Consider the following 72,089-nt stretch of genomic DNA (forward strand, 5'->3'; position numbering starts at 1 on the left):
ACACTAGTCTAGATGTGGCTGTGAAGGTATTTTTTAGTTGCAGTTAACATTTACATCAGTAGACTTTGAGGAGAGTATCCTCCATAATGTGGATGGGCCTCATCCGAACGGCTGAAGGCCTTGAGAGCAAAGATTGAAATTTCCCCCAAGAAAGGGAAATTCTGCCTCCGGACTCAAGACTGCAATCTCGGCTCTTGCTGGAATTTCTTGCCCGCCTACCCTGCAGATTTTGGATTTACTGCTCTCCACAATCATGTGAGCCAATTCCTTAAATAAGTCTATCTCTCTTTTCCTCTGCGTACATGCGCGCGCACGCGCGCGCATGCACACACACACACACACACACACACCCTGTTGGTTCTGTTTCTTTGGAGAACCCTAATATGGCCCTCATGAGAATTGTTATTTCCCATTCCTGAGATAATCTATGCATTTTCAGAATGGTATAATACCTCCCTCCCCCCACAAATGGTAACATCCCACTTCACAAATATGTCTTCTAGCAATGTTTTTAAACATATGGCATTGACTTTCAAGGCCCAACTTGCTGTTAAAGAGAAAATTTAGAAGCTGAAATGGAATTATCAGATGGAACAAAGTTGCCTAATTTCAAGAGAAATGAGGGAATGCAGAAAGCTTGAGGAAACTGCAGAGTGTTCGAGTCAAGGAGGTGACAGAAATGATCGCCCAGGGAAGGCAGCGTTGGCCTTCTGCTGACAAAATTTGGAGGAAAGAAAGTGCATGGATGATTGGCCCGAAAGGACAGTAGAGCAAAACTTGTCAGAGCAATTGGGATAATGACCAAAATTGCCTGGGGGAAAGAAAGGAGCAAAGAATGCCATTTAAGATCTAGAACTGTCAGTTCAGCACTAGATGAACGTTTGGGGGCTCTGGGGTTCCTATGAACTGTTCCAGTGGAAAATGGTGCAGGATGATCTGTTCTAAAAGGAAATGCGGGCACTCTGTAGCAAGAGAATTCTGGATGGGATAAGTGATAGCTGATTTCCACATCTGATTTAAGCACGTAGCAGTCCTGTTTCTCTGAACTGGCAATAGAAAACACTTGGAAAGGAGAAATCTTATGAATAATTAGACATAATTAGATTGTCAGCTCATATATCATTATGCCTTGCCTCTCGGGGATGTTTTGCAGATTAATTAGTTAATGTTTGTAAAATAAGCTCCAAGTGCCATGTATCATTGGCATAGAATTTGATTTTCAGTATGATGAGTGTAATTAAGTCATGTTGATTTCATACAAACCTTCATTGCAGGATAACGTCTGTTCTGGAGTGTTCTGGAGACATTTGGGGGCATGGGTTATCGAACAGGCATTTCATCAAGAAAACTCTTGATGTTCGGAGCACGGTGACAGGCATTTGGCATCATGTTTGATACACAGCTCAGGTAAGGTGAAGAATTCAAAGTGCCAGATTAGAATTGTGGCTTCTACTAATGAATAAAGGTTATGTTTTTACATGATACCCAGCTTGATAATATAGTAATTAAAAGCAAACACTTTAAAATCAAGATCAGCAGGAGAGAGAACATTAAGGGTTTTATTGGAAGCCCTATGTGAACCTTAGCTACTATATGACAGGTACATTAAATATTCTTCGGTTAGGAAATTCATTTTTTAAATATAGACATGCCTTTGAATACCCCCAGTCCATGCCTGTTAGCTAGCTGGTCTTAAGCAGTATAACTGATTATTGATTCAGAAGCTCAAATATACATTCATACGTTTGGATTTGGTGGTTTTTGAAAGAGGAATAAAATAAGGTCCAGGATAGTGGTTTTCAAACATTTTGGTCTGAGGGTCCTTTCTACTTTTAAAAATCACTGAGGACCCCAGAGAGCTTTGTTTATGTGTGTTACATTTACCAGTGTTTATTGTATTTAGAAATTAAAGCTGGGAAAAAAATTTAAATTTATTTTTTTCACTGAAACTAAGAAGCCCGTTGCATAATAACATAGATAAGAGACTTTTAAGGAGAAGAGGTGAGAAGAGTGGTATTGTTTTGCATTTTTTTAGAAATCTCTTTAATGTCTAGCTTCATGGAAAACAGCTGTAGCTCCATATCTGCTTCTGCATCCAATCTGAAGTGATACATCGTTTTGGTTGAAGGAGGTGAAGAAAATTTGGCCTCACACAACTATGTAACTGGAAGAGGGAGAAATATGTTAAGAACCCTTTTAGATAATTGGATCTTCCCTTTTGATTTGACACCAGAACTCAGCAAGTGATAGTGTCTTAAAGGTTAGTTTCTTCAAGGTTGGTGGATCCGAAAACCGTGTCAGTGACTTTTTGCACCCCATCACTTTAAAATCCAATGGTCTGTCTTGTACTTGCATCATGCATTGATCCTTTGGAAACTATTGGTTCACTGAGTTATGTAGATCCTCCGAATGTTCCAAACATTTCATTACACAGTATCAAACACTCACTTTTATCAATATCACCACTGATTTCATCCTAAAATTCTTTAAGTGTTGGTATACTGTCAAGTTTTCTAAAATTTTCATTTTTGCTATAAAGTTGGAATTTTATTTTTGGCAATAAATGCTTTCAGTTGTTTTCCTTGAAGTGATAGTCTCACTTTGTTCATTTTAGAGACAATGTCTGCCAAATACCAACATCTGAATAAGCATGGCTTTTTCAAGTAAAAATGCCTTTCCACCGAAAAGCAGCTAGTTCAGCTCACCGCACAAATGATTTTCCTTGAGACGACCATCATAATCGGTATGCGTCCAGGTCTTTGTGACGACTTCCCCCTTCCTCACACAGAATATTAAAACGGTATGTGCTCAAGGGTAAACATTTAAAAAAATGAATACTTTTTACTGCTTCATCAAGGTCACTGTTAAATGGAATTGGCATTTTAAGAAAAATCTGCAAGTGCATGGCAGTGCCTTATACACGGACTGCTACACTCCAGGCAGCTTCAGCCATCTTGCCCTTGCTTCCCCAACGCAAGTATCAGCACACTGAAAAGGCAGATCATGTCTGAGGTGTGCCATGAAATAGTTTTGAACTTGCGGACTCTCTGAAAGGCTCTCAGGGACCTCCAGGGGTGCATGGACAGTACTTTGAGAATCACAGGTGTAAGAATGCACTGAAGGCGCTGCTGAGGAGGCAGGGGATTTTTTTGTTTTTAAATATTTTATTTTCTTATTTATTTGACAGAGAGAGAGCGCACAAGCAGGCGGGAGCGGCAAGCAGAGGGCAGGGGATCTTTTTAAAGCAGTGTCTTCCGGAATAGCTAGGATAATGGAAGGCAGTATCATCTGATGGAATTGGCTGCTATTGCTTTTAAGCGGCAGGAAGCATATTTCGCTGCCCTAAATTTTTCAACCCTTTTCGACTGTAACACACAAGAAGGTGTGCATACACATATGCAAATATATTTACTGAAATACAGGTTTCACGAAATAATATCCTTGTAATTTGTGATGCGTTCTAACGTTTTTATTTTATTGTGTTTCATATTTTTAAAAAAGTGTTGATCTGATTTCACTCGTGTGGAATTTAAGAAACAAAACAGATGAACATATGGGACGGGGAAAAAAGACAGAAAAAGGGAAACAAACCATATGAGACTCTTAAGGATAGAGAAAAAACTGAGAGTTGATGGAGGGAGGTGGGTGGGGGATGGGCTAGGTGGGGGATGGGTGTTAAGGAAGGGACTTGTGATGAGCACTGGGTGTTGTATGTAACTGATGAATCACTGAATTCTACTCCTGAAACTAATATTACACTGTGTGTTAACTAGAATTTAAATAAAAATTTTAAAAAAGAAAAAAAAGATAAAAATAAATTTAAAAATGTTGATCATACCCCCACTAAATTGGTTTCACAACTCACTAATGGGTTGGAAACCACAGTTGGCAAAAATCTGTTCTAAATAAAGATGCTTTCATTATAAATCCTCCTCAGGGCTGATTACCTTTGGTTGGAGACTAAATGTACCCAGGAGTTTTTAATGGTTGGTTATTCTGTCTTTTCTTGATTCAATTGCAAATAATTTTGAGGTGTGGTCTAATGAGAAACACTTTGTTTCAAGGATGCAATGTGTTTGATTTCATTGTTTTTTTTCTGATAAAGTCTAAATGCGTACCCGAGGCTAATAAAACCGAGGCTAATTAAATCTAACACTTTTTCTTCATGATTGGTGGATTATTACATAGAATACAACCTGAGAAAGGAGATTGTGTTGAGACTGATACAGTAGTAAAAATTGCTCCCATAAAAAGAACACTTTGGTACCTTCCCAGGATCTAGGTTTGTATCCTATTTAATACTGCTCTGACTTCCTACTCTGTCAAGTCTCTTGAGACTCATTATTCTGCCAGGTGCAATTAACTGTAAAAATTAAAATGAACTGGCTATCAATTTTTTTATTTTGCTTTAATGTAAATATTATTTCTTGTTGGTGATATGATAAGAAGATAGAGGGGAAGGAAGTAGAATATATGAAAGATAAAGAAATATCCTCTTTGACCTCTTTGGTATTTGGGCCCTCCCTACTTCTACTTGCCTTTCGGGATATCCCTTCAGGGTCTTTCTCTCTCTCTCTCTCTCTCCCTCTCTCCTCTTCCACCTATATTTTCTGATAGTTTAAAAATATTGATCTATTGATCTATTCTGCCTTGGTCTTGAAATATTGGTTTTCCATCTGTTTAAGGTCAAGGTACTTACCTAGCTTTGCCTCCTCTGCTTTGGCATCATTTATTCCATGGCTTCATGCAACATGTAGGAAGGATTGGGGCAGAGAGATGGGAAGTGAGAAGAAGAGTCATGTATCTATTGTACTTGTTCCAGAAGCAGGATGAAGAGGCCCTGAATAAAGGAGATACCACTAGAAATGGAAGAGGAAGACAGAACTCTATGATTTGCTTAGAGATTGGAGTGGGGATACAGGAGAAAGAAAATTTTTAGATTCTCTCTGGGGAGAACTTGGTAGGGTAGGAGGAAGAGCTGATAGAGGAAAACTGATGAGATCATTTAAAAACAACAACAACAACAACAACAACACGCTGCAGATGTTAAACAGGTACTAGAAAATATAAGAGTGGAACTTAAGAGACTAAAAGGCTAGAGACTTGAGCTAAGTAATCTGCACTTGAGCAGTTGCTGAACTCAGGGGTATAAGTGAAGTAGGTAATGTAGAGAACACAAAAGGAGCAGGTGACTGAAGATAAACTTTAGGGAACTTCAAAATTGGAAAGAGCACTAAGAGGATGAGGAGTCCCCGAAGGAGACAGAGAAGGAGAAATCCAAGGAGTAGAAAACCAGTTGGAAGAGTGTAACTTAGGGAGACAAAATAGTTTGATAGCACACAAAATACTAAGTTACAGTCCTTTGGGGGAGAGAACAACCTCTTCCTTCTTCTGAGTAAAGAGTGACAATGGTCAAGGAGATGCATGATGTGGAGAGAAAGATCCTAGAACTTGGAGTGGCAGCCATGGCCTCCCATTTCCTTATAGGAGCTTACTAGTTATGTGACTGGGCAAGCCACAAAGAACAGCATGAAAGCATGAGAGAACAACTGAAGGCTAGTCTGCGGCTAATATACTGTCAGAAATAGATCAAGTCAGAAAGAGTGTAGCTTCCTGGTTTGAGGAAGTTTGAGAACACTACTGAGTGTGTAGGACTTGAGTCAAGTGTCAGAGGATGAACAGGATTTCGGGAGATACAATATAAAGTCAAGTATTCCTGACTTTAAAAATGATCATTCATCATCTGGAGAAGAGAAAATTGAATACACAAATTCCCCCAAAAGAGCATCTTTGTGTTTCCTTTTTCTTGTTTGGGAACTGAGGAGATCAAACGAGATGTTGGTATACTATAGTTTGATACTTGATAGAAGACTAAGAAGAAGGGGAAAAGTATATAGTCATACGCAAAGTCTTCCTTTAGGGGGCGCCTGGTTGGCTCAGCCGCTTAGGCGTCTGCCTTTGGCTCAGGTCACTCAGGTCATGACCTCAGAGTCCTGGAGCCCCATGCTGTTCTCGGACTCCCTGCTCAGCAGGGAGCCTGCTTCTCACTCTCCCTCTGCCCCTTCCCCCTGCACATGCGCACTCTTTCTCAAATAAATAAAATCTTTAGAAAAAAGATACATCCTAACAGCTTTCAACAAACAAAAGAATGTTATTCTTAAGGAGGTTGTAGCACTTTATGTAGAAAGTTAAGAAACTACTCAAAGATCCCTCCACTTTACAAGTAGGAGGTGTGAATAAGCAACTCATTGTTTAATTTAGATATCAAAAGTGCAAGCCATACAGTGGAGGTCTGGGAGATGTATATTGGATATGATATGAATGTACGTCTTCTTGGATCACAAGATGAGAGAAGTACAGGGGTTGATTTCAAACTGAAGAGACACAGGGAATACAGTCCAGAGAGATAAATTGTTTAAGAGTATTGTGACTTTAAGATAAAATATCATTTTGGTAGTAAACCAACATTCTTGAGCCATGATGCTGGTTCTTTGGGGGAAAATTTAAATCAAACAAACATAAAGACATTTTATTCCACTATCTTTGGGGAAAATACAGTTAAAAGTTTGACCTCTAAGAATCAGTTCCAGAATACTATAGGTTTTATTGACCATGCCCTGGAACAGGATCAGCAGTTATGGTGTGTGGCAGACAATCGTTCATGGCTGAGAGTTGTTTGTTAGGCATTACCAGAGGCTTCAGGAAGGGTTTCAGTGTGGTTCACCTTGCTTTGAACAAAACCAGTGAGATCACCAGCATTCACTTTAGCGAGGACAAGCTGAGGATTAGCAGCTTTTCAAAAAAAAAAAAAACAAAAAACCCAGAGAGTACTAAATGTGTCATCATTGGGAGGGGGTGCTTTGGGTTTAAGAGGATTTGGATACATACAGAGGTCATTACTATGTTATTAAGCATTTATAAGTTAGTTTATATTTGCCAAATGCAAATATAAAAATCATTTCTTAATTATACAAGCATTAAAGTCTTGCATCATTAACCACATATTTAAAACAGCTTTGTATCACTTATAAAAACAACTTAAAATATCAGATGATTGAATTTTCTCTGTTCTAATACCCAACGGCCTTACAGCTAGATTAACCTGTTTATGGTCTTATTAAATATATTAAAAAGTGTAATTTTCTCATTTGTCAAAATTGAAGTGTGGGGAAATGAGGCAATTTGTGCATATATGTTCATCAATCCAGTGTTAAAACTCGAGAATTGAACTCTGATTTTTTTTTAAAAACTGGTTAGTATTTGTACAGTATGTCAGGCAGGCAGCATACTATAAAGAACAAAAGAGGGAAAATAATAAGGTAATAAAAATTATTAGCTTTGGGTTGAATAACAAAAGAGCACCAAATGGAAACTCATCTATTAGCCAAGAAGGGCTCTTGTTCACTCCCCCATCCATCACCACCAGCTGGCAGATGGGCTCAATGCAAGCCGCCACCCATGCCAAGTTCTTTGCTTATGCAGCAGTCTGTTCTTGCCATTCAGGGAGGGAGGACAGGGAGTGGCCAGAGCCTACAGCTCCACGCAGAAGTTCAGCCCACTGTGAAGGAAACTCTTGGGGTTAGCCAACAAAAATGGAATTCAAATTTGGAACCAGACCTCACCTGATATATTTTAATTGATTGTCATATGATTGGCCATCTGTTTATAATTTGAGTGTCTTTTCTTTGTATGAGAAATGCTTTTGTACAGGGTGGGGCCCATGCTCCTCTCAATTTCTATATGGAAAAAAATATTTTCTATCTTTTCATTGCTTTGCTGAGTAGCTTTCAACAAGCTTTTGGAAAAAGTCTGGATCCAGATTTATAAAGTATCAACTGATGCTATGCTATGCTAGAACAATGGGGTATTTTATGGGCTGTAAATCTCTTATTATGAAATAATTTTTTGGTTGTGATAATTTTAATAATAGTAGTAGTAAACTATTTTAGAGGCTGGAAGGTTGATTAACCTTTTAAAATCAGTTGAAATTGTTTCAATTCAATTTACACCCTAAGGACTAAATCCAAACTATTATTTGGCTATAGCTAGAGTTCTATAACTTATTTGATTCCACTATTTAGATGATTTATAGAAATTGATGTTAGCTAGAATTACGGGTCAAAATTATTGGTTCCTAAAATTTCCAGAAATGCAGAAATTGTTCTATTTTCTCAATTTAAAATATGCTAATTTTCATTGGGCCAACTTTGATTTTCTTGTCTAAACCTCCCTTTTATGAGTCCCTTATGAGTCTTTTATCAAAATTTTGGTAGTTAACATAACATTTTGGAGCTGCATTCTTTAAGGAAAAGGAGCAGGGTTTCTCAAACTTTGGTAGTTCAGAATAACCTTGGGAACCTGAGCCTTAGCCTGAACCCATGGAATCAGAATCTGGGGTCTGGGCATCTTTTTTTTTTTTTTTTGTCACGAATCACTCAGGTTATCCTGATGCACATAGTATGAGAACAAATGAATGAGACCCACCCAAAGGCCAAATCTGCCCATTGCCTGTTTTTGTAGATAACACTTTATTGGAATACAGCCACACCCATCATTTTTTTTCAATTCATCTTTTTTTTTTTTTTTTTTTTTTTTAGTTTAAATTCAAGTTAGTTAACATATAGTGTAGTACTGGTTTCAGGAGTAGAATCCAGAGATCCATCACCCACATAAAATACCCAGTGTTCATTCCAACAACTGCCCTCCTTAATGCCCACCACCCATCTAGCCACCATCGCCACTCCCAATCCCCCTCCAGCAAGCCTCCAGCAAGCCTCGGTCTCTTATGGTTTGTCTCCCTCTCTGTTTTTATTTTATTTTTCCTTCCTTCCCCTATGTTCACCTATTTTGTTTCTTAAATTCCACATACGAGTGAAATCATATGATACTTGTCATTCTCTGAGTTATTTTGAGTAGCATAATACCCTCTAGTTCCATCCACATTGTTGCAGAAGACAAGATTTCATTCTTTTTGATGGCTGCATAATATTTCATTTGTGTGTGTGTGTGTGTGTGTGTGTGTGTGTGTGTGCACGCCTCATCGTCTTTATCCATTCATCAGTTGATGGACATTTGGGCTATTTCCATAATTTGGCTATTGTTGATAATGCTGCTATAGACATTGGGGTGCATGTGTTCCATCAAATCAACATTTTTGTATCCTTTGGATAAATACCTAATAGTGCAATTGTTGGGTTGTAGGGCAGTTCTCTTTTTAATTTTTTGAGGACACTTCATACTGTTTTCTATGAGTGGCTGCATCAGTTTGCATTCCCACCAACAGTGCAAAACACACCCATCATTTTTGTATTATCTATGGCCCTGCTTTCTTGCTACAATGGCAGAACTGATTAGTTGTGACAAAGACCATGTGGCCCACAAACCTGAAAAGATTTACTATCTGGCCCATTATAGGAAATGTTTGCCGACTCCTAAATGAGCTGATGTGATATAAAAAGAAATACATTTTTCCAGATCCAGTGATTCCCATTCATTCATTCATTCATCTAGACAGGTAAGAACTAAAAATCATAGAAACACTCATGGGGGGTTAAAAAGGACTGCAGATATTGCCTTTCAATTTTCTTCAAACCTTTTAGTTGTTTCAAACAAAGAAAGGAAAAACTAAGTTGGATAGTATGTTTTTTTAAGTTAACTGCATTTGATTGATATCTTGGAAATGTAATACTTTTCTAATTTGTTGCTGCAAAATCACTCACCCCAAGTTAAACTCGGTAACATCATGAATTTTTAGCAGTGTTTCAAGTGATATTCAAATAAAAGAGAAAGCAAACCTATTCCTCTCAAAAGGTGGATAATATTAAAAAGATTATAGGAGCTTAGAAGTGTGTTTGGATTTAGCAAGGCAGAGAAATGAGAAAAAGGGCTAATGATCTTTAGAGCTGCCTAGCCAGAGACAGCACATCATAAAACAAGGATGCTTTTTGGTGATACAGGACAAGAATGCTCTGTACACAGTATGAAGCATCTTGAAATGTGAATAAATTGGATGAAGTTCCAAAAACAATAGATATGCTCAAGTGAATGGGAAGACTCAGGGGCAGCGAGGCCTTTGATTTACACAGCATGATTGTTTCAAGGCGTGCACAGCCCTTCCCAAGAACTGGGATGGATTTTCCTCCCTGCACCTGCAGGAGATGTTGAATTGACATCACAGAAAATTGTCAGCAGAGAAAAGAGACTGATTGCCCGGCTGCGGGAGGGAGGTGGAGAAGGAATTAGCTTCCTTACACCTTGTTCATCATGTCATTCACTCCCTTCTTCAAAGATGTTCAGTGACTTCTTATTACTTAAAGGATTAAAGTCAAGCCTGGCTGGCATTTCAGGCATTCTCTAATCTGTCCCTTATGCCGGTATCACAATGTATTTTCATGCCTATTAGCTCATTTGATCTGTACAGTCCCCTCACGCATGTCAAGGGAGGGGGTAGTTTTCAGTTTTTGGATAAACAGGCTTCGGGATAGCTGGCTCAATGGACAGGCTGAAGGTCACGCAACAGTAAGGGCCTGAGTTAGGGCTCGAACCCAGGTCTCCTGCCCCATGCAACATATTCCTGAGTCCCTTCCTCTAAGTTAGACTCGCTCCCGAAACATGCTCTGTGTTTGCCTATCTCGTCTTTGCTCCTGGCTCGTGGAATACCACCTTTTGGTTTCTAGTTCCTTTTCTGTCTCTGCAAGCAAAGCTTTCCTGAGCTCTAGTATTTAGTGTTCTCTTTCTCCTTCTCTGAACCCACACACTTTTTGTAGACAACCATTCCTTTCCTCAGAATCCTACCATGCTTTGTGGTGCCTCTTGCCTTATTAGATTATTTTCATGGTATAGTGAGATTTTCGAAGAGCTCTTAGGCTTTGCCCAAGTGACTGCCCCATGTCTCTAGTGGAGCTACATGCTCTTTGAGGGACCATCTATGGAGCGCCTCTATTTCTTTTCTCCTCCACCATGCCTTGCATAGTGCGTAAAGAAGGCAGGGCCCAATAGATAGTTGGTGGACAAACAAATGATTTCATTCTCATGCTATCTCTGAATAGGATTAGGAGAAAAGAGATGAAACCAAAAAAAGGATATCGGGTTGAATATCACAAATGTGTTTTTAATAGCAAATTCTTTTCTATTGAATGAAAGTATTCCAAGGACAGCCACTGATGCTCCATGTTTAGCTGAAGCCCAGAGTCCCAAGGGCTGAGTGATCTTAAACTGGGCATAACATAAACCAGCCCATGAGGAAATTAAGACTTGGAATATACACTGATATGACAACACTTTTGTATCTTTTACTTCTTTAGGCCAGCAACTCACAGGTAGTTGGCATAATAGGAGGAAAGGGAAAGATAGTGTTTTCCTCCCAAAATGCTGACCTTGTCATATCTCTACTTTCTGGAGGCTGATGCTGCCCTGTGGTTTCCTGGACGGGGCCCAGAGGTGCAGCTGCAACAAGGCAAACCTTCCTCGGAGCTTTTCCAAAGTCTTCTCATCTCTCTTTGGTGTCAGATAAAGAACTAAACATAGTTGTCTTTGGAAAGCTGATAAATGGGACATAAAATTCATGAAAGTATCACCTTACTGGTTTATGAGGCTTGACTAAGCCTTAATGATGCCCACTCTCTGCCGTTCTCACTCACAGGCAATGCTTCTTCACCATGTCTCTGTGTTTTGTATTTCCCTCCTGGTTGCACTGACCGCCCACCCCAGAATTAGTGCACAGAATGATTTAGGCTTAATCTTACCTCCTGTGCTGACCACACCTGTGATCGGCATTCTCTGGGTTCAGAACCCCAGTGAGCTAGGTAGGGCTGTGGGGTCTACGCCACATCTCCCGTTTTGGGATGAGTATATCGACCAAGTTGAATGAAATGTGAGGTTATGTACCTCTTTACATTGATGACTTCCTCTCAATTTACCAGGTCCTTCTATCACAGAAAGTGATTATGTTAATCTGAGTGCTACCTGGGAAGTTGGAAACGTATGTGGTTTTTATTACTTCTGCAAGAGCCTCTCAATTATATTCTACACACATATTTCTTCACTTAAGAGTAAAACAGAGCTGTGTAAAGTGAGCAGCATGTTTACAGTAGATCCCTATGGCTTGCTATCAAATTAGTGGCAAATCAGTATTATAGTAAACAGAGGTCAAAGATCAAACCCACAATTTCACATAAAATTCAAAACACGAGACACAAAATACAAAATAGAAGGCTCATGTCATGAGACCATCAACTACTCTTAAAAAATAATCAAAACCAGGAAAAGATGAGAGGAAATCAATTTAAACATGATTTTAGTCCAGAATCTGATGCAAAAGCCAGACCTTACAGAGCACTTTTAAAAAACCATGACAACTGACTACATGTCACTCATCTTAAATGGAAACACACATCAAAAGGTGGCAGGAACCAAGACTTAGCAACTCCCGGATTCTGTTCATGGATTCGTCACTGACTTTGGACAAGTCAAAATCTGTCTTCATTTTTTTACTCTGAAAAGCAGGGTGGAAGCTCTTGTTTTACTTCTTTTGACGGACAACTCTGGAGAGTCATGCTAATAAGGAGACAGTGGTAATTCTCTCCTTGATTTGATTAGATATATTTTTGAAAGGTCAAATGATTTAGTAGCATGAAATTGTACACACCACACCCCATTTTTACTGTGGGCAGCTCTCCACTCTTGGCTTCTAAGGAGGAAAGTAGAAGGATCACATTTATTCCATGTTAAAGTATTCCTTCAAACCAATAACCCCATAAAAATTGACTACAATTGAGACCTTATTATTAAAATTGAAGTCCTAAATTAGTCAACAGTTCACACCGATCATCATTAATCTAGGATTGATTAACCTTGAGTTAAAACATAACTTTTTACTGAAGGCTTAAATGAATGGACTAGGCCAGATGATAAATGTTATGGGAGGAAAAGCAAAGCCTTTGAAAACAGAGTTTGGAAAAGCTCTGAAGGAGTTCTGGGTATTTAAGAGCAATTTTGGTCAATAATTTTAATCACAACCCTGCTTATTAATTCATAAGTATTTGCTTAATCAATGCCACCAGATGTCAGTATATCCTGTACGATTACCATGGAGTTCCCAAAGCCATCCAGAGTTTTCATTCCAGTTAATGAAAGGGGGGCTAGTGGCCAAATAATTAAGATTCTCGAGAGGATTATAAATCCTATTCCTCAACATCAACTATGTTATGGTAGAGGCCCCTCAGTTTAGATGCAAAATCCCCAGTTCCCAATAAATCTCAGCACTATGGATCTTAAAGGTAGGAATTCCCTACTCTGAAAGTGATGTGTGGTCAGAGAGCTCAAGCAGCATGTTGAAGAACAGGAACTCAGCACACCGGCAGCCCTGGACCTCTCCTGTGTCTTCCTTTGCCTATTGACCTGACTTCTCCATTAAGGAAATATCTTTTTGGCGCTTAGTGTTTAAAGGAGTTTATCAGAGAGATAAAGGGGCTTTTTATTCATAGAGAAGATAACTAACTTTTACTGTAGATAAGTGCTAGGACTTTCACCTGTATTATCTTACTGAAACAATAAAAAGTTGAGAAAGAAAGTTTAATGCTTAACATGGGTCTCTTTTTGACATGACCGAAGGACCTAAACTGAGTTTTCACACCTCTCAGAGATTTTATTTCAGTTAATAAAAATGATGTCGGTGGTCAAAATGTGAAGGCTTAGTAAACTGACCAAATTTTTAACGTGTAGGTTGTTATTAAACAATTGTTCCATTCTTTAACAGGATAGACCTGGGAGGGTTTTCCATAAGCAGTAAGGATAAAATTTTAAATGCTATTTAACAGTATAGTTTTAATCGTGAAATACATGTGCATTTTGAATAGTGTAAGCTCTAGAAATGTTTGGAGTCCTTGACACTTTGCTGTTTTCAGAAAAGAATGAATTTTGCATGAACAAGGTCCATGTTGAAACTTTGAATTATAAAGTCTCACTGTGGCATCCTCCTGGGCATGGTCCCTGGGGACAGCATTGCAAGGCAGGTCCAGGCTTCCTGCTGAATAATGAACAGTGCACATTTTATCTTAGGAATGAAAGTGTCCTCCTCTATCCTAGAAGTTGATATGGCTGTAGGCTTTACCCTTGGAAAGAAATCCTTTGAAATATGAATGTTTAGTGTGAGAAAAATTGTTATAGTCTTGTCATTTATGGCAGGAGGAAGAAAAATCTGACAAAATTTTTTGGACTCTACTTCTTTTTTTTCCTTAAGACTTTATTTATTTATTGGACAGAAAGAGAGAACACAAGCAGGGGGAGGTGCAGTCAGAGGGAGGGGGAGAAGCAGGCTCCCTGCTGAGCAAGGAGCCCAATGCAGGCCTCCATCCCAGGACACTGGGATCATGACCTGAGCTGAAGGCAGATGCCTCACTGATTGAGCCATGCAGGCAACCCTGTACTCTACTTATAAAAGCACTGATACACCTGCAGTTTTGTTCTTGAGAAGAGAACTGATTTTTTTCAAAGCTCATCTCCTCTGATGTTAAAATGTTTGTGAAATTCACTGCAAACAGAGCTCCCCCCCAAATGCATATGCACGTGTATAATTTCTCTGGTGCATAGAAATTACTGAAACAAATAGCTAAGGACTCACTATTGGATAATGTCAAATAGGGAATTGTATTTGAATATCTGCATTCACATACCATCACAAAGCCTTAGAAATCAGAAAATTGTATCTAATCACACAGAAGGAAGATGCTACAGAAGTCACTCTTAGACAAATTTCAATTGTCCTTGCGTGTTTTCCTGTAAGAATATGTTTTACAAACTGCCAAGTTACTCATTGATTGAATCGAAGATTGTGACAGGTGGGAAGGACTTTAGTGTTCATACAGTGATTTTATAATCTGCTGTTCCACCCAGCCCCACTTTGTTCTGGGGGATACTGACACCCAGAGGAGTACCTTGCTTAGGGTCTCGTAGGTGAGAATTGACTTGTGAATCCCACCCTCTCCTCGGGCCCCTGGGCATGTGCTCTACTTAATTCTTAATAATAATGGTTTTATTGTAAACTAATTTATTTTACTCACTAAAACTGGTTTCTAGGGGTTACCTAATCTTAACTAATTCTCCCAAAAGATCATTAGACAAGAAGGCACAGGTATAGTTCATCTTTTAAAGCTGGATAAAAAAAAAAAAAAAAACAACAAGAGGAAGTGGAAGGCATTTTACACGCAAATCTCATTTATTCTTCATAAAACAGTGTGAGGTAAGGATCATCCTCTCCATCTGATTGACAAGGAAACCGACTCAGAGCTCTTAATTAATGTGCCCAAGGTCACCATTTAGTTAAGTAGCAGAGCCAAGATTTAAACCTAGATCTGCCTGATTCCAGAAACCATGTCCTGTCCAATCCAAGATGTTTCTGTTTAAGTTACTTACCCAAAATTACATGATGAGAGCTAATAGAATTGAACACAAATCTCAGTGCCAATGCACTGAGTTATGTTTGAACAGAATCGTCACTATGAAGTCCAACAGTACAACCCCTAGCACTAACCAAGAACATCCTAAATTTTTCTCTCTCTTTATTGCTAGTTCTGATTGTTCCATATACTCGATATCTTAACTAAATCACACGTTTGCATTCTCCTGAAACCTGTAAATCCCCTGAGAAGGTCGGTCCATAAATTATCAAGGAAATGAAATATAGAGAACTCGTAGCAAAGACTACCACTGAAAGTGGTTTTAAGCACAGTTACGAGCCATGGGTATGGTCAGCAGGCTTCTGGGTGCTCCCGAGTTAGTTTGGATGGCACATAAAGAAGGAGGGTGGACTCAGAACCCTCATATTGGCTCAGCTTTCCAGATGTCCTGTTCTCACTCTGTAGCTCTTCTTACCCCCATTTGTCTTCTCTAATTTAAAACAGCATTTCAAAAACAGAATAGAAAGAGATGAAGAACAAGAGTGCCTATGCCCCGATGATTTTATTATCAAGATATGTGAGGTTGATATTGCATTGATAACTTTAGGGTCAAAAAATTGACATATTTTTAAACTCCGTCTTGTTTATTCAACATGGGTCTTAAACAGACTTAGGTGGTATTAAATTCTTAAACAGACCCCCAGACAGAGAGAGCAATGGGAAATAAACCTCTTTTCTAACCAGATAACTCTGTTTGTTTTTAACTAAATAATTCTACTCTGATGTCTAAATGATGGTCCCCATTGCTTTGGAAAAGTAGTAAGATCCTTTGTGGGGTCAGCTTGGAGCCAGCTCGGAAAAGATCAGAGTATTGGGCTAGAGAGGTTCCTAAGGAGACCAGCACTTGCTGAGTAAACACTCATGGACTAATGGCCACCATTTTGTTCTTGGGGGCTTGGAGAACATGTGTAAGCAGGGTGAGGGGGAAGGAAAGTAATTTCACAGGATTGCACATGTATTACTGCTTTCTGCTGGGGAGGTTCATAGAGTTTAGAGTACCATCTTGGGTGGTGTTCACTCACCAATTGGTCCTGTGAGGGGTATTTAATGCTTCATCCAGCCATAACCTGGAAAGTCAGCTCATAAAATTCCAGCTGTCCTGATACAATGGAAGAGATGCTCTTATTCTTGCATATTTGCATATTCTGTGCAAGAGATGAGGCTTTATTCAGGCTCATCCTTCTGCAGGTCCTTTAGTTGTGAATGACCCAAAGCCTAGGTCACAGTCCTAGCATCACTCTGGAGGACCTAGACTTCCATGGCAAGAGGACTGTTCCCAAGGTTGGCTGCAGAGCTGTTATCAGAGGGCCTTCTGAGCAGAACCAGAGATGTCAAATACTGCACATCTTTCTGCCTTGTTTTCTTTTTAGGGTAAACTCACTTCTGCCTGCAGGTAAAGGAAAAAAATAACCAATTGACATGTCACTGACCCCAAAAGGGCAAACTCTGAAATCTCCATGTAACAAAAAGAATCTAGGCTAGAAAGAAATGACTGACTTTTGCAAAGATCTGCACTGACAGTATAGTCCATGTATTAAAAAAGAATTTTAGGATACTCCATACAAGAATTTGAGGAATTTGAAACCCATCAAATCTTTCTCACCAGATGCCTGTTTTTCTTAATAATATCATAATATTTCAAAGTAAATTGGCTGACTTTCTTACCTCCAACTGCTCAGATACAATGAAAAAAGAACCTCTCTTCCTCTCTTTTATTTTTGGAAAGTGTTTTTATCAAAGTCTACATTCAGCATGACATTGCCGACATGATTCCTCCTCTGGCTTGTCATTGTCTCAGCACTACTTTATACTTTCAACATTAATAATAAAATAATAGAACCAATAGTAATAGCTATTATTTCTTTATCAATTTGTATGAACCATCGCTTTGCTGAGAATTTTATATGCATCATTTAATTTAATCTTCACAATGGTAAGTAAGCAAATAGGTTAATATCAAGTGTTTACCATGAATGATGGTGAATGTTATGTGTCAACCTGACTGGGCCACGGGAGGCCCAGATATCTTGTTAAATATTACTTCTGGGTGTGTCTGTGAGAGTTTCTGGGAGAGATTAACAATTGAATTGGTGGACATAGTAAAGCAGATTGCTCTCCCCAGTGTGGGTGGGTATCATTCAATCCTTTGAGGGCCTGACTAGAACAAAAAAGTAGAAGAAAATGGAATTTACAAAAGTCAGTCATTTCTTTTTTTTTTTTTAAAGATTTATTTATTTATTTATTTGAGAGAGAGAGCATGAGTAGGGGGAGGGGCAGAGGGAGAGGGAGAAGCAGACTCCCCGCTAAGCAGGGAGCCTGACGCGGGGCTCGATTCCAGGACCCTGGGATCATGACCTGAGCTGAAGGCAGACGCTCAACTGACTGAGCCACCCAGGTGCCCTGTCAGTTGTTTCTTTTTTAGCCTAGATTCTTTTTTGCTACATGCAGGTTTCAAACTCCTCAGACTCTTCAATTTTGCATCTGGACTATTGTATTAACTTCTAAGGTGGTGACAGTTTTCTTTCTCCCCGATCCGTCCTTCAGAGATATTCAAGTTACAATCTTCTTTCCCTTTAATCCGTCAATGGTTTACTGCTGCCTATAGAGTGAATTCCAAACTTAGCATGGCACTGGAAGTCCACCAACATTTGCATGGCCCCCCGATTCCCATCAATTTCTACCACTCACTCTAGGCTGTAACCACGTTATGGGCATATCTTATCTCCACTGCATTCTTTGGTGTATGGCCATGTGCATGTGCTACCTGGGTCACTTCTTCCCATGCCTACCCGCCATTACCACTCATTCCTAGACCTCTAGCTCTCATTTGGATTGCTGCAGCCGCCTTCCAACTGGTCTTCCTTCCTCTACCTCTTTCTCTGTTCCAATTCATTTCTTACTTGGTAGCCAGAGAAATCTTTCTAAAATTCAGAGCTGAGCATGGCATGCCCATGCTTAAGGCTTCTCAATACTCTCCCATTGCCAAAGGGATCAAGCCTAAATTCCTTCAAAGGGCCCTTCATGACCTGTCCTAGCTTACTTCTCCAGTCTTCATCTCTCACTAAACTCCAAAATGGGCCCTTTCACAGAAAAGGGCCTTTGCACAGAAAAGCCCCTTTGCCCAGAATATTCTGTTTCAGTCCTCACTTGGCCAATGCCTTCTTAACCTTCAGGCCTCAGTTGGGATGTCTTCTCCTCTGGAACACCATCCTTGACTCTTGCCCCTACTAATGTCTTCCAGGCTTGGAAGCATATTGTGCCATCCACTGTATCCTAGCCCAATGTGTTAATTACTCACTTTGTCCTTGCCTCACTATGAGGTCACAGCCTGGTTCTTGTCAGCTTGTAGCACTGGACTATGCATTCCCTAACTGGCAGGACTGTCGTCTTATTCACTATTGTTCCCCAATGCCTGTCACATAATAGGAATTCAATAAACATCCAGCGAAGAAAGTGAACACGTAAACAAATGAATGAATATCTGGAATGCCTTCCCTGTCTTCACTTCTTGATGAAATCCTTGCTTTGCTTCAAAAATTGGCTCCCACTTCAGTTCTCCTCTAGTGCTGAGCTTGCCCTGTCCCCTCTGTGGAATTAGTATCTCTGGGCTCTCCTGGAAATGTACTCTAATACAGATAATATATTTAGCAAGTCTTCAAATACAGCCTTGCTAAATTGTAAGCTCATTGGGGGTAGGGATGATATTTTTGCCCACTTCAAGCTTAGCCCCTGGTATAGGGCCTGACAGTTCATTCACATCAGTTGAGACTTTTCATTAGGGTCCTATCATTACAAATGGGGAAAAAATAGAAGATATAAAAAGAAAAAAAAAGAAAAAAATTAAGGAAAGATGTAGGCTTGTGATGAAACAGTGCACCCCCCCCACACACACACCCCAAATAAAACCCAGTGCTCTGTTCTTGGAGCTCTCTGCTTCCTCCACCCAGGCACCTGGGGCACCTTGTATCAAGAGCATCATCTTTCTTCCCTACCTTCTCTTTACTGACTCCTCCACAATAAACCTGTGGCCCAGCACATGCCTAGCCATTTAGAAAGCAAATTGTTTTTTTCCAACTTGTTAGCATTCATTGTTGAGTAGAAACTATATGCAAGCAGGTGGCAAGTGCTCAGAGGGCTAAACTTTGATATCATGTGACCCATCAGTCTGGGGCTCAACCATACGAGAAGGTGTCTCTTTAAAAGGAGCCAGATCACTCCTTCACCTGACTCTGTGTCCATCCAGTCTACACCTTCCATACAGCTGAGAATCTCCTTTCTTTGGCCACCCAAAAGCCAGTGTGGATTCTATCTCACCCTAGGATTCACTTTCCACTTATTTATCATACCACTCTGTCTGCTTAGAAAATTCCCCTCAGTTGATGCATTTTGTTGTTGTTGTTGTTGTTGCTGCTTCTGGGAGCTCTTAAATCCTCATTAATTAATGTATTTTTTCCTCACAGCTCAGTTTCTTTCAGTCACTTCCTTTTCCTCTTCTCTCCTGCACTCTCACTGATCCAGCCTTCCAGGTCTTCTGCAGGTGGTTCCTCATGCCTCTTAGACTGTTTTCCCCTCAGTTTACTTCAACACACATTTACTGGGGTAGGCATTTGGTAGGCACTGGGGATAAAGATAAATAACAAAGAGTGCTTGCCCTTGAAGGAATTATCCAAGACATACAGAAAGAAAGAAAGAAAGAAAGAAAGAAAGAAAGAAAGAAAGAAAGAAAGAAAGAAAGAAAGAAAGAAAGAAAAGAAAGAAAGAAAGAAAACACGGAGCAATTACATGATAACAGAAGTTTCTATGGGACTGTCTTAGTTTTCTTCTCCAAGAAGAAACCTTGTGATAAAGATTTGAGTGCCATTCATTTATTTGAGAGGTGATCCAACGAAGCACAATGAGGGAGTGAGAGAGTGAAACAGAGAAAGAGAAAAAGCCAATCGAGAGTATATTAAAAAGTAGGGAAAGACTGGGGGCAATAGGGGCTCAAACCTCCTTGGAACCCTCTGAGACATGGTGGAGAGCACCCTTCAGAATTGTCCTGTTGTAAAGTAAGGAAGCTGGGGTGTTCATCAGTGAATTCCTGCCTCTCAATGGTTAACGGTTGTGTCTGGGACATTAACTTCCTGGCACTATGGCCTACTCCATGGGGGGATGATGTGCTCCTGTGGTCAGAGAAAGCCCTCAAGTCAAGAGAAACAGATGTTTGAGAAATGAGGCCATAGACATGCACAGGAATTACTGAATCTCCAGGCAGCTTCTGGGGGAGTCCCAGGAGATACGAGTGAGGCACCAACCACATCTGCTACATGGACACAGAAATACGTGTGTAGGGAGAGAATATTGGAGGTCAGGAAAATCTCCATACAGGTGCTGTCTTAGCAAGGTTTGAAGGTGGAAAAGTGTTCCAAGTGGACTAGTAGGGAAAGTGTTTTAGACCAAGAAGATATTATGCATGAGGGCTTGGAGATGTGAATTAGTATGCTCCTGTGGGATACCTGGGTACAGATGAGCCAGGGTTGGTGCTGAGGCAACAAGGGGCAAGGTGAGAATGGAGGGATTGGATAAGCATTTGCATCACATCTTTTCAATGCCAAGAGAAAAAACCCCACAACAAAATGGTGGAAAAAATTTTGTTAGTGTTGGCCATATGACATGGTTGTGTATTGTGGGGATAATTGGGTGGACAAGCAAGGAGGTCCAACCATAGACCTAGGCTATCCTCCAGATCTATGGAACATATTTTAAACTCTCTACACATTTTAGCTTCTGGTGTCCTGTTTTCCTTTGGCTTGTTTACGCACTTTGATGGAGGGAGAGATTTCCTTTTCCTGAACTTCTCAATTTTACCCTAGTCATTAGCAAAGTCATGTGGAATAAAGATCTCAAGGAAAATGTGACATTTTCATCTCTTATGAGGAAGTGTAATTTGGGGCTCAAGGAGATCCGAGCTTGTGTTATTGACAGAAGAAATATGACCCTTGCAGGGGAAAACAGAATATGGATTGGGATATTCTTACTTCAAACATACACCACTGTGTTTAAATAAATAAATAACCCAGAAATATCGACCATGGGGAAAGCACAACTAACAAATTATGATGATCATATTCCACCTATGCATTTCATCTCTGTTTGAGGTGTTTGTCTCTCTGAGAGGTTCACATAAGCAAGGCTTTTGCTGTGCTCTGTGAGTTACCACTAAGCCTTAGCAGCAGCCTTTGATGATCTTCTTTGTCCATTATTTTGTGTTTTATTTCAACAGCAAAGAAAAAAAGAGAAAAAGTCAGTGACATAAACAATGGGCATTTGGGGGGGATGTTCTTGTTTATTTAATTTCCTTTTTTAAAAGAAGGCAGCTGGGGTTGGGGAAGGGAAAGGAGAGCAAGACTATTTAAGAAGTAATTACAGCATAAAAATCATCCAAGATCTCTGATCCAGCCTGTCAAAGTCCCAGCTTTACCCTTATGCATGAGTCAGAGGCACCCAGGGGTCAAGCTTGTGACTACCAAGAGCCCTTATTACATTTGGTTGTTTCTGTGGAATCTTAGAATGTAGTTAGTGTCCATCCCACCCCATAACATAGGGCAGGGTTTCTCAATCTCAGCACTGTTGACATTTTGAGCCGGATCATTCTTTGCTGTGGGCTTTGTCCTTGCATTATAGGATTTTTATCAGCATCCCTGGCTTTCATCCAATACACAGATGCTAGTAGACTACTCCTCTCCCAAGATCTGACAATCAAAAATGTCTGAAGACATTGCCAAATGTCCCCTGGGGGATAAAACGGTCCCCGTTTGAGAACCACTGACATAGGGTCACACGATCTTGCTATAGAACAAAATTATTCCAAAAAAAAAAAAAAATCTAAGTGGGTCTTTCTGTTTTTTTTCCCAAAAGAAAAAAAAAAGAAACAGGTCTTCACCTTTCCTTCTTTTAGTCTGTAGTTGCTTTTCTAACTTCCAGAGTCTTTTTACTGCCTGAAAATACACATTCCCCTGTAACAGTTTATTTGATTTTCTCAGTCCTCTCAGGCACACCATGCCTGCCAAACAAAAGCCCTGTGGCTTGGGAACATTAGGTGAACCGATAATCAAACACTTTCAGACACTGAAAGGCAAAAGAACTTTTAAATGTCCTTTTGATTAAAAATACTCTGTTATAAATGATGTTATTTTTAATTTCCAGAAAAACCATCAAGGTTATAATCTCCTTGAAGGCAGGCGCTGTGTTCTGTGCCTCTGAGTATAACTGTATAATTGTCCACAAAGCTTGGCATACAGTAGGTGCTCAATAAACATATAATAATTAACTGTTTAATTAAAATTGTCATCTAGTAGTGAGACTTCTGGCAGCCTTAGTCATAGTTAGTCCAGAAGCAAGTGAACAGAATTTTCGGTAGGTATCTTTATTGGAGTGAGTCACTAGTGAAGAAATAAGTATCACAAAAATGCACATACTCTTCTCAGTTTGGATCTGTTCAGTAAATATTTATTGAGTGCTTGGTGCAGTGTGGCTGGGACACGAAGGTAAAAAAGATGCAGTCCCTCCTCTTGAGGCACTTCAAGTCACTTAAAGGCAGAGCGGTGGATAATTTCAATACAATGTGGGACATCCTAAGATAAAGGGGTTTTACCAGTGCTATGGGAGTCCAGTCAAGGGCCACCAACTTGGTCTTTGCTAGTAGGAGAGAGGAACAAGGTTGGAAAGTGTGATATGTGGGCTGAGTGTGAAGGGACAACCAGAAGTTGGTCATGTGAAGGGAGGTGGTCAGTGAAGGGGTAGAATGATGGCAATGGTCACCCATGCAGAGGAATGGCATAAACAGAACTCCAGAGGCAAGTCCTGGGAAGATATCGGAGGCAAATTACGTATGATCTGATGTTGATGGGGCAGGGATGGATTGGAGGTGAGTCTGGGGAGATGGAGAGGCCAGGTCATAGAGGACCTGGAGTGGGAGCCCTCTTGGGCATGGGGAGGGCAATGTCTCAAGCACAGGGTGAGGCAGTCTGATTTTTGTCTTGCTGCAGGATCAAGCATGGATTTAAAGAACAGAGGCCATTTCATAATGGAAAAACTTATTAAATCACTAGGATGCACACCTGAACTAATAGGATACTGTATGTCAGTTATACTGCAATTAAAGAAAAAAACAAATAAAATAGGAATATTTTTTTAAAAAAGAGCAAAGGCCAGATGAGAGACTAATATGACACTCAAGGGAAGAGGTGGTCTAGGTGATGGAAGGAGGGAAGGTACAGAGTCAAGAAATGGGACAGGATGTCCCCAAAAAAGACTGAACTATAGGTAGTGACCTTCTGAGCCATCCACAAAGCCATTGGAAAGTCCTAGAATCAAGCAGGGATTCAGTTCACCCCTAAGATTTGTGCAGCTTTGGCAGGAGTATAAATAGAGGTGCCCCTCTGCTCTTCCCAACCCCAGCCCTGTTCCATTCTGAGTTGGGGGCTTGCTCTTCTGCCTGTGTGACCTCAGCCTGCACAGCCAAGCTCTGTCCTCACCCCTTCAACCATAGGCGACTTGGCTACTCCTAAGAGTGCACATGCCAGTAACACTGTCCACGTTCTAGAGGACAGATACGTGAAAGAGGCTCTGGAAGGGGGCTCAGGACCACGTGGGTAGGGACTTCCAGGGTCCTAGGTACCCAGAACATGGTTCCGAAAGAGGAGGCATGTATTCCCTATGGGGCTCTACACTTGGCCCCATGGACTCCTTGCCCCTTAGGAAGGAACATGTTTATAAGAGGGCCAGAGCAGGGTCCTCTAAAAGATGGGCCCCAGGATAGAAATCCTGATGGGTTGTGCCTAAGGGCAGAAATGGCAAGGATTGGGATGGAGGAAAAGACTGAGTTAGGACCTTTGTATTCAACAAGGGGTGTGTGTGTGTGTGTGTGTGTGTGTGTGTGTGTGTGTTTCTCTGTATGTTTTAGGCAGATGGGTGGCAGTGATGACAGATAGAGGGTAAAGAAGAAGAACCACCCTTAATACAACTCTATTGCCTTAGAATAAAATGAAACTGATGGATACTGCTCTAACAGATTGATCTTCTCGTTTTCCCTGGTAACCTTTAGTTTCTACCAATTTTTTTTAAAGATTTTATTTATTTATTTGATAGAGAGAGACAGCGAGAGAGGGAACACAAGCAGGGGCAGTGGGAGAGGGAGAAGCAGGCTTCCCGCTGAGCAGGGAGCCCGATGCGGGGCTCGATCCCAGGACCCTGGGATCATGACCTGAGCCGAAGGCAGACGCTTAACGACTGAGCCACCCAAGGCGCCCCATAGTTTCTACCAAATTTAAAGACAAGCAAGCAGAGTGGGAGATGTTGGGAGATTACACACTGAGAAGTTGTAGCTGGCAGCAAAAAAGAGGCAAGAGTCTCCAAATAGAAAAGCACATCAGTTGGGAGTCATTTAGTGCCGGGGAAAATAACCCTACATGCTTCAAAAGCTCCTTGGGACAGGAGTCCATTACTGCATGGAACAATGATGAAAGTGCTTTTGGAAATTTCCATTTTTGGGAAAAAGTATTTGCTTTCAGTTGTCTAAAAAATGCATTAATTTAGAGCTCCTTCTTCTCCAGAAGTTTGGGATAAGTTGGGTATTGCTGTAGTTCCCGTTTAATCTGCGACTTTCTGTTGGCTCTCCTCTGGACCAGAACAACCTGATCAAGTTTTGCTGTTGTTCCTCCTCCTCTTCTCCTTCCTGGTGAATTCTGCCTGTTCCTGCACAGAACTGCATCGCAGGACCCATTTGCTGGTCAGGCAGCATAAAGTCAGCTCCACTAATCGAAGTCTAAAAATGAAGTGACAGTTCTGCCATTTATGCCGTAATCCACAGTCACATCATTAAGTTGTTTATCATAGCCTCAGATGGGACTTTTAATTCTCTTACAACAGTTGACAAATGGCAGGAACAGACATGCCCACTCACTGGAGCTACTTCAGCAGAAGCAGGAGAGATGAATGAGGATAATGGATTATAGCAAAGAAGGTCCATTCATTCCCCCTTCTCCCCAACTCTCAACCCTGGAACACCTGGGCCACCACTCTGGGGTCTTGGTGCCACTTGCCAAGAGCTGGATCATAGCATGGCTCCAAGAGGGACATGAATCTCTGAGAGAGCCCTCATGTGGCCTTTATGAGCTCAGCTCATCTCAAGTAGATTCCTACTACTTCTCTGCTCTCAAGTCCTCTCCTTTGAAGGTCAGCCCTAAAACCTTGACTGGAGATGGTGGCCCCACCTCATGCTGACTCGATGCTTAGCCTCTTTCTCATGAACAAAAAGGCATAAGTAGGCTAGCCTGGAAACCCAACCATTGTTAATAGTATAGCTCTTAGAGTCAGGGCATTCTAAATGGCAAACAACTGTCTTACAAACAAGCTTGAATAAGTTGGGGCCATCTTGTTTGTACATGTGTGTGCATTTTGTACCTACATCTTCCCAAAACTGGCTCTGGGGCCAGTCCTGATCTGAAGGGGTGGGTAAGATACAGGGATGATGGTGATGGTGGTGGTGGTAGGAGGAGAATAAGAGCTAATACGTTCTCCAACCCTACCCTGTAGTACCAGTGCTTGACAATGACTGTGCCTTATAATGTCTATGACTATTTTGTGAGGTAGGGATTACTAACCCCCTTTTAGAGGTAGGAAGCTGGGCTGGAATTCTCTAACTTTCCTGAGGTCATAAAGATGGGATGTCACAGAGCCAGGGATTCTAACCCAGCCCATGCTCTTAATGAACATCAGGCAACATATCCTACAAGGCACCTGGCACTTACACTTTGTACTTGGGGGCTCAGCCTCACTCAGTTTTCCTAGGGTCCAGCTCTGATCTTGTTTTTTCATTCTAAAAACTATGTTCTGCTTTGTTCCCAGTAACCAGTCTCCTTGTCTTAGGGCCATTTCTGGTCACTGTAATCTTATCAAATTCCCCTGCATTGAGTGCCTGTCATACCCAGGATCTCTACTTTCCCAGGACAAAATATTTGCCTTGATCTTTCTAGCACTGCCTATGAGTCTGAGATTCTGGGTGGGTTTCCCAGTACCTTCTAGATTTATGGATAACTGCTATTTTCTTGTTGCTCCTGACAGAACATCCTGTTGCTGACCACCAGCTTAAATGAGCCACACTGCCTCTCTCTGACTTCCATACACTCCTATATTCTAGGCCCACTTATAAGCTTTTGACATCCTCGGTCACTACATAATACTTCCTCAACTTTTGCCATCTATTCCCTAGGTTTAAACCATCCCCAGGTAACACTAAAGCATTTGTAAGAGGACTATAAGCAAACCTGAATTTTCCTCCAGAGGGGCGCCAGGGAGCCTGGACCACACACGGCTGCTGTAATAACCAGGGTCATAACCCAGTCTTCCCTTAGTGGTCTGCCTTTTGGAAGCTCTGTCCACCCACTGGGTTGGCTAGTAATAATTTTGCCCAGCCTTTTATGCCCCTCTCATCACTATCACTGACCCCAGGGGCTCATTTGGAAGCTTTCTCAAGTGTATTTTCCATTATTGATTAAACATATAAAGAGGGGGGCTTTATTCATTAATTCTCTCCTGGACTTATTTGTAAGAAAAGCAGTCAGAGCAAGCAAAGAATATAATACCCAGTGGTCCTGCCAGCTTCCATCTGTGGGCAACAAAAGAAGACCAAAGAGTATGGAGCCGGAGGGTCTCCCACCTTTCCTGGAGCAGTCTGGTAGATATGGTAATCCCTGTGGCAACTTCTGGTGAGGCATCAGGGTAGGGGAAAATGATAGTGAAAAGAATCATATATGAAGAACTGTAGGTTGGATGTCAGGACAAATTTTGGAGAAAATTGAGAGTTCGATGCCACAGAGTAGCTGTGAAGTGAAAGAACTGGAAATAAGTGAAAAATTGAATGGGCATTGTGTTGCTTAGGATTAGAAATTGGATCCCTATCTCAGAGAGGCACAGTAAAGACTAGTGTGCTTTTAAAAATTGCTTTTAGTTTCTGAAGTACATTTTCTTTTGAATGTGATTTTGAAAAGATACTAGGCTATGTGGGACCCTAGAGCCATAAAATCCTATTTGGACATTGTTCCAAACCACGGAAGAAAACATAATAGTTTTGCAAATCATTTGACATCATAGAAAGGTACTGTTTCCATCTGGAGATAAAGTTTACCCTAATTCCACCATGTTTTCCAATGTCACAGTTCTTCACATCTGGGAATCCATCCCATTTTCTTCCTTGGCTCCCTATATCTCTGGTTCAAATGAAACATGGACAGTTACCTATAGCAAATACTCTGAGCAACTCCACAAAGTCTCATTGCCAGGAAAGCCCAACGGCCCAAAAGGAGAAAGATGAGGCAATACACTCAGTATAATTTAGGCATACTCATTGCCCAGTGCCTTCTTGTTCTCTTGACAAATGACCTGAGTTTATTTTCAAGAGTGGGATAGGCAAACTCAGTTGGGAATGCAACGTGGCTAAAGCAGGAAAGCATGAGTTGGAAGTCTGGGACTCTTACCAATTTCTTACCCTGTGATGCTAATTCCATCACTAATATTAATGAGATATGGGGCAGTTGAAATCCTGAATTGCATCTCCAAGATCAGAAAAGGAGCCATACAATGAAATATCTGTCAAATACTTTGAGATACTTAGAAGCACAGGATGTTAGAGCTGAAAGTCATAGGTATCTATGAGAATGTGGAAATAGGCCATTTTCATTAAAAACAAGACAAAGCACTACAAGTTACTGAGCCTGAAGTGGTTTGAGATCTATGTATACTAGATCAAGCAATATGTGCCCGAACTATCACAGGGCCTCTCGAGTCTCATAATGAAAAGATGAGCTCATCCTTACTGAGTAGAAGTAAACAAAGCACCTTTCTAAATACCAACACCATCCCTTTATGCTCAGCACCTAAACTGAAGGCTTTGGATAACCATTTCATGCTTTTCTCCATTTTGTCTTAGCAGGAAACCTGTCTCTCACTTCCCTTTCCTGGTTTTGGTCTGTCTAGGGCTTTGTCAATGAACAAGAAGCTCTTTCAAAATATTGGACATTGATACAGAATTTTGAGAAAATTTGGTGGTAGTGACAGCAGAGGTTTTAATCTGTCATAAAAACAGACAGCGCAGCTAGATAGCAGAACTGAGAAACCCATGGACGCCATTTAAACAAAACTAGGTAACAAGTTATCCTCACCAACCCCCAAATACAAGCAGATGAAGACAAACCATTAATAGCCACAAAATCTGCATGGTAGCAGGATCTGTATGGGAGGAAGGAGAGAGAAGCAACTGGGCAGGGTTTGATAAACCAGAGAACAGGGGCACCTGGGTGGTTCAGTCGGTTAAGCATCTGCCTTCGGCTCAGGTCATGATCCCAAGGTCCTGGGATCAAACCCCATGTCGGGCTCCCTGCTCCACGGGGAGCCTGCTTCTCCCTCTCCCTTTGCCTCTCCCCCTGCTTGTGCTCTCTCTAGATATCTCTGTCACTATCAAATAAATAAATAAAATATTTAAAAAAGAGAATAGACAACAGGTATACATTGGAAAGCATAGTGGGCCAATTTGAGGAGGGCAGCTGAAACTGGAAGAGTGTCAATTTTTCCAACACCAGGTGAAGAAAAGGGTCCATGATAAGAATGACTGAAGAGGCTGGATCTGTCTCACCCTTTGAATTCTCAAAAGCAACCCAGAGCTCCCTTCCACAACAGAGTCCCACAGCTAGGAGAAACTTCTGGGAATGGAATAAAAATTGATCAGGACATAGACAATAAAAGGATGAGAAAAGAAGTCAGTCCCATGTGGAGGGAAAGAACTGAGTTCCAAAGTGTCAGAAAACAAGCTCATGTATGTATTAACACTGCACAACAACAGAAGAAGGAGCAGAAAACTTTCCTGAACCTCATTCCCTGCCTTGTTCTAGGAACAAGGCTCTAGGCTCAGGAAAACTAATGTCACATAAAAATAAGCAACACTTAAAGCCCATACAAAGTTACTATTTAAAAGCAGAAGACAATGAAAATAATATCCCTACAAATAATAAAAACCTTGGAAAAATGTGTTCATAAGACAGATCAAAATTGTAACTTATTACCTCAAAATGAAGCAAAACACATTAAGAAAGTAACTGAAGACCCGAAAGAACAACACAAGTCAGAAATAGGAAAGACTCAGGGGCATCTGGCCGGCTCAGTCAGTGAAGCACGCAACTCTTGATCTCAGGGTTGTTAAGTTTGAGCCCCACACTGGGTGTAGAAATTGCTTAAGAATAAATTCTTAAAAAAAAAAAAAAGAAATAGGAAAAACTCATAAGTGAGCTGACAGAACTCAGGAAAGATGTAAAAATAAAAGAAAAAAATTATTTCGGAAACAAAGACTAAACTATAAGGAATGATGAGAGCAAAATGCACAACAATTAATGCCTTAAAAATCAAAGTGAAAAGAAGTATGGACTCTGAGAAACAAACTGAGGGTTTTAGAGGGGAGGAGGGTTGGGGGAGCCCGGTGATGGGTATTAAGGAGGGCACATATTGCATGGAGCACTGTGTGTTATATGCAAACAATGAATTATGGAACACTACATCAAAAACTAATGATGTACTGTATGGGGACTAACATAACATAATAAAAAAAAGAGGTAAAATTTTAAAATAAAAAAATAAAGACTGAGATAAAAAGAAATTGGGAAAAAAGATCATTGAAGATAGGCAAAGAAAGTCCAATATACAGATAATAGAAATTCTTGAAGGTGAAAATTAAAGAGAATAGAAAAAATTACTAACATGTATAATTCAAGAAAACATTCCTGAAAAAAACAAAATCATATATATTGAAAAAGCACATTGCTCTTCTGCTTCAGGCCAAGATGGAATAACAGGGAACGGATTTACTCTCCAGTATGAAACAACTTAAAAAAATGGACAAAATGTATGAAATAAGGGCTTCAAGGCACTGGACATCAAGTAATGAAGGGCAGTGATTCCTGAGATATAGAAAACAGTTGAGGTCAGCATTATGATTTTCCCAACTTGCTACCTTGTGATAGTTTCCAGATTGTGGTACAAGAAAGGAAATCTGGCAGGAGGAATCTGGCAGATTCTTCAAGTTGAGAAGACAAAGTTATGAGTCCAGGAAGACCAAAAGAAGCTAGAGTTAGCAAAAAGAAATACTGAGAAAGAACCCAGAGATCTGATGAGGGTCATGTAGGGCATTGAGCAAAATATTGATCAGTGATATCCAAGGCTGGGAAAGAACCACATGAGAGGATTGGAGGAAACAATACCTGATGTTCACACAGGCCTGGGAATAATGCCTGCAAAGAGGAAGGATCCAGACGAGGAGAATAATCAATCAGTAGAAACCAACCCAGAACCAACAGATGTTAGAATTAACATCTATTAATTAATGGACAAGGACATTAAACAACTTTTATAACTATGTTCTATATGTTTTATTTTATTTCTTTTAAGATTTTATTTATTTAATTGACAGAGAGAGACACAGCGAGAGAGGGAACACAAGCAGGGGGAGTGGAAGAGGGAGAAGCAGGCTTCCCGCAGAGCAGGGAGCCCGATGCAGGGCTCCATCCCAGGACCCTGGAATCATGACCTGAGCCAAAGGCAGACACTTAATGACTGAGCCACCCAGGCGCCCCTATGTTCTATATGTTTTAAACTTTAATAGAAACATGGGAAATATGAGAGATCTGATCTGAACTTCTAGAGATAAGAACTACAATGTCTAAGATTAAGAATACAGTGGATGAGATGACTGGCATTGCACACACACACACAACACACACACACACACAAAAGATGAGTTGAACTTGAAAACGTAACTATCTAAATGAAACAGAGAGAAAAAACAATTTTAAAAAGTTAGCAGAGCTAACTTTTTAAGCTCTAAGACAATTTCAATAGGCTAATAGACATGTAAGTGGAGTCTCTGAAGAAGAGGGAGGAGAGAGGGGTTGAAAATTATTTGAAGAAATAATGTCCAAGATTTTTCCAAACTTGATGAAAACTATAAACTCACAGATCCAAGAAGCTCAATGGATCCCAAGTATAAGAAACATGAAGAAAACTCCATGAAGTCACATCAAAATCAAATCGGTCAAGACCACTGATAAAGACAAAACCGTAAAATCAGCCAGAGATAAAGGACACTTAACATACAAAGGAATAAGATAAGGATAACAGATTTCTTTTTGGGAGCAATGCAAGGAAGAAGGTCACATCAATCTAGACTTCTACATCCACCAAAAACATCTTTCCAAAAAAGATGTGAAATAAAGACTTTTTTAGACATAAAAAGCTAAAAGAATTCATCACCAGCAGACCTGCATTGTTAGAAATGTTATAGGACATCTAAGGCAGAATAAAAATGGTACCAGATGGAAATACAGTTCTACACAAAGGAACGAAGAACACCGAAAATGGTAAGTACATGTGTAGAGTGTAAAATTTTTTTATTATTTAAATTTCATCAAAAAATAACTGTCTGTTTAAGCAAAAATAATAGCAATGTATTTTAGGATTTATAATATATGTAAAAGTAAATGAATGGCAACAATAGCATTAAAGTCCAGAAAGGGAGAAAAAGAAGCAAAGCTCTTATAATATACATTAAATGCTATAATGTCATTTGAAGGTAGACTATGATAACTTAAAGGTATAAATTATAAGCCCTAAAGCAACCACTAAGTAATAGTCATAGCTGATAAGTCAACAAAGAAGATAAAATAAAATCATACAAAATATTAAATTAATCCAAAAAGAAGGCAGAAATAGAGAAAAATGGAACAAAATACAGATGACGCGAGTAGAAAACAAATAAAATGATAGATTTAAACCTACTCATATCTATAATCACATTAAATGTAAATGGTCTTAACACCCTCAGTTAAAAGGCAGAGGTTATCAGAATGGATTAAAAAGGCAAATAGGTTAAAAGTAAAAGAATGAAAAAAGATATAATAATAGTAATCATAAGAAAGCTTAACTTCTGTGCATCAAAGGACAAGACCAACAGAGTGAAAAGGCAACCTACATAATAGGAGAAAATATTTGCAAACCATATATCTGATAAGTGGTTAATGTACAGAATATATAAAGACCTCCCACAACTCAATAACAAAAAAAACCCAACCTGATGAAAAATGAGCAAAGAACTTGAATAAACATTTCTCCAAAGAACATATATGAATGGCAAATAAATACGTGAAAAGATGTTCAACATCACTAATCATTAGGGAAATGCAAATCAAAATCCCAATGAGATACTACTACCTTATACCCATTAGGATGGCTACTATCAAACAAACAAACAAAAAACCCCAGGAAAGTAACAAGTGTTGGTGAGGATGTAGAAAAATTGGAACCCTCCCTTGTGCACTGCTGGTGTGAATGTAAAATGGGACAACCACTATGGAAAACAGAATAGTGGCTTCTCAAAAAATAGAACATAGAATTATCATATGATCCAACAATTCCTTTTTCTAGGTATATATTCAAAAGGTCTCAAAGAGATATTTAGACACCCATGTTCAGAGCAGCATTATTTACAATAGCCAAAAGATGGAAGCAACCTAAGTGTCCACTGACAGATGTTTGGATAAACAAAATCTTATACATATAAAGATGACTGGACAAACAAATTTATATACATACAATGGAATATTAGTCAACCTTAAAAAGTAAGGACATTATGACACACTCTATAACATGGATGAACCTTAAAGACATTAAGAAAAGTGAAATAAGCCAGTCACAAGAAGACAAATATTGAATGATTTCTCGTATATGAGGTACCTAGAGCAGTCAAATTAATAGACAGAAAGTAGAATGGTAATTTCCAGGTGGAAGGGGGAAGGAAGAATGGGGAGTTTGTTTAATGGAAATAGATTCAGTTTTGCAAGATGAAAAGAGTTTTGGAGATTAGTTGTACAACAATGGTGCATGTCCTTAATACCACTGAACTGTGTATTAAAAATAATTAATGTGGTAAATTTCATATTATGTATATTTTATCACAATTAAAAATAATAAAAAAGGAAGCTAGAGTTGGTATATTAATATTACACAAAGCAGATTTCAGAGCAAATATGGTATATATTAATATTACACAAAGTAGATTTCAGAGCAAATAATATCACCAGAGAGAAACAAGGCTATCTTATAACATCTAAGTGGTCAATTCATCAGGAGAAAAAAGCATACCATGTACCTGGGAATATTGACCTGCATGACCCATTCCATGATATATCTCTATAAAATCATGAGACTTTAAAGAACAAGAAAAAATATTTCAGGGAATAGAAAACAAGAACGTGTAGCATATAATAGAAAAAAATTAAATTATCATCAGACTTTGATAGTGCCACTTTATGCCAGAAGAAAATAAAGTAACATGTGTAAGATAATCAAGAAAAGAAAATGTGAGCCAAGATTTTGCATTCAGCAAAGCTTACTCTCAGTTGCAAAGGGTACAGACATATTGCTATCAACATGTGACAATTTAGGGAAACTGGTCCCATAGACCTCCCTGAAGGGTCTATAAGAGAACAAACTCTGAACTATCAAAATAACAAGAAAGATGTTTGTAGGGAGCATTAAGTATATACGGTAGTCCTTCTTATCCACAGAGGACATGTTCCAAGACCCCCAGTGACGCCTGAAACTGAGGATGGTACCAAACCCTGTATATGCTATGGTTTTTCCTATTCATACCTATGATAAATTTTAATTTATAAATTAGGCAAGTAGGTGATTAACAACAATAATAAAATAGACCAATTATAACAATACACTGCAATAAAACTTATGTGCATGTGGTCTCTGTCTCAAAATATCTTCTTGTACTGTACTCACCCTTCTTGTGATGACATAAGATGATAAAATACCTACGTGACGAGATGCAGTGAAGGGAATGACGTGGGCATAGTGACCACAGTGTTGGGTTACTACTGACTTGCTGACAATACATCAGAAGAAGGATCGTTTGCTTCCAGACCCAGGTTTACCATGGGTAACCAGAACTGTGGAAAGTGAAACTGCAGATAAAAGGGGATGACTGTGATTACATGTCACCCCAAGACCAAATGAAGGCCAGGCGTGAGCGGAAAGTATTTAATAGCTCTGTGCTCTGACAACGTAGATACAGTACAACTATTTTTTTAGTGGTGGTGGGGGGGGGATGGAGAGATCATATACAGAACATTTCAAAATGTTTTTGGTCATCATAATGATGGTAAGATTGGTATTGTGATTCTGAGGCTGCTGTGTATGAAATATGGGATAAAATAAATAAGTAATTGTGGGATATTCTCATTCTATCATTCCATGTCCTTGAGAATCAGGACTCTTGGCATGAAAGAAAAGAGATACAGATTTAAGAAGTTAATAAAAGCTCTGTAATTCAGTGTTCTCTCTCTCTCTTTCCTCTCCTCCCCCTCGCTTTCTGTATTTGATGGTTTTATGTATGTATATATATATATATATATATATATATATATATATATATATATATAGAGAGAGAGAGAGAGAGAGAGAGAGAGAGAGAGAACTATTTTATATATATTTAACTAATCCTGAGGACAACACCAAATGGCTGCCTAACTCACTAAATGTATCTACCATAAAGTGGTTATGGCTGGTAATAGTGTCAGGTGTTATTTTCCCCATGATTGTCAGTACTTTAACAGGAATGTTCTAGACACTCAATGCCCTTGATCTAAGTAATTGCCTTCTGTGGTGGGCATTCATATTGGTCTGTACGACATTCATTCTCCCTTGTCAACCAAGTGCCAATTTTATGCTAGCATCAAGTGGTTACGTGCGAGGCACATAGGCTGGGATTCTCTCTCCCTCACCCTCCACCTTGCTCTCGCACACACAGTCTCTCTCTCCATGGGCTTTCTTGTATTCACTTCTCCCTGCATGTCTGACTCATTCTTTTCGCCCTGCAGTTCAATTTCATTAATTTTTTCCATGCATATGGCAGAAAATGCCTTTACCAGAGCTTCCAAATTTACATGTGGCATACGGACTAGCTGTTTCTGAACTACAATTCTAGGATCCTCTGGTTCAGTGGCTCAGCTTTGGTTAGGTACATCCCCCTGATCCAATCAGTTGGGTCTAGGAGAGGGCTGTGTAGCACCAATATGACAGGAACTGCTGGAGCCACCCCTGTGAGTGGGTGGGCTGGGTATAGCAGTCAGGGAAGTGCAGGGACAAGGGCAAACACCCCAAGAAGGTGTCCACTATGAGCCTGACTGTAGGTGACCCATTCAGGATTCCCACAGCTATATTCCCAGGGTCATGATCTTATCGAGGCCAGGGCCCAGAAGGGTTGCTGACTAACACAGACACTGCAGAAGGACCTCCACATTTAGGTAGACATGTTGGGTATCATATCCATCAGTGCCACATTCCAAGTCTTTCCAGCTCTGTTTTCTGGGCAGTTGGATTTTATTTTCTGGCATACCCTGAGGTTGGATGGCACCATGTGAGCAGCTCTGGCCCAATAGGCTGTGAGCATTTATGAGAGGCCTTCCAAGATGGTCCTTTCCCTTTGGCGTGAACATTGGCAATGTTTGAGACTGTGGTTGTTCCATCATTTGGATCCTGGCATGGATATTACAGTGCAAAGGACCTGTAGTGGATATGTAATATAAGCAGAAATGAGTCATTGAGATTTGGGGCTGTTTGTTTAGTGCAGCATGCCTAGTTTACTGACAGATACCATGTGAACTGGGCTGGGATCAGCATCATTTCTGGAAAAAAGTCTCTTAAAGTCTCTAATTCATAGTACTAAGTCTGTCACACAGACTCTTCTCCCCTCCTCTGTTCTGAGTCTCCCATGTATTTTTTATCCTTACCTCAGAAGTAAAAGTGCTATTTCTTCGTAGCGATACCACCAAGGAATAACACACTTGAGGGCTTCTTTCTTGCTTGGACGGGGGTGATGCCTTGTGGTGTGCACACATGGACAGTTTGGTCAGGGGAGTTGAGCATTCAATCCAACTCAAAAAGAGCTGTCCTTTATTGAGACTTAGCCTGGTTTTTTAGAAGGACAGGGCCCCAAGCAGGGGATACAGCACAACAAGATAAGGCTCCTGAGGCTCTCCCTCTTCCTGCAAAAGTCACAGAAGAGAGGTTTAGGAGTCTAGAAAGCCAAGCTAAAAGCCATGGGTGCTCCAGCCCACATGCAGATCCCAAATGTGGGAATGCGATGTGATGATTTTATGAAATATAAAAGTCAAATGAATTTTTCATGAAGAAGTTATCTTCCCAAAATGCAATAATGGAAAATTCCTTTCAAGAACTGGTGTTTAGACCTCACAAAAATGCGCAGCAAATTGCATTGTGATTTATTTGTCAATGTTTTTATAGGTTAGGCGTTACTTTCTACCCCACAGCTGGAGTCAATTTTTAATATTTAAAAGTGGAAAGAAAGCAAAACCTAAACACATCCAGAGCTGTCTGTTTTAGATTGAGCTTTTCCCAAACAGTGCTGTGGAGAACTGAACCCTGAGCGTGGTCGGTCAGCAGCCAGCTGGCACTTACTTCCCTGCAACATAGAATTAAAGTATCTGCGACCGGGCAGATTACACAGAAGACCTTCTAAATTGTAGTTGGTGGGTCTGGTGTTTATAACCACTTTCAAATGCATGTAGCCTGTCTGCCCTTTTGACTGAAGAAGGAAAGAGTCTTTCTGCTTTTTATTCTGGGTTCCCCTTCATGCTCAGAGCTCAAGGTGCCGTGAACGTAATTTTCAAGTCCAGTGGTTTCTGGCCCCCTTTGATGGCTGGGTTAGCAGGGATCCCACAAGACAGTCTCCTTGGTGATTTCCAGGACTCCAATCAACTACAGAGAAGCAGCCTGGCCTCTCTAGACTTTTGACTTCTGCGGAGTGTGGGAAACAACTCAGGGCCCATCTTCCTGGGCCTACAGGTGAAAGCACGAGGCTGGCCTCAATACTTACCTGGCAGGGGAGATACCATGACCACTGCAAGAATTCAAATCCCAGAAGAGATCAAGCCTTAAAGCTTAATCCCATTACTCATTCCAGTCTCCAGGCTCAAAAAGGGGCCTCGTGATATCTGGTGACAAAGAATTCACAAAGCAAACCTGGGTCTGGGCTTTTGGGAACAGCACAGCCTGGTGTTCTCAGAAGCACAGCATTCATACCTCAGTGCGTGGCACATCATATTTCAGGCTCAATTGCAGCCCCCATTGTTGGAGCCTTCAGGCTGGCACCGGTTGCTGTTAAGGCTGCCATGTGTATGCTTACCAACAAAGGATTCTGTAACACACAACATCTGGAGTGAGGAAAAACAGCCCTAATTGTGACAGGAGTGATCCCTTTGGGTAAGCGTTGATACCCTTCCGATGGAGGGGGTATTTCTCTTTGCCCTCTCCCTCATGCTCCCTCCTGATCATTCTATAGCCAAGGCCCACAGGAGGAGTTGACCCATTTCCAGATGTGTGCGTTGGTCCAGCTAAATCAGCCAGTGGAGGACTCTTGGGGCTGCTGACGACAGCCCCCAGTCAGGCTTTGAGAAGCACCAACCACTCCACTGACACAAGCTTTGGGTTACAAGGAGCCCCAGCAAACCATGGAAAAGTCAAATGTGGCAGCATTTTAGACTCAGCTTCAGCTACCATGGCCTTTTCCCAGGAACCGTACTCAGGGTCTTCAATAGGATCACCAGCATCAAGAGAACCCTTTCAATAAATCCCCAAATTCACACCATCAGCAAATGAAGGGGCTGGGGAAGAACAACGATTATTACCCGTCACAAAAGGATTTCTCGCCTCGCAAAAGGATTTGCCATGGATTTCCTTTTAAAAGTGCACACCCCAAGAGCACTTATCATACGATTCGATTTAGTGTACAAACCTTCAAGAACACACCCAATGCATAGAGTCTGGTATATGGGCAATTGGAACTAATGTGCAGTGGAGCTGCCCACCAGCAGGGGGAGCTCTTCCCCTGGTTCAGGCAACCCTCAACAGGTCTCCAAATCATCCACCCTTTACCCAATAAAAAACTCACTAGGGCTTACAGTGCGGGGAGTCGCTGTCCAAGAGAACACAGATACCCAGTGGGTCTGTGATTTATCCTGAGGGCAATGGGGAGCCACGGAAAGATTCTCAGAGATCTGTGAAATTGTACTGAATTATCCTGTCTCTTTTGCTCGATATCTCTGACATCTTTGGGGAACACATTTGCAAGAATGGTGTTCCCTGCATTTTCAACTCCTCTTAAAATGCCTTATTGTGATGACCTACGAATCTTTTTCGGGGACCAAGGGCAGGTTCAAGTTTAAGGGTGTTTCTCAGGAAGCGGAAAACTTTGTTTTGTTTTGTTGGGAGCGAGGGGAAAGATAGGTAAGGTTTAGGAGAATTGGAGGGACGTGGAGGCAGAAAGGCTATTGTTTTATGCTCCAGTGGCGCTCCAAACCTTGAAGCAAGCAGCTTGGCACTGAAAATGGTGCTGTCTGAAAGTTAATGGGCAAGACATTCTGAGAAATGGGTTGTGGAGATAAGCATCAGGAGGAAACTGCACTGTTTGAAGTTTGCCTGCATCCAGGAAACCAAGAAAAGCAGAGCCACCCATTAGCTGGACTGCAACGCACACACGCACACGCTCTTGGAATCCAAACACTGTCCAGAGACAAACATCTCACAGAAGCAAATGAAGAATGACTTTTGAGCGGGGGAAAAGAAAAAGAGCTGGGGAAATGGTATTTCCTTCCCGTGCTGGGGAACAGTCACGATATTCTTGGAGAGAGACGTGAGTGAGCTCCGGGGGGCAAGAACTGGGCACCGTCCCTTTATTCCTGCTGAATGTTGATAATAAAAGCAAATGTCTTGACTTCAGAGAGCTCTAAAAGGCCTAGGCACCCAAGGGGAAGTGATGAAAATGAGAAATGAGTGTTGTCTTAAATACTTTATACCAGAATTAGGCCACTGTGATCTCCCTTCAGAATGAGGGCAATGGCTTTCGCACCTCTGGTCTTGATTACCTCTCCAATTTACCCTCCCTAGTGCTGCCAGGAGGATCTCTCTAAATCGGATCCTGCTTAGAATCCTTCAGTGTCTCCCCACTGCCCTCAGGATAAGGGCCCACCTCAGATTTAAGTAATGAGGCCCTCCACACTCTTGTGGAGGTTACCTCTGAATCTCATCTCTTGCCCTTTCAGGAGATCTTGTAGCTCCCTGAACAGGCCATGTTTTCAGTGGCATAGGAAAGGTAAATGGTGCTGGGGCATTGTAATGTACCCTGGTCCTTTCTCCTGACATAGGCTAGAAGTTGTCCAGACTCACATCTCTTAGGGGCCCCCACAGACTGGGCATGTGCTCTCTTCTGTTCCCCTTTGCTCTGCTCCCTATAGTTTCCACTCTCCCTCTGGATCTTTGCACACACCCAGGCTCTCTTTTCACACCTCCCACTTCTGTTTTACCCTTAAAATATTGAATTCAACATTCTTTCATTAGAGAAGCCTTTCCAAGATTCAAAGGGACCCCCGTGATATCTCCCTCCCATGTCACCCTTTGTTTATCCCTGCTGTACCTTTTGCACGCTGTAATTACCTGATGACCTGTCCATTGTCCCCTCTAGACTGTGAGCTCCACGGAAATGCAAGCTTTCCCCTGCTATGTTCCCATGCCTAGGCTGTCATCCTGTAGGAGCTCAAATAATATTTTCTCAGTGAAAACATTCCTTTCCCCCAGACTGTCAAAAGAGTACCTTGGCTTTTTGGGCCAACTTCCTCTGATCAAATAAGATCTATCATTAATGATGCCACAGTTTGGCCTGTGAGTGGTACATCCACCGACAGATGGATCTGACTGCTCTGTTTGTGCTGTAAGGAATATCCCTCCTTCCTCAAGAACTCTCTCTTGCAGGCACTTCCCTTACCTTAATATTTTATTATGTGGCCGTTTTTCAGGGTTATGCGGGCATCATCTCTGCTTCACCGAATGTCAGAGTTGAGTAGTCAAGGCTAGTGGGGGGCATTCCAGCAATTAGAAAGCTTTGTTAACAGGCCATCAGGGCTAAGGCTATGTGGTTACATGCTCTCAACTCTACTTTTATACAAAAGGACCTGTAAGGAACTAGAAATCAGGAATTGCTAAAACATTTTCCAGGACTATCAGAGCATCATGAAAATAAACATTCCATTGACTTTCTTACACCCTGCCCATCCATAGGACCGGAGTTCTGCAGGATAGTGAATCATCAGGTCAACGTGTGATCTCATCACTCTGATAGTCTCCTATTGTCTGACTCCTGGAGCTAGAGAAGCCTGCAGGATACATCCAAGCGGAGTATTAAGTTTCACTAAATACCCCATCTCCAACCCGAGTGGACACCAGAGAGATTTTACATTGACTCTAATGAATGCTCAGCACTGGACGATGCCCTTGGAGGCTGAAGAACTGCTTACTGGGAGTTTAAGGCCCACACATATTGCATCTTAGGCCCTGACTCCTATCGCCAGTGCTAGGGTCAATGACTTCAGCGAGAAGGAGGCAGTGTTTCTTTTTTAAACAAGGCATTATATATATATATATATATACATATATATATGGTAAGAACACAGACTCATGCTCGGCTGCCTGCCACCACTTAGTGATTCGGTGGACCTTGGGAAGAGTCACTTAACTTCTCTGTACCCCAGTGTCCTCATCTGTAGAATGGGGACAGTAACAATATCTGTCTATTGTCTGTCTCAGGGCTGTTGAGAGGAATAAATGAGCTAATGAGGTGCATACAACAGTGCCTAACACAAGGTAAGTATCACAATAAATGTGAGCTATAATTAGGATTATAAGAAGAAGGGTGAACAGACTTTATCTCTTTGGGTTGCCTTAAAGATGCCCACCTCTACTTCCCCTGCTGTACTGACAACATATCTTGTGTCAGTGTTGTACATTTCATCAGGATGTTGGCTGTTTTACCCCTGGCATGCTGGTTGTAGAAGAGATCTAGAAATGAAGTGGTTTTGCTGGTCTGATCAGGCTGGAGTGAGCTGTGGGAAGAGGCTTTCAGAATGTGGCCCTGTGGTTTCAGGACAAGGGAGCCACGGGCGAGGTCTGTTGCTTCTCGGATCAAGCAATAGAGCATTCTGAACTCCAGCCAGTCCCAAGGACTTGGTGATCTCAGCTTGGTCCTTGCTGCCAGCTTGAGTCCTCTGTAAACTGGATCTGGCTTTGCAGATGCCATGCAATCTCCTTAGTGGAGCCAGTTAGGCTGGATTCTGGGTGGCAAAGGTCCTTCTGGGGAGGCTCGTGCAAAAGTGTTCCTTCCCACAGGCTGTTTGAAGGCAGGTTGGCCCAAAAAGAGATGTTCTTAGAAAAGAACAAAGGAGAGTGGTTTGGAAGGAATTCAGAACCCCTTTTAGAGTCGGCAGGCCCCTTGTGGGAGAACACCAAAATGAGCTTGGACGAGGGTACCTCAGTGGGAAGATGGGAGGAGACACACAGGTTTGGGATCTTCATTGGAGCTAGCCCTAACAGGACTTGTGATGGATTGGATGGGGTGGGGGGAGAGAGAAAGGCTTTAAGGCTTTTTCTTAGAGTGACTGAGTGTCTGCACACTTCCTTTCCAGGCTAAGCTCGGCTGGTTGTGGCAGGCCTGCTGGTCCTTCCTCCATCATCTTGCTCATCACACTCCCCTTCCCGGAGGTCAGGACAGTCCCACTGTCCTTTGGAGGAACCAGGGTGATAAGGGGGCACTTGGAAGTACCTTTCCTGGATGAAGTCTGTTTCCATCCAGCAAAATCTCTGGGCATCTAGCTGATTCACCACAAGGGTTGCTGGAATGACATCCATCCCTTCCCAGATGTAGGGCAAAGGCCACTTACAGGAGGGGACCATCAGCCCTTTCTGCCTCCCACAGAGTGTCCTGCGGGGCAGTTTTAGCAACTGGGTTAAAGAGGAAAAAGAGTACGATGCTTCCGCCTGAATTACTATCAGAATCATGGCTAAGCCCAGGCTGTGCCGGAGAGGCTCCTGCCTTCACTTAGCCCCCTCTCTTCCCTGTGTCTGCCCCCTCAGCCAGCACCTCAGCAAACCAAGGATACTCTGAAGGTCTAATTTGCAGAAAATCCTTTTGGATCTGAAAAGAGTTAGCGATCTGTTTCTAGAAAGCTCCTACATAATTCCCCCCACCTCTCTCTCTCACTCTCTCTCTCTCTCACACACACACATGCACACACACACACAAACACACACATTTTATTTACAGTCTGGGAAAGACCCATACATTCTGAATATATACTCCACCCTCCTCACAAATTACTGTAAAATTCTAAAAACCTACACATGCTTGTAAATAGATCACCCTTAAATGGAGCAGGATCTCTGAATATCCCATGAGTCATGCAGCTAAAATGTCCCCCAGGGAGCCTGAGTTGGCAGCACACATTTTCCTATAAAAAATTGACTTCAGAGCTTTCCATGGCACCCAGCTCTATGCCAGGAAGAGCCCATCTGTGTTTAGCCGGGAAGCTATCAGTCAGGAAACGTGTGAGACCAGATGTTATGCCCCTCACCTGGTGGAAAGGCTCCCCCAGGAAGTCACTTAGAACAATGAGGACAGAGTCATGCTGCCCGAGTAGAAAGAGCAGGAGACAAGGAACGGGGGCTCGGGTTCCGGTAGAGGCTCTGTCCTCACTGTGTTCCCCTAGGAAATGTGCTTCCCTTCACTGGGCCTTTGTCACCTTATATCTGAAAGGAAAGAGATGGACCAGATTAAATTAAACAGTGTCCAAGCTGGATATGTGCTGTGGGAATGAAAAATATTTTTAAAAACCCAAATTCAGCTTCAGTCCTCAAAGAGCATAGAGTCTTGTGGATGGATAACTATGGCACTTCATGGTTAGGACTTGGGGCCCCCAAGAAGGCTGAGAGCCACGCTTTCACATTTAAGAGACTGATATTCTGTGTCTCCCTGACTAGAGCAGCCTACGGATGGGGTGAATGGAAGTCTTAACCCCACAGAAATGTCACAACCAAGACAGGAGCTCACCACTGGCCACTGCTAAACCATGGAGCCTCTAAATTCACCCACCCCACCAGATACTAGGAAAGTGCTGATGGGGACAGGAAAGGAGTACAGAAAAGCTCAGATGGGGCCCTGGCCTGAGCTGTCCCCCATTGCTCCTCTCTGTGTCTCAGGCAAGCCAAGCAGACCTTAGCAGAGGAGCTGGAAGTGGAGAGAAATCTCCTTAATGAGTTGGTGGGTGTCACTTTGTCTGCTGAAGGGCTACTGAGGAAGGCAGCCAGCCTGGGTTCTGGAAGGTATCTCTAGCCCATCTGGAGCCTGGTTAGTAGGATAAGCACTGTTTTCCATGGGGCCCCAGGCAGCCTCAGGCTGAAGGGTGCTCTTGGTGATTCCTACCTGCTGGCGCTGGGTCTCACACAAGGCCCTTCTCCCTCCTACTCACCTGCTTCTTCCACATCTGCACAACTCAGCAACCATGGCTATCTACTAATTCCCACTTGGAGGAAACAGATGGGGCTTGATAGCCACTGACCGCCAAAACTCCTTCTGGGCCCACCTTGAAGCCTCTGCACCCCCACTTCTGTCCCTCACCCTGGGCCTAGTGAGGTCTGCCAGCCTCTTTTCCCAGAGGTGAAGCAAGAGCCCTATTCCTTTTTCCTCTCTGGTTTCTACTTCCTTAACCTGCCTCTCTCCAAAGGCAGCAGGCCCAGGTCTCTTTTTTCTATTTTTCCAAGCTAAAATGTGTGACTATCACTCATTAACTCCATGACTGGGATTTTTCTAGCTCTTAGGCTGGTTAGTTACCATTTGCTCGCACCCCCAAGCCGGCTCTTCCTTACTCTGAGCCTCAGGGGACTGACCCCCCCCAAGTGGACTACATCTCCCAGAATCCCTTGTAATTGGTTCCGATGGGGTTTAGCCAATGGGAGGCACCCGGAAGAGGTTGGAGGCTGGGAGGAAAGATCGGTCAGGGTATTTCTCACCTGTTCCCTGTGCTGTCTCTGCGTTGGTCCAGTCTCTGGCTTTTGTTGAGTCCTTCCCTGACTCAGGTTTCCACCAGGCAGACCCTACGGGGTAGTTTCAGTTTTCACTGGGATACAGTCACACTGTTCCTTCTCTTTCCCCGCCCCCCAGCCCTGGGGTGGTAATGACTTCCCACACTGCTGATCTCTGGGTGCCTCAACATTCCTGTGTGTTCCCATAACCCTGCCCACGCTTCTGTAATAGTCTCAGAGCCTTCTGGGGATAAATTCTGTTTCCTGTTGTGACCGTACTGACGCAATAGTCCTTCAGTTTTAACTTCAGAGCTTGACTCACTGCACTTTTAAAATTATATAATTTTTCCACCAAGATCACTAGAATGGATGCTTTGCTTTTAACATTACGCCTACTAGAAGTTCTAGAAGAACTCTATAGACAGGTTGAATTCCTTGATAAAGCCAGGAGCCCTGGGAAGAAGAGACACTCAGAGATAAGATAAAGAGGTCCACCAGGAAGTTTCTCCCATGACTGATTGGACTCCTGACCCTTACTCCTTGATGAAAAGAAGTGAGGGAGAGTGATGCCAGATCTGCTTATTTTTAAGGAAAAAAACAAAACAAAACAGAACCCTGAAAGAATTATGTGCCTGCCACCCAAAATGAACAAAAGCTTACTTTTTAAAAAATTTACTTCAGATCTTTTTAAAAGATTTACTTACTTATTTTTAGAGGGGGGAGGGGCAGAGGGGAGAGAGAGAATCCAGAGCAGACTCCCAGTTGAGCCTGACTCAGGGCTCGATTTCAAAGCCCTGAGATCACGACCTGAGCCAAAATCAAGAGTCTGTGGCTTAACTAACTGAGCCACCCAGGCACCCCACTTCAGATCTTTTTTAAAAGAATTGAAACATTACAGAGTTAAAATACCCTATGCCCTCACACCAGACCTGTTCCCCTCCTTTCCTTCCCAAAGTCATCAGTGATGAATTCTGTGTGTCCCCTGTCCTTCTCTTTACATTTTCACTATACATTCAGGTATTGATAAACAGTATATAACCTTGTTCCATGCTTTTAAACTTGTATGAAAACTGGTATCATAGTCTGCATATATTCTGCAACTTGCTTTTATCTCTCAACGTTGTGTTGTCTAGATCTGGCTTTACTGCTACATATAGATGGGATCCATGCATTCTGGTTGCTGTGTAATATTCCATCATATGGATGCTTCATCATTTACTCATTTTATCCAAATTCTCACTGGTGGGCCTTTTGTGGTTTCAGGGTTTTTTTGGTTTCTATAGGCAGTGTTTATAAAACAAGTACAAGAGTTTCTCTAGGATACATTCCAGAAGTGGGTGTTCGTCCAGTGCAGTTGGGTATGCGTATTTGCAATTTTATTAGAGTTTGCCAAAATTGTTCTCCAAAATGATTTTACCTACCTGGTGAATTCTCCTGTTTCCTTGCATTTTTATCAATACTTGGTATTGTCATAATTTTTCATTTTTTACCAAGCTAAAAACATGATATTGAGTTTTGTTGTGTAGATTGAATATCCCTGTTTATTGGTGAGGCCCAGACGTCTTTTCCCATGTATGTTGGATATTCAGGGTTCTCCTGTAAATTGTTGGTTTAAAGTCTTTACTCATTTTGTTATTGTTGGGCTTAAAATTGACTTAAAGAATTTTTTTTAATTGACTTAAAGAATTTATGTATTTCAAATATCAATTTTTTATGACTTGCCTTTTAACTTTTTTTCAGAAGTTTTAAAATTTGACATTTCCCTTTTTGATTTCTGATTCTCATGTCTTGTAAAATAAACCCTTCCCTACCTCCCCATCGTAAAAACATTCCCTCAAGCTTTTAGGTCTTTAAACCATCTGGAGTTTATTTTTGGGTGTGGTGTGAGGTAGGAGCCTAATGTAATTTTTTTCCACATAGGAAGCCAGTTGTCCCAACATATTTATTGAATGTCTCATAATTTCTCCACTAATTTATAATGCTTCCTCTATCATAAACTAAAGTCCAAATTATGTTTGATCTATTTCTGAGTTTTCTGTTCTGTTTTATTGATAGATTTATCTATCCATGTTCAACCCCCTCTCATTCACTTCTGTTGAAATGTTAGACAAAACATAGGCCTTTTACCTCCAGTGCCCATCTCCAACATCTCCCTCCTCAATTTCATCCTGCACTCATCTATTAGATCTCTTTCCAAGAATCATCATCACCTAATTTATTTAGCGCCTACTGGGTGCTAGGCACTAACTAGGGTGCTAACTACATATGTATTTTCCGTTAATCCTCATGGCCCTATAAGGCAATCTATGTTTGCCAATCAGGACACTGAGGCTCAGAACTTGAGAAACTTGCCAATGTCACACAGCCAGTAAAAGACAAAGCTGTGGCTGGAATCCATGTTTATTTGTCCTCAAAAGTGTTGACGGCCCTCCATTTCCGTTTCTAACCTTCAAGACATCTGTAATTGGGTCCCCATCTGATCTCAGAATCCTTCCATCTGTAAAATGGGGATAATAATCCTCCCTTGAGGGGTTGTCATAAGGATCATGTGAGATTATAATTGTGAAAGCACATAGCACAATGCCTAGCACATAATAGGTACTCAATAAACATCAGCTAAATTTGAACAAAAAGTAGGCGGCAGTTGCCAAAGTTTAAAGAAAAAAAAAAAGAAAGTTTACTCCATCCCATTAACCCTGCTTTAGAATAATCCTGGGCGGGGGGTGGGAGGGAGATGTTGGGCAAGAGTGGGTGGGAGTGAGCAAGTAGGGGTAGAAGACTTTGGATAGCTCCCCCTTCCACTCTGCTTCCTCTGGCTAGGAACTCCCACGAGCAACAGGAAAACTGACAAGGGAAAGCTGACAAGGATGGTAAACCCTTAGAAATCTTATTTACTCCTGCTGAACCTCAGGGCTGAGGCTCAACAACTGCTCCGTAGCTCCGGACTTACACAGCCAACTTGGCTATTGAATGGCTGCCGTGACCCAGGTGTCATATCTCCAGACACTTAGAGCTGGAGTGGGGCATCTTCCGCCCTCTCCGGGCTGCCTGGGTTCGGACCAGGGCCAGCCATCCCTTCATGATTCCCATGGCAACAGGCCAACTGTAAACCTCCATCAGAGGAAGCAGGTGAAATGAGACAGCCTTTCCGGGCAGCTCTCAGACTAATGGGAACCACATTGGCAAAGGAAGCTGATTGACTTGAAACATCCAGCACTAGTATGCAGGCTCCCTTTCATGCTGGAAGATTATGGTCACTTGTAATTTTTCTTGCTAATTGAAGTTTTTGTAGGAAAAGCAAACACATATAGACACATGTATGTGTGTATTTCCATGCTGATTCTATTTCAGAAGCAGTGGGCTGTACACTTTTGTTATCGGCTTTCTTTGACTCCATCCCCTCACATCTGCGCTGTGTCATGACGGCTCCAGCTATGGCCCCAGGACACTCCACAGGGGTCAGAATAACAGGAAAACAACAGTGGGGAGGACCATGCCCTCTCTCCCTTGTTTAACTTGGAAATCCTGCCTGAGTCTTACAAGACTCAATATGTTGGGCCCTAAAAGGGGTGAAAATTACCTCAGGTTACTGAGAGAGAAACCCAAAAGGGCAACAGCCTATTTTCCTTTGCTGGTGGTCTGGCTTGGGGTGTTGAGGCAACAACTTATTGCCATGGCTTCCTCTGAATGTGACGGATTTGGAAAGAGCTGGACTTTTTCCTTAAGCGATCCCTATTGTTCCCCTAAATCAAGTAAGGACCCTGAGCCCCTCATAACCTTTTTACACGGTTGAGAGGAAAGAGGAGCACTCAGTATGTGTTTAAAATTGCAAGGTTTGAGGGACAAGCTGTCCAATAGAGGGGGACAAAGGCCCCCCCATCCCTGATATGTTGACATGGTAGCACTCAGGTTTCCACCCTGTATCTGCTGTCACACACACCCACACACACTCTCAAACACACGGCGGTGTTTCTATGCACACCACACTCGCATGGATGTAACCAAGGCTAGGCCAGTTCCAGGGAGTGGAATACCCACTTCTGCATTCATGAAAGTACAACAGAAATACAAGTGAGTGCCAGTAATGTATTTGAAAAACAATTCACTCACAAAGACCATTCTTGATTGTTCATAACAGATTAATTGTGATGCACTTCAATCCTGATGATGCCACCTCAGAGGCAGGAGATCTGATTCCGACTTCTGGTATCAGACCCTCAGTGACCTTGGATAAGAGTACTTCTCTGAATGCTGGTTTCCTCATCTGTAAAAGTGTGAGGTTGGACTGGTGGCCTCCAAGGACATTGACAGCACTAACATTCTCTAGGTCAAACTTCTTTTGTGCTTTGTGTCACTAGGCATGCCTAAGGTCCCTGGAAATCAGGACATACCAGAATTTCCAGGCCTCTGATCGTTCTTGCTGGGCCCTGTAACCCTTTCCCCAATGAAGTTTCTGCCTAGTTCCTGCCACCTGAGATTAACCAACATGCCCCTGGTCTCCCCATCCCTTCCCCTAAAATTCTGCCCTCAGGAAAGGACATGATAATTGTGTGTACATTGGGTATCAATTACTAAAGGAGGAGGAGTTGCCTTTGGGAAGAAGAATTAAGCTTTGAACCAAAGAAGTGAAGCCCTAATTGTGAAATTTTAGCTGGAGAGTTGAAGAGATGTTTGAGAGGGAGGAGCCTAACTATGCAGAGGCTTATCCTATTGCCAATGCCTACAATTCCACCATTAATAAGTGAGTCCTTTTGCTGAAACTATTGAGGGTTATCTTCCACAAAAGAAATGCATTCAAATTTAGGGGCACCCGGGTGGTTCAGTCAGTTAAGCGGCTGCCTTCAGCTCAAGTCATGATCCCAGGGTCCTGGGATCGAGTCCTGCATCAGGCTCCCTCCTAGGCAGGGAGCCTGCTTCTCCCTCTCCCTCTGCCTGCCTCTCTGCCTACTTGTGCTCTCTCTCCATCTCTCTGTCAAATAAAAAAATAAAACCTTAAAAAAAAAAAAGAAATGTATTCCAATTGAGAAGTCATTCAGACCTTGGTGGAAAGGAGTTTTATTCAGATCTTTTTCTCAGTGCCTTTTTAAATAAAGGGATGGACATGGGGCAGGATGCTAAGGGACTTAGCAACTGAGGGATGTGAGAGGAATGAACTGAAGGGGAAAAAAACCAAAGGGCAGGCTTGGGACCCCAGAAAATAAACTTCAAGAGCCACACAATTTTGGTGAGGGCCTGTTCTGTCCTGGGAACTCCCTGCAGGGAGGTGGAGGGGCCCAGTGAAGGAATCAGAAGTAATTCCAGACCTCTTAGAGCATCACAGGCCTTAGAGATAAAACAAAAGAGGCTGTGTTGAGTCACTCCATAGAGACGGGATGTACCCCCACCCAAAACTTGGTTCAGATGTTGAGATGGATGACACCACACATGCGCCAAGGGGGTATTAAAAAGGTTATTACTCACATAAAGAAGGCTTCTAGGGAGAGCAGGGCAGGCTCCCAAGAAGATCTGAAAAAGGTTTGGATCTTATGGTGGTTAGGGGGTGGGGCTGGAGTGAGGGCTCCTGCCGGCAAGAGCTTGTGGAGCTCGAACTTCCCACTGATGCTAAAGGAACATGCACCTGTGCACCTGGCCCTTTTATCAGCTTGCCCCAGCGTGGAACAGAAGGGGAAAGAGGGTGATGGCGCTTGAAAACTGTCAGCTGTCAAAAATCAAAAATGGGATTCTGATTTTTTACAGACCAGGAAGAGGCAATAGATCCTCTTTGTTTCCATGGCCTATGAAGACCTTCCCTAATACCACTAGCTCTCGGGAGCCCTGGGTCTCCCGGGTCTTCAAGTGTTGGGCAGGGACCAGACTCACGTCAGCATTCTCAGGTTATTGGACCAGGAACTTTACGCCTGTTAAAATATGTTCTGAGACCACAGACTGCCTGGCCTACAGTGTGTCACTGTCTTTAAAGTCACACTTTAAAGAACACTGGCTTTAACACTCACCCCAAGCTTCAGAGTCTTATATAATGAAATGACTGGGTCCTTTCATCAAAACTGGCTTGTTTTGTGCCTGAGAAACTGAACCATGCTAAAGAGAATAGGATGGAGCTTACTATGTTTTTACTCGGTTGTGTGATCTTAAGAATTGATCTTGGGGCACCCGGGTAGCTCAGTCGGTTAAGTACCCTCCTCTTGATTTCGGCTCAGGTCATGATCTCAGGGTCATAAGATCAGCTCCATGCTCAGTGCAGAGTCTGGGAGTCTGCTTAAGATTCTCTCCCTTTCCCTCTGCTCCTCCCCCCACCTTGCGCAGACCCTGTGTACCCTCCACACCTTCTCCCTCAGCTCCTCTCCCCACTGCATGCACTTAGACACTCCCCCTCTCTCTCTCTCAAAAAAAAAAAAAAAGAAAAAAGAAAGAAAGAAAGAAAAGAAAAGAAAAGAAAAAAAAAAGAAATGATCTTATAATTTGTTGTAGTCCCAGACCCAGCACAAAGCTGGATATACAGTAGGTGGCCAATAAACATTTGTTGAATTGAACTAGTGAAGTGATAACTGGTATATCCATTCTTCTGATCCCATCTACTAAGGACAGGTATAGGAAGGAAACGAACCCTCCACTCAACACTTACTATGTACATACACTTCTCTGTGCATTATACCATTTCATTGTCACTACAACTCTGAGTAAGTATTGAAGGTCTTTTTTTTTTTTTTAGATTTTTATTTATTTATTTTAGAGAGAGAGAGAGCTCAAGCGGAGGGAGCGGCAGAAAGAGAAGGAGAGAGAGAATCTCACACAGACTCCACACTGAGCGTGGAGCCCAATGCGGGTCTTGATCTCATGACCTTGAGATCATGACCTGAGCCGAAATCAAGAGTCGGACACTCAGCCGACTGAGCCACCCAGGAGCCCCTTAAAGGCCCCATTTGACAGATGAGGGAAAGAGAGGCTCCAGGAGGTGAAATAATACTCTTACAACTAAACAACTAGTGAGTGATGGGGGTCACCCTTTCCCTCGAAAGCCCACGTTCTTTCTAGGCCAGCAGACCATGGTGCAGTGGGAGGCAGGGCAAGAGCAGAGGGGAGCCACCAGGCAGGAATGTCATTCTATTATTTTCTTCAGATGTTTAACTCTCCTCAACAAAAACATTTCCCAGATGTTTCCAGGACCTGGCAAGTCTTCAGTCGCAAAGTGAGGGATGATCCCACACCTGCAGGAGAACGGAACTATATAGCCTGACCTCTCTGGATTATGCTTTTTAAGTTGTCCAAGGGCCACCTGGAAGAACCCTTGTCTCAGCTGCAATGAAGGCTCATAGGAAATACTTACTCTGAGGCAATATGTTTACCCCACCCAAGTTGTAGGTCATGGCCAGTGTTATGGATTGAATTGTGTCCTCCCAAAAGGCACGTTGAAGTTCTAATGCCCAGTGCCTGTGAACGTGACCTTATTTGGAAATAGGGTCCTTGCCAATGGAATCAAGTTAAGATGGGGGTGGGCCCTTAATCCAATGTGACCCGTGTCCTTGTAAGGGAGGGCAATATGGACAAGGACACCAACAAAGGGGAGAACACCGTGTGAAGACAGAGCAGAGACAGGAATGATGCAGCTGCAAGTCAAGGAACACCGAGGACTGCCAGCTAGCATCAGACACTCGGAAGCAGCAAGGGAGGATTCTACCTCATCTCAGTGAGAGCATGGCCCTGCTGACTCCTTGACTTCAGACTTCTGCCTAAAAGAATCATCAGAGGGTAAATGTTCGATGTTTTAAACGCAATCTGTGCTCCTTTGTTACAGCCCTAGGAAACTAATACAGAAGGTCTTCTGGGCAGCCTCCGAGTTCCAGAGCCTGGCGTCTCAGCCATCAGTTGGGTAGGCTCCCAGATCCTTCAGGCAAGGCTCCACAGCCCTGCCGGCACCTCCCCCATCCTGTGAGACAAGACAGACCTCAGCATGTGGACACCCATCTCCCAGATGGGCTTTTTATTCAACTCTTAGCTCAGAACATCCTTCACAAATCTGAGCAATCCAATTTCCTGTTAATGTAAGCACCAATATCTTTGCTATAATTATGTACTCCCCACCACCCAGTGTAGGCAGAGGGTCTAGGACATTCCCTCTGCTCTAGGTCTGGAAAACAGAGGTGCTTGAGAATGTGTGTGGCACACAGAGAAGAGGAAGAGCATGAAAATGAGAAGAAAGATTTCAGATTCAAAGAGTCCAAATTCCAGCTCTGCTCCCCACCAGCTAGATGACTTTGGGAAAGCCCCTTGGTCTCAAAGCCTTGGTGTCCTCATCTACAATACGAGAAAGATAACACCCACACCATGGGGTTATTATGACGATTAAATGAGATAATATGCATGAAGTGCCCAACATAGAGAGTAACCAAAAATATTATTATGATTACTCTTATCATCGTTGCTGTTATTATTTCATCTTTATGTCCCTGAAATGGAACCGGCCACACCATGAATTACAGCATTATATGAGGGGAGAGACAGAGAGTCAGAAATGAATTGTCTGCCCAGCTCCTATTCCTATTTCCTGAGAATGGCCCTTCCCACCATAGTTGGAGCTACAGAAATGGCAGGTGTTATTATTACTTTTATATTACTGCTGTTTGTGTGGTCATGTGTCTGAACCAGATCCATGCCATTAACAGCCAGGGTCAAAGTCCCAGGCACCTGTGGTAAATTGCTCCCAATCTTTACTCCCTCGGAATAGGATTATATATCTATACCCTTTATTATGCAAGATGCACTTCCTCCCACTGTGAATAGAGTACACTTTCTGCATGACTGTTTTGGCCAGTGGGTCCTTGGCAGATACGACATCAACAGAGGCTCCTGGTCTCGCTTCTTCTCTTGCATTCTTGATATCTACTGAACACTTTGTATGAGTTGGGCACTACTCTTTATTATCTTATTGAATTGTCACAACTCTGTAAGGTGGATACTATTTTCATGCCGATTTTCACAGATAAGAAAACTGAGGCCAAGAGAGGTTAAGTACCTTGCTAATTGTTATAGCATTATGTCCTCACAGTGAACACAGGCAGTCGGCATTCTTGACCATTACACTCCACCGTGCCACCTCATAGCCTGAAAAGGTTGGTAGAAATTCCTGTCTAAAGACACAAAATGGTAATAGCTGCATTTTTTTTTGAACACCAGCAATGTGCCAGGTACCACGGCTTCTGTTTTATATATCTTGTCCCTCCAGCCCTATAACCACCCCATGGATTTTATAAATGAGAAAACTGAATCTCAGAAACCCTAAGCTGTGTGTCAAAGTCACACAGCTAGAAAGTACCAGAGCTAGAATTTGACCTCGGATCTTGAATATCTGACTCTGAAACCTATACTCTTTCTTTCTTCTCACTCTACCACACTGTGTCATCTCTTTGCATATTACTAAGTTATGGGGGCCTCTGTTTCTCTAGATCTCAAATGGAATAATCAGTCCAGCATTGAGAATCAAGAATTTAGATCCTCCACCCACATTGGAGGAGTGTGCTGAGAACAGCGGAGATCGTGTCTAGGTTTGATCAAGAGTTCCTGTTAAGCAAAAATTTGTGTTATTTTTCAAATATCCGGTAATTCTGGGGAGTGTGATGAAGGAAACGTATTACAAGTTTTAGCAAGAGAGGAAGGTTGAGGATCAGCGAAGGTCAAACACTGGAATTAAAAAGCGTCTGGGAAAAGTGTGTTGGGGAGATACGGGTTGTCTGGTATGATCAACTGTGGGGCAGGTGTTAGGGGACCGAGGTAGCCTGGCCATGGGAATGGTCAATTTGTCTAGGTCAGGGGTCCAGACACTAGCCTCTGGTCTCTGGTGGCTTTGTAGAGCAGACAGCCAGGGCCCAGGATTTGGATGGGAGCGCCTACATTCCCTTCCAACTCACACTAAATGAAGCCATTTATGCAACAAATATTTACCAGATAAGCCAGGCAGTCTGAGACAATAGCAGTTTGAATCTGAGCATTTATTACTGGCAGTAACTTAGGCTTGGCACATTGCAGCAGGCCTGTGTGTACCATGTACCTGGCTGAACACTTCAGTAAATAGACCTCCCTGCCCCTGGTGTGCAGTCAGTCCTAGAGAACAAATCCTTCTTCCTCAAGGATTTTGCATGCTAGACCAAATCCAAGGCTGCAACAAAAGCTTCTTCCAGAATTTAGGAGCCAAAGAGTTGTTCTCTACAGCTGGTGTGGGGAGAGCCGCAGGATATATTATTAAGTAAAATAAATACTATGTAAACTGTCACTTTTGTGAGAAAGTAAAGGAAAATGAAGGTAATATTCATGTTTGTTTATATATACATAAAGAAACTCTGGAAGGATGCATACGCAACTAATAAGAGTGGATATCTTTGGAAGAGGGTGTGGGCAGGAATAGGGTAAATGGAAGGGCGGGAGGAAGACTTCATTTCATACTTTTTTACTTTTTATTTTGAAAATTACTATATAATAAAAATGACCCTTTTTTGAGACTTTTAAAAAAATAGAGTTTGATGGACATTGGGGAGGGTATGTGTTGTGGTGAGCGCTGTGTATTGTGTAAGACTGACGAACCACAGACCTGTACCCCTGAAACAAATAATACATTATATGTTAATAAAAAAATAGAGTTCTATCAATTTTAACACATGTATGGATTCATATAATACCACCATAATTGGGATACTAAACAATTCCATAACCACAAAATACTATGCTATTCCTTTAATGCCACTGCCTCCCACTAACTTTAAAAACCCGTGGCAATCGCTCATTTATTCTCCATCTTAATAATCTTGTCTTTTCAAGAGTATCATGTGAATGTAATTGTGTAGCGTGTAACCTTTTGAGGCTGCTTTTCTTCCCCACTCAGCATAATATCTTTGGGACTCATCCAAATTGTTGCATGGATCAAAAGTGCATTCCTTTGTATGTATGGATGCAACACAGATTCACCCCCCTCTTCACCCATCTAAGGACATTTGGCTTGTTTCCAGCACAGGGCAATTATAAATAGACCTGCTGTAAATATGTGTGTACAGGTTTCTGTGTAGACATACATTTTCATTTCTTTAGGGTAGATATGCCGGTGTGTGATTATTGGGTCATAGGGATATATTTCACTTGATGAAAAACTGAAACATCTTTCACTGGGGCTGGACCATTTTGCACTCCTGCCGGCAATGTATGAGAGTTTTAGTTGCCCCATAGCCTCATCAGCAGCTAACTGGTGCTGTTGTGAACGTGGGTGTACAAACATCTCTTCAAGACCCTATTTCCAGTTCTTTGAGGTATCTATTCAGATGTGGAATTTCTGGATCACATGGTATTTCTATTTTTAATTTTTTGAGGAACTGCTGTAGTGTTCTCCACAGAAGCTGTATGATTTTACATCCCCACCAACAGTGCACATGGGTTCCAATTTCTCCACATCCTCACCAACACTTGTTATTTCCTGTTTTGTTTTTTGTCCCATCTTCTTGGAACTGTAGTTCTCCCAGAGAAGAAGACTCCCCTTCTTCAGAGTTTTGAGTCTTGTGGGTTCTAGTGGGTTGTTACTGCTGTTGCAACCACCAGATTGCTGGGGGGCTGGGAGCATAAGAGAAGAGAAATAAGAGAAAATACAATGGGGTTTTTCTATTCTCTCATGAGCATTAGGAGTCCCTTTGCCCAGTCCTTGAAGAGGATCTCCCTCGAGCTTCTCCTGGAACTCTCTGCTCACCAGGGCTTACTTCCGGGTTTCTGGATGCTCTGAATCCATGTCCTATGTTACCGATGGGAAGAAATGTGAACTCAGCCCTGGTGTGATTCCATGGTACTCTGAATTCTGATGTTCTTCCCCCGTCTGCCTTTGCTACTGGCTTTTCTCCATCTTCAAATCATCTTCCACGAATTCTACTCAGGCTTTATAGTCAGTGTGAAGGAAAGGGTGAAGCACACTTACTCCTTCGCACATGGAGCTGGAGCCCAACATATTTATATACCATATTAATGGATTATCTATTCAACGTTTAAGTCTAAGAAATCCTCAGATCATTTTAAAAAGAAAAAAAATACTCTCTACACAATTTATGTAGGCTGTTACACCAATAGGCACTGTGAGCACTGGAAGAAGGTGATTTGTGGCATCTCCCTCATGTGGACCAAAGTTTGAAGGGCCCACCCCAACACTGCTCAGTAGCTTCCTCTTCCTCTTCCTTTCACAGGCTGAAAGCAGTTCCAGTCTCTGGACCATGAGTCATCAGTAGGGACACTGATTAGGTTTGGCCCTCAGGAGACTCCTAGCCTCTGCCACATCTCCACAGTTGACTCTTTGCAGAATGTAGACAATGCAGGCCTCAGGGAGGAAAATGTGTTTCTTTCGCATCTGATAAGGTTCAAGTGGTGCGGATTCTCTCCTAGGCTCTTGTGGGGAAGTTGTTCATTCAGGGACGGAAGGGTCAGGCCAGTGAGCACACCTGCCAGGTGCCCAGCTTACTTCCTAAGAGGAATCTTCTGCAGCAGGACTGCATAAAGTCACACGGGTCCTTCAGATCCAGAGGGAAGCTGAGGAGAAAAGTAGATCTGCTCCAGAGAAGCCACAGATTCAAGAATGAGCTGCACTTCACTGTCTGAAAGTAGTCCAGGAAAGGAAGCGGAATGTATTTAGAGGGTGGAAGGATATGGTAGGACTGAGGAGCCAATCTCCCAACCCCTAATCACATTCAGCCAAGACATCCATCCTGAACAGTCTGTTGGCTTGCAAAAGGGGCCACCTTTTGCAATCAGGAGCTAAATAAAGGTCTCTAGGATTTGGGGTCCTGAAGAGTTACTTGGTCCTTTGTGTGTGTGTGTGTGTGTGTGTGTGTGTGAGAGAGAGAGAGAGAGAGAGAGAGAGAGAGCAAGCACTCTGCTCATCCCCTTCTCCTTACTGGTTTTCTCTTGCACGTTTCAAGATCAAGATCATTAGGTGGTTAAGAGCTTGGATCCAGAGTCAGATAGATCTGGGTTCATATTTTAACTTTGCCACCTACTAGCTGTGCCTCAGGCAAGTTATTTACATTTCTTAAGCTTTGCTTCCCTCATCCCCAAGATGGATCCAAGAATAGTGCTCAGATTGTGAGAATAATATGAGGTAGTATGTATAAAGCCCTTCACCTACTGCCTGACATACAGTAGGAGTGTGCACTCAGTGAATGGTAGTTATCTTTATCAACATTCTCCTCTTCATCATCAATCATCATGATTATGACTATAGAGACTCTACTTCCTTCCCTGGCCTATTTAGTACTGGGAGGGCCCAGGTTGGGAAAACCACTAATTGAGCATTTCTTGCCAACGACTGTCGTATCTATAAAGGACAGCTCCCCACGATATGGGGAGGATGGGACATCTCTTCATCAGTGGGCTTTGGCCTCCTTGACTCTGTTGGCCTTTTGCAATCCTATCAAAGCTCAGAGATTGGCATGAAAACACCACTGAGAGCCCCGTGTTATTTTGGGGTGGGGTAGACAGGAAAAGGAAGCTGGGGAATAACCAGGTCTGCACAGGCTCCAAGCCCTGGCTGCTGGAGGTATCGCTGAGCCCAGGTTTGCGGGTTCACTGGGTGTGGGTCTCAGCTGGTCTGCTCCTTACCTTGCTCAGGTACGTGTATGGGGGAAAGCATGGTTTGGGTAAGCCAAATAGCTCAGGGGTTAATATCTGGGAGGCCTCTAGAATAATTAGCGTCTGGATTCCCAGCTGCCAAAAAATTCCTACAAGGAAAAATAGACTTCATAAAAATATGTTTAACTCAAAAGTTGATTTGATATTCCCCCAACAATGGGCTGATCTGTTTACATAACTTCCCTAAATGCAACCACTAAGATACAGAAGCACCATGTGACCGTTAGGGAATTATTAGCTCAGAATAGTAATTAGCAGGTTTCCTCTCAGCCCCTGGAGTATGAGACGATGCCATTATTCTACTCCAAAACTCTGTTCTTTACTAGTATCACTTCAAGTAGAGCAAATGCTGCCAAAACCCACACCACATCTCATGAATCCCTCCCACAATGCTCTGGCCACCTTGGTTAGCAGTGAGCTGTGGTTCAGCTGGGAAACTGCCTGTGCCCTCATTCCTCCTTCAACTGCCCCAGGACGAGAGAACTGGACACAATAGCTCCAGAAGTCACAGGTGCAGGGTCACCAGCACCACACTCCCCTACTCCCCAGGATAATCAGACCCTCCATTCTTTCATTCTGAAGACAAAATTATTATAAAAGGTAACATATGTTTACCATAGAAAATTTAAAATAACCAGAAAAAGTAAAAAGCAGAAAATACAACTCACAATCTTATCTCCCAGTGATAATCAGTAATATTTTGATATCTACCTATCTTTATATATACTTAAAAAATAGCAATCCCCTATTGTTGGACACTTAGGTTATTTTCAGTGTCCCGCTAAACAATTCCTTGCTCTATGTCCTACTAAAGAATTTCTACTACCATTTTTGCTCACGTCTTCTATTATTATCTCAGGACAGATGTTATTTTAAGGAACGTCATTACTGAGTCAAAGAGTTTGCTCAATTTTAAGGCTTTTTATTCAAGTTGACCTCCAGAAAAATCATATCTGTATATTTTCCTTTCAGCAATATGTGAGATTGCTTGTTGCCTCCAACACTTACTAGTACCAGGAATTATAATTTTTTTAAAAAGTTGTATTTAGGTACATGAAAAATTTGCATTTCTTTGATTATTGGTAAAGTTGAACATGCCTTCATGGCATTCTTAGTCCTTTGCATTTCTTCGTTGTGACTTACCTGTCTATATGTGTTGCTCATTTTCTTGTTGGGTATTCTTCATCTTTTTCTTGTAAGTTTCTAAAAGCACATAATAGTAAGTAAATCAATCTTAGGTCTATCGTATAAGTTGGAAATACTTCCCTCAGATTGTTGTATGTATTTTTAATTTTACTATCTTTTTGGACCCACATTTCTACTCCAGGGACCCTGGGAACTATATTCTAGCCTTTGGTTGAACCCCTGCCACTCCTCCCAATCCCATATTCTTCACTGATCACTTTATTAATAGTTCCGGGTCAATTCGCTTCCCATACTCAATCCATACTCAGTCTGGTATCAACAAACATAGATAGCTCATCTGCCATGTGCAGGCACTTTGGCTAGGGGCTAAAGTGAAGAGTTTCCAGTTTATAATGTCTCCTGTGAAACTAAGAGAAAAAAAAAAAAACCTGGTGGGAAACTATGGGGATGAGAACCAGCATTTACTGATCACCTCCTATGTGCCAGGTCTGTGCAGGGCCTTTTGTGTACCGTCCCTGCTTTAACTGTTACCACAACTTTTGAGGTAGGTATTTGTGAGAGTGGATTTTATATGTCAACTTGACTTGGCCATGAGATGCCCACATATTTGGTTAAATATTATTTCTGGGTGTGTTTGTGAGGCTGTTTCTGGAGAAGAGTAACACTTAAATCAGCAGACAGAGTGAAGCAGATTGCCTTCCCCAGTGTGGATGGGCCTTACCATGTGTGTTGAAAACCTGAGTAAAATAAAAGGCTGAGTAAGAAAGAATTCTCTCTCTGCTGAACGGTCTTTGAGATGGGACATTAGTCTTCTTCTTCTTTTTTTTTTTAAAGATTTTATTTATTTATTTGAGAGAGAGAGAATGAGAGATAGAGAGCACGAGAGGGAAGAAGGTCAGAGGGAGAAGCAGACTCCCTGCTGAGCAGGGAGCCCGATGCGGGACTCGATCCTGGGACTCCAGGATCATGACCTGAGCTGAAGGCAGTCGCATAACCAACTGAGCCAGGCGCCCAAGATGGGACATTAGTCTTCTTCTGCCTCAGACTAAAACTTACACCATTGCCCTTCCTAGTTCTCAGGCCTTTGGATTTGTCTTCTTCTAAGATTTATTTATTTGAGAGAGAGAGAGACAGTGTGTGCGCACGCATGAGCAAGCGAGTGGGAGGAGGGGCAGAGGAGAGAGAGAATCCTGAAGCAGATTCCCCACTGAACAGGGAGCCCAACATGGGGCTATTCCCAGGACCCAGAAATCATGATCTCAGCCGAAAACACGAAAATGTTGCTCAGCTGACTGAGCCACTCAGGCGCCCCCGCAGGCCTTTGGATTTTGATGGGAACTCTATACCATTGGCTCTCTTGGGTCTGGACTTCTCAGCCTCCATAATCACATAAGCCAATTCCTTATAACGAATCTATTTATATGTACATATGTGTATATTTATATTACGAAATTTTATATATATAAAATTTATATATATGAAATATATACAGAAGTTATATTTATATAAATTTATATATAATTATATACATAAATTACATATACATAAACGTATATAAATTATATATACATGTATAGATGTATATTTATATATGTGAAATTTTTATATATAGAACATATATATAATTATATAACATGTGTAATACACACCACCCCCAACACACATACACATCCTGTTGTTTCTGTTTGTCTGGAGAACACTGACCCCCATTTTAAAGATGAGGATATAGAGGCTCAAAGAGTGTCAATCACTTACCCTAAAGTGGCCCAGCTGGTAAACAGCAGGCTGGAATCCTTGTCTGTTTGGCACCATAGGCCACGCTTCCCGTGCTCCACACGGGTTCTGGGTACAATGTATTTCAGCAGGGCTGGGACCGGGAGAGGTGAATGAGATGGGTCATGCAAGCGCGGAGTCAGATCTTGCCTTTACTTAGAAATTTGATTTTTTCTGCATTAATTTTTATTTAAAAATATATTGCATTAAAATATCATTTATCTTCAGTGTTACGTTTTTTTTTCTCCTCCCTCTTAAATTTTGTGCCCAAGTGAGTACCTCACTGACCTCACCCTCAAGGGAAAGAACCTCCACCCTTTTCAAAGAAATGAAGGTGCGGACTTGCAGGGGATGGGGGTGGGGGGGTTGGTGAACTGCGTGCAGAATGGGGTCAGGAGCCCCCGGTTCGAACCCCGTTCCTGCAGGGACTCTCTGGGTGGCTCTGAGCAGCATGTTGTCCTCACTGTGCCTCTTGCCCTGTCAGTAGCAGATCGCTTCTCCCTGCCTCAGAAGCAGGGCTGGAAAACGAACATGGTGCTCGGTATGCCCATTGTACATAAGAAAGATGTTCTGCATAAATGCACATGATTTTGACATTTGGTGATGAGCAGCATTCGAAATTATCACAGTCTACATGTCTATTTGTGTTTAAAAGGCACACTTTCTTCCCCGCCCAGGCCCCCAGAAGGCAGGGGAGGTCAGGCGAAAACTTCCCAAGCCTGGATGGTGTGAGAAAAAGCCTCAGGGTTCAGGCTGCCTTTTCCAGCCCAGAAACAAGCCTTCCCAGGACAGTCTGTGTTTCTGAGATGAGTGAGGGAAGAGTCTGGGTCAGGGACCTGAGGGGAGGCGACTTTTCGGCTCTCTGACCTGAGAGACCTGCCCAGGGGGCTCACTGAGGTGGGGTCTGCTCAGTTCCCCCAGGATTCCCACATTCCCCATCCACATTCTAACCATTCTCCAATCTGAGACACATTCCCACTCCCGCTGCCTGGAAGGCAGCCTGAGAGCTAATCACATTCCCTCCCACTTTGTCCACTCCAGCGGCCACATGACTGAGGGGAAATGGCAAGAAACAGCTCCTGAAACTGGGCCCAACTGATAGGGCCCAGTTCCTGGAATCACAGCAGAGAGGCGGCCTGCTGGGGTGGGGGCCAGCCTTCCCAGGGCTTGGGCTCTGTCCTGCATGGCGGGGTTTCAAAGTCCATGCAGGCCTCAGCTGGGCTGCCTGCCTCCCACAGAACAAAGAAAGCCAGGTCCCAAAGCCTCCTCCTCACCCAGGAAGCCTTCCCCTACCCACAGCCTGAGGGGCTCTGCATGCTCCTGACCTTCCTCGCACAGACCCTACCCTCCTTAAGGCCATGTCTGCCTTGGATCACCGGGCAGAATCCTGTCAGCATGGAATTTGTCTCAGCCATCTTTAATAGGGATAGCTGCCACTTGCTAAGCAGTTTCTGCATAAGCACTATCTTTCCTGCTCGAACCCTGGGAGGTAGGCATTATTATCGTTACCATTCTGAAGAAGGAGAGGCTGAGACTTCAGGGAATAAAGTAACTTGCCCAAGGTCATGGGTAGGTGGCTGAGTCAAGAGTAGAGTCTATGTCTGTTTATTACCGAAGCCAGTGGGTTGAAGCAACAAGCCGGGAGTTTCAGATACCAAGGACCACAGGAGTTAGGCCAGAAGTCTCAATGAGAGATGAACAGGTGGATCTCTTGTGAGGTGGGAGGGGCCTGCCTGTTTGAGAGAGCAGGCACTCCACTGCTCTGGCTGCTTCTGCCATGTGGGAATGCAGGCCCACAGTAATCAAATAGATCTTTCAAGAAGAGCTTGAAATTCACATTTTTAGGTAAAATGTCTTGATTTTTATATTTTGGCAACTAGTTAAAAATAAAAGCAAAACAAACAACATTATGCAGGCTAAACGATAGAAGTCTTTGCGTCAGATAGAGCTTGTGAGCTAGCAATTTGCAACTTCTGTTCCATGCAATAGCACTATACCGTGCTCTGTGCATGTGAGCTGCACAGGGAATGTTTGTTACATTAAATAGAAAGTAAACCAGCCCTACTTCTAGGGACAATTGTATCTGGCGGGGAAAAAAAGTTACAATTTCATATATTCCTTAGGCTGCGTAACTGTAAATGGCATGGCCCCGGTGTTGTCTGCTGGGGCAGCAGATGGACAGTCAGATGCACATAGAGACCAGGCTGGTATATTTATGAGACATTCTGAAATGAATCCTCCTCTCAGGTGTCCATGGTGAGACCATGTCCTGGGACGAAAGATGTTTTTACATGATACTTGGCCCAACAAAGACTTGGCCTCTCTGAGCTGTCCTGTTTGTGTCCCCTCCCTTACCTGTGGAAGCAGCCCAAGACTCAGCCCTGGGACCTCAGCAATGTGCTCTCTCTCTCTCTCTCTCTCTCACTCTGTCTCTTCCTCTAGAAAGCAGGGATCTCAACCCCTCTCCTGGGTTTGACTGTCACCTCTACATCTCACCCAAGCCTGGAGCCAAGTTCACTATCTTCTCCCAGAATCAGCATGCCCACCCTCCAGCTGGCCTCATTTCAGTCCCTGCCCTATTGCTCTTCTGTGGGGGCAGCTCCAAATCCCAGCCTCATTCTTGAATCTTTCTCCTTCCCGCTTTCATCAATCAGCCCCAAAACTTCAGCCAATATCTCATTCCACCTGTCACCACGTCATACCTGGCCATTGCTATATGCTCTTAACTGATGTCACTGGGATAATATTTGGAGATATTAACTCATCCCTGCACCCCCCCCCCACCATTCCTTTATTTCCCTTGTGGCCCTCTCCCATTCAAACTTGATTGTGAGGCATCCACCCATTGCTTCAAGAAAGCATTGTTAGAACTTAAAACTGAACAGTCAGGTTCTTGGCTTTTGAATTTCAAAAGCCAGTGATCAGTCTTGGGGACCAGGTGCTCAGTCAGAGGAAGGACCCTATCACATCCTCTTCCCCAGGAGATAAATACTCCTATGCTGGGCCTTGGGGAAGGTGTGCAAGGGGAGAAACTGGAGGGTTTCTGAGAAGAAACTGTGCCTTTATTCCACACCCAAGCTGAGTCCTAGATAGATTTCAGAGGAGACAAAATGGGGTCGGGAGGCTCGGGTTCAAAGCCAGTTCCCAAAGCAACTCTCTGTGTGGCTGAGGACTAGAGGTGCTGAGGACTAGAGATGGCTACATGGGTCTCTGGAAGACCTCAGTTGTCCTCCCAGTCTCCTGTGAACTCCAAGACATGTGGGAGAACAGTCAGATTTCCTTAGGTTCCCGAAAGAGGAATGAAAGAGCTAAGTGACAATCAACAAAAGCCTTCTGGATGAAAGTGAAAGTCATATACAAGCTGTAACCTCCTTGGCTCCATGACTGGGGACCTTCCAGGAGTGTGTGTGGGGGGGCATCTCAGTGGGTGGTCAGATGGGCAAATGATGACCAAGACCCTGACTCCATTTCCCAATACCCCTCCACCCTCCACCCCCACATTCCCTATTGTAGCACTGACCCAAGACCCTGGAATTCAGAAATAATCTCAGTGTTGAGGAATAGGGCAAAATCTGAATTGACAGAGATTATTAAATCAGTGCTCCCACCCTTGAGAAGAGGAAATGTAATATGGGAATTGTAGAAAAATAAAGTTGTTTTTCTTAGGACTTGATCTTGTGTCCTGAAATTCATGAGTGCTCCTTGTCTCTGTTTTCTCCATATTCTAAACTACTCTGTATTCTGCAGCTAGATTAATTTTCCTAAAATACCACTTTATACTTCTATGGATTCAAAGAATAACACAGCCAAGAGCTGTGTTAGGGAATTGAAAACCTTAAATGGAGTGTAATAAGAAAGATGTAAAATACAATTAAGCTGAGATGCCATTTTTCAAGCAAAAATCCAGACGTTTGACAATATACTGTTAGTGGGGCCATGAAGAAGTAATCATTCAAACATTGCCATTAGAAATGCAAAATGGTACAACCCTATGAAAGGGAATTTGGCAATATCTAAGCAAAATTACGTATGCATTTGGTCTTTGAACAGCCTAGCCCACTTGTAAGAATCTATACCAAAGAAACATTGGCAAAAGTAGGAAAGGATGTCTGCACAAGACTATTAATTGCAACACTATTTATATTAACAAAGAACTGGAAGCAACCCAAATGTCTATCAACAGGGGACTGGTTAAGTGAATTATGGAGTTTATTATTATTAAAATACACAATAGATGACCAAGCAGCTATGAAAAGGAATGAGAGATATTTCTACATTCTACTGTGGCATGATCTACAAAGCATATTATTAAATGGAGAAAAAAGGTGCAGAATACTATGTATAGTATATTCCATTTTATTTGAGAAAGGGGAGATTACTTGATTATATATACTTATTCCTTACATATTTTTAAAATGCAAGATAAAGTTAACAATGGTTTCTTATAATGAGAGAGGAAATAAAATGGAGAAGACAGGACTAAAGCAAGATTTCTTTGAGTGTACCTTATTTTATAATTTTCTACCTTGGAATAATGGAAAGGCTTTATATAGTCATAAAGCAAAATTAATCAAATAGAAAAATGCAATCCTTAAGAATTGAAAGTAAATAAAACAGTGAAGCCTGTATATCAGTTTGGTGGCTTAATCACATAGGGAAGAATTATTTCAAGTGACTTTAATTTATTATTTATCTATTTATTTATTTTTGAGAGAGAGAGTACACGTGAGCAAGGTGGGGAGGGGCAGAAGGAGAAGGAGGGAGAGAATCTTAAGCAGGCTCCAAGCCCAGCAGAGAGCCCAAAGCAGGGCTCAGTCTCAGGACCCCGAGATCATGACCTGAACCAAAATCAAGAGTTGGAAGTTCAACCAACTGAGCCATCCAGACGCCTTTCAAATGATTTTAAAACACAGTAATTTGATTAATAACTCTAGTGAGATATAGCCTAAGGATTAAAAAAACACCAAATTTTAAGTAGAAAGATTAAACAGTTTTTCAGTAATTATATTGTTAATAATATTCTACTGTTATTCTGAAATATACATAAAACAGGATAAAGCAAGTAAATAATTCACTTTAGGATTCCAGATTTTCAGAACAAGAGAAAATAGATATAAATATAAAATTAAAGCTAAGTAAAAAACATGTGCTTTTAAATTTCAATTGTAAATCTCAGCATGAATCCAGGATATATTTTTTCTTTAAAAACAAAAAACAAATAAAACCTACTTCTTTCCTTTCTCTGTCTGCTGCAAAGACCTAGATACAAGGACCTACCTAGGAATAATGAACACCCCTAGGGCACAGATTGTTGTCTCTAAATACCATTTCCCATGAAAAGGAATTAGAGCTTTTTGTGAAATGGCTGATTTCAGTTCTGGACCAGGAAATGTATAAGATGAGCCTGGAAAGATATTAAAGATTGTTAAGATCATACAAAAAGGACCCAGGAGCCAAATTGAAGGGGCTCCCATTGACCAAAGATGGGAATTTCTGAGCATCAAAATGAAAGTAATTGCAATGAATTTAACATATCAAAATTATTAAAATCCATGATTTCATCATCATCATCATCATCATAAACTAATCGGTCACTTTTGGAGTATGCTAAGAGTATACACATTATTCTGAAAACTTATAAATAAAGAAAAAGAATTAAACATTTATTCTACCTTTTCAGGTAGTCAAATAGTTGATGTAGAAAAGAAAAAATTCTTCTTTATAACTGAAGAAGGAATTATAGAATAAGAATATCACCATTTTGCAGCTACAATTGTTACAATGGGACTAGGTAATATCAATGGCTGCTATACAATACACTATCTCTATCAATGACTGCTAAAACCATTAGGTGAAAAACTGAGGGTGTACTTCATAATGAATGACTCAGGCTGATAATACCTGAACACAATGATCAATCTTAAGATGACAAAAAGAGAAATGACCAAACATTGTATGCTGCCTGATGTGATGCATCTAGAAGCACACAGTACCACTGATGGAATATCCACCCGCCAAAACAAACTGGACTCTAACCAAACCTCAAGATCTAACCACAGTCTATATTTTCCAGGGTATAAAAGGGACAAAGGAACCTATGAATTGACACCAGTAGGATGAAGGCTGCAAATAAAGTGCAAGGAAAAACGTAGGCAGGGAACCTATAAGTTTTTAAAGAGACCTACAAGACCTATTCACTAAATTCAACTTGTGAACCTTGTTTGGATCTTGATTCAAACACATCACAAGATTTTGAAAAGACAATTGAGAAAATTTATTTAACAATATAGGAAATTGTTAAATATTAGTTGATGTCTTTTGCCATTATGATAAAAATTCACTCTGACCTGGTACTTAGTGCCTTACACTTGAATCAAAAGATTTGGCTTTAAGTTCTAGATGTGCCACTTACTAGGCTATACATCCTTAAGGAAGTCATTGGATGACTCAGAACCACCTTACTGGATTCTTGTGAAAATGTGAGATAATGAATGTGAGAGCACTTTATAAACCATATAAACCATCTCCCATAACTAATCCACGTGATTCCTTCAAGCACATGATTCCTGAGCCATTAACTTTGTTCATGTAATTTCCCCCTACCCAGGGTATTTTCCTCTCTCTTGTGTGCTTATGGGTGTTTCATCTTTCCTTCTACCCCCAGCCCAAATTTCACCTTTCCCATAAAACCTTTTCTAACCACTTCAGGCCACAGTGGTTTTTCCCTTCTCATGGCCCATATATATTATCTGTAATGCTCACTTGACTCTTTAAAATGGGGTATAACTCTCTTCCCGTCTAGACTCAAGGACTCTTGACAATATGGACCCTGTCTCATTTACCCATTCTTCCCTCTACCACATATCCTAGCACAATATTTGCCTACAATGTATTTGCAGATGATAGTTGCAGCTTCAGATAAACTGTATTATTCAGAAATCTTTTTGCAGTGACAGAAACTCAACTCAGTATAGCTTGAGCAAAAGCAAATTAACTGGCTTGTATAGTCAAATTACAGGAAGGTCATGGGTGGTGTGAGCCTGAAAGATGACTGTTACCATGGGCTGGATGTGCAGGACTCACTGTATCTTATTCTTTACTACCACACACAGTCTTTTCCATGTAACAGGGACACAGCTTCCTACCACACACCTCCCTGACTAGTTCTGATTCAAGAGTCCTGGGAAAATACTCTGATGGGTCTGGCTTGGTCTATACCCACCCCCACAGCCAGGGAGTGAGATGGAACTCCTACTGGACCATTTGTTAGAGATGGGGAGGGGAACAGTTGCTCCTAAAATGGGCCAACTGCCACCAGAAGGAAGGAGAGTTGCTGAACATATAAGCCATGAAGTATCCACTATATGAGCTATTAATATGTTCACTCTGTGAGCCACTTGAAACAATGGTTATGCTATTTTGCTAAGAGATCCTTAGCTACCTACTCCTATGGACTGTAAACTTTTATTAAGTCAAAGAGAACTGGCATTGAATCTACCTACCATGTGCCAGGCACTGTGCAGTAAACAAAAAGACAAAAACCCCGGTCTTCATGAAGTGGGACATGAGAGACAATAAATCAACCAATAAGAGTTTAGATAGTATGATAATATTGAGAAGTGCTATGGAGAAAGACAAAATAGGAAATAAAGAAAGGAAATGGCAGGGTAGATAAAGGATTTTTCAGTTTTGAATAGAATAATCAGGGAAAATCTCAATGAGGTGGTAACATTTGAGCAAAGACCAGAAGGAGATGGGAGAGTCAGCTCCACACAGACATCTGAGAAAAAAAAGATCCAGACAGAGGAGGCAACAAGTGCAAAGGCCCTGAGGTGGAAACAAGAGACAGTTTGTCTGCAGAGGAGCATGAGAGGGGAAAATAGTAGAAGAAGACATCAAAGAGGTAATAAGGGGCTGGGTCACATAGGGCCTTGTGTGTTAGAGTCAGGACTGGCACTTATTCTGAGTGAGATGGGACACCACTGAATTGAGGAGTGACATGATTTGACATGATCTTATATTCTGCATGGCCCCCACAGCACTGATTTTTAGAACTGCGGTTTAGCACATGCCCTTGGAGTACCTTTCAGGGTTGATGTCAGAAATAGCCAAAAACCTCTGCATTTTCAATAAAACTGTTTCCAGCTATTTACCATTTCTGTTGCTCTCTCTTCACTCTTGATGTTCTGAGTCCCCATCTGGTATCATTTTTCGTTTGTCTGGAGAACTTCCTTAACAATTCTTTTTGAGCGAGTCCACTGGCAACAAATTCTTTTAGTTTTGCTTACTCTGAGAATGTCTTTATTTCAGTTTCATTCCTGAAACATATTTTCACTAGAATTATGGGATGACACTTCCTGTCTTTCAGCACTTCGAAAATGTCATGCCACCTCCTTCTGGCCTATAATACTTCTGATAAGAAGTCCTCAGTCATTTGAGCTGTAGTTCCACTGCAAGCACTGTGTTGTTTTTCTCTGAATTCAAGACTTTCTCTTGTCTTTAGTTTTTAGTAGTTTGGTTATGAAGTGGCTGAGCATAGATTTCTTTGGATTTATCTTGTTTAGGGCTCATGCAGCTTCTTGAATCTGTAGGTTTATGTCTCTCATCAAATCTTGGAAGTTTTCAAACATCTTTTTTTTTTTTAGTATTTTTTTCAGCACTGCACGATTTCTTCTTACCTTCTGAGACTCTGATGACACACATGTTATACTTTTGGTATTGTCTGACAGGTCCCTAATGTCTGTTCCTTTTCCCAGCATTTTTTTATTTCTGTCTTTCAGATTAAGTAATTTCTATTAATCTATCTTTAAGTTCCCTCACTCTTTCCTCTGAAACCATCATTCTGCTGTTAAGCCCATCAAGTGAGTTTTTATTTCAGTTAATATTATATTTTTCAGTTTTAAAATTTCCATTTGGTTCTCCTTCATATCTTCTATTTCCTTGCTGAGACTTTCTAGCTTCCATTCCTGTCAAGAGAATTTACCCCTCTACTCTAAAAGCTTAACATAATGCCAGCGACAAAGGAAAGAATATTTATATCCCATATCCATTATCACAGAGCAGGAAAAAAGAGTGAATCTAGAGCTGAGAGGCAAGAAATTGATAATCAACAAAAGCTGATGCTTCTTTAGCAGATGTATCTTCTGCTTTCCTACAGTCAGTGAACCACCACAGCCCCCATGTCAACTACACTTTCATGTAAACTATATGTTCACCATCAACTTTGTTGAGAAATGGAAAGTCAGTACTTGATTATTCATTAAACATGCACCTTTATTTTTTTAGGCTGATGCTAGTAATTTTTTATGAAAAATTATGACTAAATATAAAATAAATAAAATCTTATTATTGTAGCAAGACCAGAAGAGAGAGGGAGACAAAGAAGGAAAGGAAGCAGGAGAGACAGAGACAAAGGGAGGGAGAGAGAATTTGTCCTTAATTTTGGATCATTTATATAATAGGTGCTGTAAAGTCTTTGTTAGATGATTCCAATATCTGTGTCATCTAAGCATTGGCATCTAGCATTTATCTTTGCCCACGCAAATTGACATTTGTCTAGTTCTTTATGTGCCAAGTAACTTTGAATCATATTCTGGACATTTTGATAATTATGTTATGAGACTTTGGGTCTTGTTTAAATCCTATGAGGAATGTTGTTATTTTTGTCATAGGAGGCAATGAACCTGATTACGTTTAGTCAAGTTCCAACTTGTCTTATGTAGGTTGTGATTCCAATGTCAGGTTAGCTTTCAAATTCTTTGTAGTGTTATTTAGATCTGTCCATATATGTGTATTCTCCACTAGCTAGTCTGGGATATAGGCAGATAGACTACTGTCTATCTGTTAGTGTGTTTGGTCTGCTGTTTGGGATCAGATCCACACATATGCAGCTTAGCATGAGCCCTCCAGCTCACAAACACCTTTGTGGTCACTTTCTCTGGTACTTTCCAATTCTCTGGGGTTCTTCTTTTCAGTTCCCTAGTCAGAAATCTGGGGCTTTGCTTACCCCACCCTGTTGTGTACCTCCCACATCTGCACTCACCTTCAAGTTCAGAGCTGTGAGGGGATCAGAAGGGAAAAGTGGTAAAGTCATGGTCAGTTCAATGGTACATCAAATTCTGGTTTTCTTACCCAATTCACCTACTACTATTTGCTTTTGAGTCCTCAAATAGTGTCCCATGAATTCTCTCCAGGTTTTATAGCTGCACTTCCCTGGGAGAGATAAGGTGGAGTGTGTTTACTCCACCTTACCTGGAACCTAAACACAATAAACTATTTAGAAGATATGCTTCAATGTGTTCCTTGATGTGCTTTATATAAAGACTCCTCTCAGAACTCAAGCTCAGAAAAAAACTAGTGAAAAATTTATGTAGATTTCTTTTCTTCCATTCCTAATTCTTTTCTTTTACCCTGGTTACTGAAAAGCTCAGAAAAAAATAATTTGGCTCATGTCATTGAACTGCAGTGTCTGGCACACAGGAGGTGCTTAGTAAACATTAGTGATCTCTATATTTATCTGTCTATCCTGTTATCCCTCAAGAGCTAAATTTTATGCTCATTTGAAGAAACTTTCTTGGTCTGGTTTTTGGATATAATTTTCCTCATTCCCATTCCTTTTATTACTTGGCTTTTCTTGTGGTTCTGTGATGGTAGTTTGGGGACTTATTTTCACCATATTAATCTTGTGAGCTGCCTCCATTCTGTTTGAAAGTAGTCAAGCCATAAATGAACAAATAAATGAAAAAACATTTTATTTATGGAATGCTTCATAGTTCCAAAGCTACTTTCACACCTGTTCCATATTTCATCCTAAAAAATATCCCAGGGAGTGAAGAAGAAAAGGTAGCATGATCCTCCTCTACAGAAGAGGAATCTGGTGCCCAGCCAAAACAGGCTGACTTGAAGATTCTTTGAGTACCCCTCCTACTCAACAGTGATGAACTGTTTTACATTTTTGTGTTCTGTTGAATGTTGCACCAAGGCTAAAAGCAGTTTGGAAACCACTCTAGAGAGTTCCGAGTATCCTCTGGGACCCCACACTTCAGGAACTCCAAGCCTAGG

General features: G+C 41.8%; 1 long non-coding RNA gene across 1 annotated transcript; it reads right to left on the minus strand.

Moving 5' to 3' along the window:
* Window positions 1-16,439: 16,439 nt before the first annotated feature.
* On the minus strand, window positions 16,440-44,546 carry LOC141372750 (uncharacterized). Its single transcript, XR_012378151.1, has 3 exons — window positions 44,457-44,546; window positions 36,335-36,589; window positions 16,440-16,842 (listed from the first exon to the last, which is right to left on the minus strand). It is a non-coding gene; the product is annotated as an uncharacterized lncRNA (long non-coding RNA).
* Between the last annotated feature and the right edge of the window lie 27,543 nt (window positions 44,547-72,089).

The sequence above is a fragment of the Callorhinus ursinus genome, unplaced genomic scaffold, assembly GCF_003265705.2.
Source record: "Callorhinus ursinus isolate GAN/ISIS: 27379988/994484 unplaced genomic scaffold, GSC_fseal_2.0 scaffold5, whole genome shotgun sequence".
NCBI classification, from domain to species: domain Eukaryota; kingdom Metazoa; phylum Chordata; class Mammalia; order Carnivora; family Otariidae; genus Callorhinus; species Callorhinus ursinus.